This window comes from Acinonyx jubatus, chromosome C1, assembly GCF_027475565.1.
Source record: "Acinonyx jubatus isolate Ajub_Pintada_27869175 chromosome C1, VMU_Ajub_asm_v1.0, whole genome shotgun sequence".
Lineage (NCBI taxonomy): Eukaryota > Metazoa > Chordata > Mammalia > Carnivora > Felidae > Acinonyx > Acinonyx jubatus.
In genome coordinates, this window is record NC_069381.1 from 214,065,045 (window position 1) to 214,136,551 (window position 71,507).

Genomic DNA, 71,507 nt, shown 5'->3' on the forward strand with positions numbered 1-71,507 from the left:
GGGAAGGAGGTTCTGCAGTAGATACCGTGTCTCAAAGTCCCACTTCAGATCCCTGCGTAACTGGCACCAGAGTCTATACGGGCTTTCCCTGACGCATAACCGCATGCCTTCGCCCCTTCCGTAAGCATCCAGGAGCCGTCCGGCCCTGGGTCTGCTGAGATCATCTGCGATCCCCGCCTGCACGGGGCCTAGGGTTCGGTGGGGCTGGCGGTCAGCAGGCAGGACATCATAACCGAGGGTGGCAAAGCCCCGCCATTGGAGGGACGCCGGTGTCCCCCGTGGGCAGAGCGGCTGCTCCAAGGGGCATTCAAAAGGAGGCCTGGAGAGTCAGAGGAACAGGCCTGCCAGCCCAGGGGAGGGAGGGCCAACAGGGCAGGGTGGGGGGCGCCTGAAGGATGGAGGGGGTTCGGCGTGGCTGGCCATGGCGAGGAGGGAGGGGAGGGAACGTAACTCGGAGCAGCCGCAGGGCCACGCCCAGCAGAGCCTTTCGGACCAGAGCGTGGACCCCAGGTTTCTTTCCAAGGGTGGAGAGGAGCACTGGGCGGTTTTGGGCGGGGAGTGGCATGCAGTGACTCGGGGAGCGGCGGGGGGGACAGGAGGCAGCTGGGTGGCCACACTTTCCGTGGTCTCTACCCCCTCCCCATGCCAGAGAGTCCTCACAGCCAGCTGGCCCGAAAGGACAGAAATCCTATCCTGGCCACAGGACCAGGGTCCGGGCTCACTGTGGACATTGTCTCCCTGTCCTCTTCTGCCTGGGGGAGGACTTTAAGGCCCCTGTCGGGGCCTCCGTTTGGGTTCGTCTGCTGGTTCGACTGGGGGTTTGGAGGGAGCCCACATAGCTGGAGTGCCCTTCTTATGACGTCGTATCTAAGGTGCGTGCCATCAACATGACGTGTCCCCGAGGCAGGGCGGGGGGACTGTGGCCCACACACACATCCATGCCCGGCAGAGCAGTGGGCTCTGGGGTTCGGAAAGGCGCGAGGCAGGCGTCTCTCGAGGAGCTCCCGGCCATGATGTTGGCAGACGACCAGGGCAGGTGATGAGTGCGGGGGCATATGAGCGGGAGGGGCAGGAAGGGGGGCAGGGATGAACTGACCGTGGGGGGCGGGCGCTGTCCGAGAAGGCTTTGTAGACATCAGAAAGGGTTTTCAAGGACGAAGTTGGTCAAGCAGGCGGTGGGGAGAGGGGCTGTGAAGGGGGCTCAGGACAAGGGCGGGTGCTGGGCCGGGACTGGCATGGCTTTGCGTTGTTAGGGTACAGTGTTGAGGTGGCGGTGGGCACGTGGGACTGCGGATGGCCTGCGGGTCATGCGGGGACCCGCGTAGGCTCAGGGGCTGTGGAGGGGCTCAGGCCGGCACGCGGCCACCCTCGCAGAAGCAGCTGTCGGGGGGGGGCAGTTAGGAGCATACGGCCAGAGGCTCCACAAGGGGCGGGGAGGGTCTCAGTGAGGATGGGACAATTGGGAGGAAAGGACCAAATGAGTTAAGACATCAGGAGGGGGAGACACACAGGGGATCAAGTGGACACCGGGCCAGCCTGAGACCTGAGGGGTAGGACAGAGGACAGGGCGGCTATACCCCTGGGGACCACAGCCAGGGATGGGCTTCCAGGTGACGGGAGGCAGAAGGGATCAGGTCCGTCTGTGGAGCTGGACACATGCGGCCAGAGCCGGGACAGAGACTAGAGTGTATGGGTCGTCCATCTGAGCGTCGTGGGAGTGGGGGAGGGTCCTGGGGCGGGAGCAGAGGCCCACGGGGCCCGAGTGTTGGAGGGTTCACAAGCTCCACACCAGCAGTACTAGAGGTTGTAGATAAATATCATTACCGTGTCTTTACATTTCTGGAACATTCAATTAGTAGGATCGGAGTCTGACTCCAGGATGTTAACAACCAGCTTCTGGGCTCTCTGCTTCCTCATGCTGGGGCGTCTTTGCAGAAGGAGCTGTGCCGCTTGAACTGAATCCTAGGTTCTGTTCGACGCCCCTCAAACTGAATCCTAGGTTCTGTTTGATGCCCCTCGGCCCAGCCGGCCTAGCCTGGTCCCCGTGCTGACATCTGTATCCACCCGTCCGGTGGCCTCCCAGCGCTTTGGGAAGAAAGCGGTCCTAGCTGGCCACAGCCACCGGGGAATCAGTGACGGGAAACCTGTGTTTTGGTGTGATGGGGTGAGCTGGGTCGGGAGCCCCGACCCCAGGCTGGCCTCCCGATTTCTCTGGTGTCGCGTGCGCACGGCCAGCATCGGGACAGGGAGGGATGGCTCCTAAGTGCTCTCTGCACGAGGGCCAAAACTGTCCAGTGCTCCCCTCCACCCTTGGAAAGAAACCTGGGGTCCTCCCTGCCGCCTTTCTCTTCTGGGCTCTGAAACGCGGGTGAGGGATTATCCCTTCGGCAGGTTAATTAACTTTCTGTATTGTCCTCCCCGCCTCCCCCCACCCCTTCCTCTAAGCGAGTGGCAAGGGTGCACTGACGTGGCATCCCGCCACTGTCACATCTCCTCCTGTAATTCCCTCAGTCTGGGATCAGTGGTCTGGAATCTCAGATGTCTCTTCCTCGATTTCTGTAATTTTTCCAGAGGTTGGTTTGTGCGCCTTCTCTCCAAGCATCAGGCTCAACTCACCGGAGGAGGAAAGCGAAGCCTCTGGGCGCTTGTGACAGCTGACATATTCCCCGCAAGCTGAGGGATGGTTCCCATTAAATGAGGATGTATGATCAATCCCCGCAAATTAAGGCTGCCTCGTGAGCTGCAGGTGAGACCCTCGCCAGTGAGTCTTTGTTAATTAGCATCCTGGCTCGTTCGGGAGAAGAAAAGCCAGAGTGTGTGTTTGTTGAAAATGTGTCTTTCCGTTTCGGGGCAGCTGTCTCCGGTGTCGACGGCACAGATCGGGGACAGGCGGGCAGCTGCCTGCTGTGGGTCACACTATGGGTGGCCCTTGCCCTAGGGTTAGACGGTCTGTTCGAGCATCCTGGTTCTAGAGGGATCAGAACCAATGCCCCTCTGGGTACTCAGTTTTGCTTTGGGATACAATCAGAGATCAAAGATGTCTCTCTCTTCCTCTGCAACTCACACACACTGGCCCCTGCACACACCTCTGCTCTGTGCTCTGTTTCTTATCAGTTCCCTGCCCTCCTCAGCTGCTGAACTTTCCCTCGTACGTCTCCGTCTCTAAAGAGGGGTAGCACGGTAACACCCCTGCAGCTGGTTGGATCGTGTCTCACTCCCACCAAAAATATGTCGGTATCTCAACCCCTGGTGCCTGTGCATGTGGCCTGATTTCGAATTAGGTTCTTTGCAGTTGTAATTAATTCAGGACCTTGAGAAGAGGTTATCCTGGGTCAGGGTGGGCCCTATACCCACAGGCTGGTGTCTTTATGGGGAGAGGAGAGGACCAGCAGACATGCAGAGAAGAAAATGATATGAAGATTAGGCGTGAGGTGGCCACAAGCCAGGGAGCCTCCACGTGCTGGGAAGCCACATGAAGGATTCTGCCCGAGAGTCTTTAAAAAAAATTCTTTTTAATGTTTGTTTTATTTTTAAGAGAGAGGGACAGAGTGGGAGCAGGGGAGGGGCAGAGAGAGAGAGAGGGAGACACAGAATCCGAAGCAGGCTCCAGGCTCCGAGCTGTCAGCACAGAGCCCGACGTGGGGCTCGAACTCACAAACTGCGAGATCGTGACCTGAGCCAAAGTCAGACACTTAACCGACTGAGCCACCCAGGCACCCCTCTGCCCGAGAGTCTTTAGGGAGAGCACAGTTCTGCCAACAGAGTCCAAGATTTTGGACTTCTGGCCTCCAGAACTGAGAGAGGGGGAAAAAAAAAAACACAAAACGCTGTTGTGTGAATCCACACCATTTATGCTGCTTTGTTATAGCGGCTGCCAGAAACTAATACACACTGTCCCATCCCCCATCTGGATGGTGTTTGATAAGATGATGTGAGACAGTACCTCTGGTGCAGGGCCTCAAGCCTCCTGGCTATTATTATTAGTTTTTAGTCTTCCCTCCGCTCTGCTCCCAAGCAAGTGCTTTGCCCCCTGCCTGGGGCCTTACTGAGTGACTGGGGGCTCCCCTCTGGCTTTCCCCTCGGGGACGTTGCTGGCTTGGACTCTGGGTAATATGAACCAGTCAGCAGACCTGAGCCAGGAAGGAGAAAATTATTTTCAGTTCTTCACTATTTTACTCTTTTACTGTAAAAACTTTGGGGGGGCATTTGATAAATCATGTCAACTCTTTTGTGGGATGAACTGGGGTGTCTGTAAGTTCATACAGTAATTAATTCATCCCCCAAGCCAGCAGGCAGCTTGAAACAATACACCACGCCGACACCTTGACATCAGCTTCTGTCTTGCTAATGTGCTAGAGTGATGTGCTAAGGTCATGGTTGGAGTCAGAATGACTTTTCCCGGGCACCTTTTATCAGAGCATGACCTGGCTGGACAAATGGGGCATTTTAAAAACTGTGGACTCCTGAGAAGTTTCTTAAATTCCACACACAAGTGAAAACACGGTATCTGTCTTCTCTGACTTATTTCACTTAGCATAACACTCTCCAGTTCCATCCACCTTGCTACAAATGGCCAGATTTCATTCTTTCTCATTGCCAAGTAGTATTCCATTGCATAGATAAACCACATCTTCTTTATCCATTCGTCAGTTGATGGACATTTGGGCTCTTTCCATAATTTGGCTATTACTGATAGTGCTGCTATAAACATTGGGGTACATGTGCCCCAATGAATCAACACTCCTGTATCCCTTGGGGAAATTCCCAGCAGTGCTATTGCTGGGTCATAGGGTAGTTCTATTTTTAATTTTGGGGGGAACCTCCACACTGTTTTCCAGAGCGGCTGCACCAGTTTGCATTCCCACCAACAGTGCGAGAGGGTTTCCGTCTCTCCACATCCTTGCCAGCATCTGTTGTTTCCTGAGTTGTTAATTGTAGCCACTCTGACTAGTGTGTGGTGGTATCTCAGTGTGGCTTTGATTTGTGTTTCCCTCATGATGAGCGATGTGGAGCATCTTTTCATGTGTCTGTTGGCCATCTGGATGTCTTCTCTGGAGAAGTGTCTATTCATGTGTTCTTCCCATTTCTTCATGGGATTATTTGTTTTTCGGGTGTTGAGTTTGGTAAGTTCTTTATAGGTTTTGGACACTAGCCCTTCATCCGATATGTCTCTTGCAAAATATCTTCTCCCATTCCGTCAGTTGCTTTTTAGTTTTGTTGATGGTTTCCTTTGCTGTGCAGAAGCTTTTTATTTTCATGAGGTCCCAATAGTTCATTTTTGCTTTTATTTCTCTTGTCTTTGGAGACATGTCGAATAGGAGGTTGCTGCGGCCAAGGTCAAAGAGGTTGTTGCTTGTTTTCTCCTCGAGGGTTTTGATGGTTTCCAGTCTCACATTTAGGTCTTTCATCCATCTTGAGTTTATTTTTGTGTCTGGTGTAACAAAGTGGTCCAGTTTCATTCTTCTGCATGTTGTTGTCCGAGACTGTCTTTGTTTCCATTGGATACTCTTTCCTCTTTGTCAAAGATTAGTTGGCCATACATTTGTGGGTCCAATTCTGGACCATGAGGGAAAGGAGGGAGAAAAATAGTTTCAAACAGAGAGGGAGCAAACCATATGAGACTCTTAAATATGGAGAACAAACTGAGGCTTGATGGGGGGCGGGAGGGGAGGGGAAATGGGGTGACAGGCATTGAGGAGGCCACTTGTTGGGATGAGCACTGAGTGTTGTCTGGAAGTGGTGAATCATAGGAATCTACTCCCAAAGCCAAGAGTATGCTGTGTATCCTGTATGTTAGCTAATTTGACAATAAATTATATTTAGGAAAAAAACACAAAACTGTGGCCTCCTGAGTCCCACCAGACTAACCGAATCAAGATCTTCTGGATTTCAAATGCTTTCTGGGAGTCTTTGAGAGCTATGGGAGTAGCCTGGGTGAAGTTGACCATCAGCTCAGGTCACAGGAGCTCTCTGGAAGCAAGTCAGGGGTGGGTAATGCCTTCACACAGAAAGCAGAGGCCGTGGTCTGTTCCATCAGGGGATGCTGGTTCAGAGGGCTCCGGAGGGGACATAGACGACCCTCACCTTCAGCAGGACAGACACTGACTGGACATCAGAAGAGAGAGAAAGGACCTGTATTGCTCCTGAGCCCACAGGGCAAGTAAGAAACCTCCACTTTGTAGACTTAAAAATATTTTTTTAAATGTTTATTTATATTTGAGGGGTTAGGGGCAGAGAGAGAGGGAGACACAGAATCCAGAGCAGGCTCCAGGCTCCGAGCCGTCAGCACAGAACCCGACGTGGGGCTCGAACCCACCAACCGCGAGATCATGACCTGAGCCGAAGTCGGACGCTCCACCGACGGAGCCACCCGGGCGCCGCAACCTTCATTTTGAAAAATTCTCTGGCAGTTTCGAGCCTTGTAGAAACCTTCAAACAAAGAACGAATTTAAATGGGTATCAGGTCAAGGCTTCAGATCAAAGTCTGACCAGTTTGTTCACATAGTGAATGACGTTGATTTCGGTGCAGGTGGCCCAGTATCACGGGAGCCCAGAAACATTAGAATGCGGGCCAGAGCGGCACGGAGTCCACGACCACCGGGGCTCAGTGGGGAGGCACTAGGATATGGCTACGTTATCCGTATCACGTAAGCACATAGAGTTCTCATTCTCATGTGATGGCTCCTTTCTTCTTTTCTCGACAGACCTTTCTGCCACACTCCGAAAACCCTGCATTTCAAAAAGGCTTCCAGAAGGCACTTTCTGGGAGTGTGCTGGGGACCACTGTCAGGCCTGTGCAGAGGGCTGTCTGTGAGAGACTTACTCGTTGCCGTGAGCACAGGCTTGGCTCAGGAGTGTCTGCTCTTGGCGAGGCAGGCGGGGTCAAGGGAGCCTGCGTGTCAGGAGGACCTGGTGTCTGACAAGCGACGGATCTGTCTGGGCCTCATCGTTTTTGTTTAGGACGCAGAAGCCTAGCCCTTCCTCCAGGAGAAATCGCCGTGTATCCGGGGAGCGTGTGGGGTGATCTGGTTTTAGCACTGGGCATGGCATTCGGCCCAGAAGCGGCCTCCTCGCGGCCATGTCTGACAAGCCTCCTTCGAGCCCCACATTTCTTGGTGCGCACCTCTCTAGACACGTCCTCCCCTCCATTTCCTCCCCTCTTCTCATTGCCTGTGTGCATTCCTTCTCTTTCTCTCCGGCTTCCTGATGGACTCTGCTCTTCTCCCTGCCCCCAGTGGCTCTGTCCGTCCTGAGCTCTCCTCCTGCTCTCTCGGCCACAGCCTCTGTGTCCTGGAAGCCCCACCATGTCTGTGCAGACTGTCCTGTCTCCTGAGCTCCAGACCCGTGCATGACCCAGGATTCTCCACAGCCACAGAAGACTCGACTTTTCTAAAATGCAATTCCTATCATGAAGCCAGAGGCCCTGGGAGTGACCCGGGCTGAATCCTCTTCTCTTGGTGTCTTGTTCCCTCCTCCCCAGGTCCAGCATCTGTTCACCGCCAGCGTGGCTGCTCTCAGGCACAGTGCACCGTCTTTTGTCACCTTCCGAAAGCGTTTTGCTGGGTCCCCTTCTCAGTATGGCGCGCAGGGCCTTCTCTGTTGGTCCTTCCTGGCCTCTGCCGCCATGATGCATTTATGTTCTACTTGCACGGTCATTCCTGACACCCATTCTCTGGTGCATCCTTGGCCTGGTGGACTTCTAAGCATCCTTCAAGACCCTGCTCAAATGCATCTGCTTTGGAGAGCTTTCCTGAGTCCCCGGCAGAAGCCATACGTCCCTGCACCCTGAGCTCCGCCTCTGCCTCAGGAACATCTCCCCGTGCCGAGGTGTTCCCTCCTGGCCTTTCTCTTCCTGAAAATCGTGCACCTCTTGCATGGATACATTTTTTGCTTATCTTCTTGTCCCTTGCCTGTCCCCACTGCCCCACTCCAGCACCCAGCGGCACCCAGACAGGTACATCGGCCCTGGCTTGGTGGTCACCTGGCTGCTGAACACAGAAGCTTCGAGGTGGCTTGGGGCCAGGTGGAGGGGCGGGATGTTCACGTTCTGCTCACGTTCTCCACTCCCAAGTGGTGACGGCCACTCTGGTCACTCCCACAGCACTGCCACACCTTCTTTTCCCTCTTCCTCCAATTTCATTGTTTCCTCTGTCTCCAGCTAAGACCCAGGCGAGAGGGGAAGACGTCGTGGCCAGTTTGGGGTGTGGACAATGAGAACATGAGAAGAGGCAAGAGAAATGTTATTCTTCTTGCCTTCTTAGCCTGTAACGTAAGAGAAGATCCAGATACAAGTCACATGCTGTACAATTTACCCTTTCAAAGTGTACAAATCAGTGGGGTTTTTTGAATATTCACAAAGCTGTGCACACAGCACTATTCTGATTCCAGAATGTTCTCATCACCCCAAATAGAAAGCCATTAGCAGTCACTTCTCACTCACCCCTCTCCCATCCTGTTAACTTCTCATGTAGCATTACACACACACACACACACACACACACACACACCCCTACACTTTGGCCTGGATAGCATAAAATTAAAAGCAAATTTTACTTCTAGAAAATTTTCGATTATACATAGAGCCTCATCTTCATGGACTTAACTCTACAAGGTTATGCTTTTGTACGTAGGGGTGTCTGCCATAGGAGCTAACATTTGTAGTGTTTAGAACTGTGCCTGGCACTTGCTAAGTGCTATAAATGTGTTTGCCAACCAACTAGCTGAATGGCAGTGTTATTGGAAGAGGTAGAATTTCGGGATTCCAAGGTCTCTCTCAAAAATCTAACGGAAAATCCCATCTGTTCAATTGAGGCCAAACACCAGATTTGAAACACAAGGATGTCCTTAAGAAGGGGATGATTCCTTATTAAATATTGGAAAATATTCCTAACTTCCCTCTAGAGAGAAGCCATGGCAAAAGACCAGTTACGAGAAAAATACAGTCAAAGGAAAGTGGAATTAGAACATTTTGCTATAATTTTAAGTAAGTGGATTCTTTCCATTTATTATTAATTGTGTTCCCACTGGATGCCTCAGTCTCCATAATGTTTATTTACCTATCAACATCAGTACTCACAAGGTATTCCGGACCCGCTGGGCATCTCCTCTGTAGGATAGAGCACTTTTAACAACGCAGGTGTATCACACAAAGTTTTTAGAATGACGTAAAAATAATACTAAACTCTAATTTAGCTTTTGGCATTAATTTCTCGATTGTAAGAAGGGCTCATGTCATAGCCTTTAAGGACATTATGCATCTAAAGACAAATCTGAAGTGCTGTTGAGAACGGCAGACCCAGCTGGAGGCTCTGGGAGCTGTTCCATCTGGAAGAAACCATGGCATGTCCAGAGGGCAGGGTGGTCCGATGGAGTCGATGCTGGAGAGGGTGCGTGTACAATAGCAACTCTGGACCAGGGTTGGAATCCGGGCCAGCAGATGGAGAGGCTGAGGCTGGCAGCTTCCTGGGAATGAGCCAGCAGGCAGAAGTAAGGTCCAGGCAGATGCCTTGGGCACAGGGCAAAGGAAGCAGAATGCAGACCTCTATGGGGACCCAGTTTGCAGAGGTGGGTAAAGGTGGTGACTTGGTCACAGGAGGGGCTGGAGCTTGCCAGAGCAGGGCTGTAGCAGAGCCCCAGTCTGGGCTCAGGTGAGCTGAGGACTGAGCAGCCTCCTTTGCACGCTCAAGCCCGGTGATGTAGACGCTGGTGGGGGGAGGCTGCGGGAGCCATGGCTGGCCAAAGTTGTGAGAATAGTCTGAAAGAGCCCTGATTGGCTTTGCAGTGATGAGGTTGTGGGTGCCCACGACCATGCGGTAGCCCTACTCTGGCTATGTTCCCACGTAGTCTCTAAGTAGGGTCCACGGGACTAGATATGGTGCATCAGCAGTGGCCAGACTGGTGAAAAGCCGTTCGATGCTGGCTTCAGCCTGTGGCTTCTGGAATAAGGCAGGTGTGGGCTCGAATCCCAGCTTTACCATTTGCCAATGTCATGGCCTTGGGATTGTTATTGATCCCTCTGGGGCACGGCTCATTAAAAGCACTGTTACAAGGATGCAGGAAATAATGTATGCCAAGAGCATCCGAGGTTATTACCGATGAAGCCCAGGAAGGTCATTTTCACTGATTGCATTGGCTAAGTACACTCAGTCCGATGACCACAGCCATCTGCTCCCCCATTAGTTTCCTGGCCCCCACACCAGTGTTTCTGAACTTTTAAAATGTTTTGAGTCACAAACTCCTTTCAAAACCCGACGAAAACTCTGCATACTTCCCCCCACTGAAATCTACTCGGACATTTTGCAAGGGATTTCAGAGGGTTCCCAGATAACCCGAGTTGAGAATCCCTGCTCTTGAGGACAAGACTGATTTGTAACTGTCATTTCACCTGTCACTGTGCCACAGGTGTGTGCAGTCCTGCACAAATGCTTTAACGTTCCCATTTGCAAAACAGACTTTCTTTATCTGATACACATTGCCCCTTATGCATTGATGAATCTTCTGAGTAAGACCATGTCTTTGGCACAGCCCATGGAACCCTGCTACTCACTTCCGGCAACTGTCTGGACAGTGTCTGAGTCTGTAGAAAACCCTGTTTCTTGGACATTATGGGACTCCTTCTCCTTTTTGTCCTGCTGAAACCATCTTTCCACAGAGAAGGGATGCTGTATTGGATTCTATCACAGGTAGACGTCATGTTACTATCCGGACCTGACCTGCCTCTAGTCTCTAGTCTCCCTTCTAACCTCCTCTTTCCACAACCTCATCGAGCCCCACGTTGTCCTTCCCAGTTGATGTTTTGTGGAAATTTTGCATGAGGGAGGCAACGACGTGGGGTGGCTTGACAATTAATTGAATAACGTGATGGGTAAAATTAATAATGGGGCAGACCTTTAAGAGTTAATATGATACAATTTCCAGATTAAGTGGGGACATTTCGTTAAGACTGTTGGGAAGGAGGAATAAAAATATATGATCGTATTTGCATATTTCTGCAAAAAGAGACACAGAAATGATAATGTAGAGGTTAGTCAAAGTGGTGACCTTTGGGGACTGGGTAAGAATGGGGTAGAGAGAAGGGTTGAAGATAAGTGACTTGGGTATAATTTTATATATAATTGTGATTTTTGCACCGTATATATTCTAATGTTAAGAAATAGAGTTTAATACAAAATGGTAAAAAAAAAAAAGCAAACTCCGGTATTAAAAACATAAGTTAATTTAGTTGTGTGACAAACCGATCATTCTAACAGCACAAGAGAAATCTTAATGCAAATAACTTTGAACTTTGCTAACTAGATTTGTTCTTGATAATGGCATGGCTGCTGTCATTATTTCACTTTTCAAATATTTTCCAAGTATCGTAGGATAGATGGAGTAAGTGTCTGTATCCTCTTGCCGGGTCCAGGGCTCTCACTGTGGAAGAAGGAGCCACAAAAACGGAATGGGGGAGGTGGGGAGGAGTCTTTGGTGTCGGGTTGAGTCAAAGGAATCAGAGTGGAATATGTACTTATGTATTACCTATCACCAACAGTGCTAAGGTGCAGTGACATCCCAGTTATGGTGGGCACACCTAGTGCCCAAACTTTGGTTCCTAAATACCATTCTTCACTAAAGGGAACTAGGGCTTTTGGAGAGACAGCTGATGCCTGTAGGGAGCCACAAATTGCACCTGGAACATCTAACTTTGGAAACCAGGGTGTCATGTATGGGCTGGAGGAACACGTAAAATGACACAAGAGCTGGCAAGGAGGGGCTCCTGGTGGACAGACCGTCTATCAAAACAGTAACTATGTGTGGCAACAACACCTGGGTGTCATTCTTCCCCAAATGTTAATAAAGAGGAAATGATCAGGCAAAGCAATGCCAGACATCCTGCAGGACAACCAGCCTAGGCTCTGTTCAATGTCATGCAAAATAAACAACTCAAAGGGTGGTAGATGGGGAGCTGTTGTAAAATAAAATAAAGTAAAAAAAATAAAATAAAAACAGTAAAAATGCAGTGAAAGAAGCTTCATGGGATCCTGGGGCAAAAAAATGCAACCTTTGTAAGAGGCATTGTGCTGGGACGACTGAGGATAGTGAGTGTAGCCTCAGTAGATGGGGCTGTTCCATTCTGGTTTCTATTTGCTGGTGTGCTCACATCTGTGGTCGCCCCGGGAATGGGGCTCCCAAGGCTGAGCCTTTAGCCTGCTGGAGTCCTGGGGCTTCCTCCGTCCCCATCAGCTGGGAGGTCTGGTGACTGGTGAGGGTCCCAACCCCTGGCTGGAACCTGCCGGAACTCTGCATGCCCTGTGCTGCCCTGTAATCCTGCCTAATTGAGAGGGTCTAGGTCATTTTCCTGCTCCTTCTTCTGCTCCAGCTCTGGTGGGTGGAAGAATCTGCTGTATTCAGCTGTCCCCTAACCTGCCCCTCAGATCCCTGAAATCTACGGAAGGAGATTTTACTGGTGTATCTGTGTCCTCCTGGCCAGGCCACAACTAATTCTCAACGGGTGGGCTTCTGCCTCATAAACCGCCCTCACGTGTCAGCTGGTTGTGCTTTTCTCGTTTCCAAACAGCATCGTCTCTTCGCTTCCTCCACGGGGCTTGGATCTTTGTGCCAGGATGAATCAGGGATTCTGAATTCCCAGACACCTTGGTGTTGACTCTCCCCCAAAAGGGCTGTGGGCACGTCAGTACTTGGGGAGTTAGGGATTGGGGTCTTTGTGAGCTCATCGTGTATCCTTGGGGCAAAGCAGTTGACTGCAGGGGGACTCCGTGTCCTAATGGTCACTTCGCGTCGGAGGACTCAATGCTTCTTAGCAAGTGGCAAACATCTGAGTTACTTGTGGAACATCAAAACAGCACGAAAATCAAAACCACCAAACACACGGCCGGCTCCCACTACCGGGGGGTTCTCCTTCCGCAGGTCCGGGTGGGGCCCGAACACATGTACTTTTTAGAAGGTTCACGGAGTCTTCTGACACATGTGTTTGTTGGAGAACCACCCGACCAGAATGACGTCCATCAGAGCTCTTTCCAGGGGAGGGGCGGTTCAGTGGCTTCCAAAATGTTTCTGAGGTTCAGAAAAACAAGGCCGGAGGAGTGACTCAATGCTTGGGCCATGCACATTCTTGCCGAGTGAGGCTGAGCCACACCAGAGCCCCTGTTCTGCACTCACATCTGCTTTTCTCCCAGATGTGGGGCACCTCCTTCCCTCCAGAGAGGGATGTTTTCGTGTTGGCCGGCTGGCCGGCCCTGGGCCTTCTGAGGGGTCATTTGAACCTGAGTGGCGCAGTGAAGGAAAAACAGCCAGTGGGATGACAAATGGGCTTGATTTCAAAGAAGTGTGTTTCCAGCCGGAGGAAGGGCGGTCTTAGTGCCCCGGCTTTGCCTGGGAGTGCTGAGTCACGACCGCTCGGTCAGCAGTGTTTCGCAATGGGCCTCAGGGTTTGCTTGGATCATGCCCTTTCCAAGAAAAAGCCCAAGCCTGACCCAGCAGTGTGCTTTTTTGTGTGTTAAAACAGAGAGGAATCTGTTCAAAATATGAGAGAAAACAGTCTTGGAAGTGTTCTGGGCTGGCTTCCTCAGGATTCCTTGGATCTTGGGGCCTCATTTGTTTTCTACGGTTCCATCAGTTTAGGATACTATAGTCCAACTAGTTAGCTGCCGAGAACACATTAATTAAGCTCCTAGTGGTTGCCTGCTCGGAATCTCATGTAAGCACCTAACATCTTCTCTCTGGGCCCTCCTCTGAGAAGCCCAGGTGAAGGTCATCACGTGTCCGGATGCTCCCATGGTCCCCGGAGCGACTTGGTCTCTTGAATGACACCTCCCAGCCCCCCGGGGCCTGCCAGTCCTCCTGAACAGGAGCCTGCAGCTGACGTTGACATCCATAAGAAAGAAGAGTGAAAGGTTTCATGAAAATAAGGGCTAAACAGGCGTATGGGTTGAATGGCGGCCTCCACAAGGTATGTCCACTCTTTAATCATAAGTGTCTGTGAGTATTACTTCAATAAAAAGTGTAAGAGAGGCGCCTGGGTGGCTCCGTCGGTTAAGCATCTGACTGTTGACCTCAGCTCAGGTCTTGATCTCAGGGTTGTGAGTTCAAGCCCCACGTTGGGCTCCACGCTGGGATTGGAGCCTACTTTAAAATATACACACACGCACACACACACACACACACACACATATAAAATAGACAAAATTATAAAATAAAAGAAAAGAAAGAAAAGAAAAGAAAAAATTAAATAAGATATACAAAATTTAAGTGAAGTCTTTGAGGTGAAGAGATCATCTTAGTCTCTCTGGTAGGCCCTAAATCCAGTGACAAGTAAGAGTCACAAAGAGGATGATAGCTTGGAGGGATGCCTGAGGCCACCAGAAGCTGGAAGAGTAGAAAGGTCCCCCACCCAGAGCCTGTGTATGTGGCCCTGCAGTCACCTCCACCACACACTCTGGCCTCCAAAACTGTGAGAGTTTCTGTTGTCTTAAGCCACGGGTTTGCGGTAATTTGTTACAACAGCCACAGGAAACGAATACACACACACACACACCCTAGCAAGCAGGCTATACACACAGGGCCCGGACTCCTGATGGAAGCCGGAGGACAGCTAAGCCAGCAGGCGCAGCAGACGCCAGGATCATTTCCTCCTCGGACCCGTACCTCCCTTCCATCCAGGCTCTGCTGTTTGCCCAGCAGATGCCCGCCATTCGGCCTCAGCCTCCAGGTTGCCGCCCCAGAATGTCCTGCCCCCAGTTCTGCAGCTCGGCAGACCCCCACGGCTGGAGGGGTCAGTTGACCTGTCTGAAGTCCGTTGCCCTGACCCCCAGGCCAACCCTTGTGGGGGCCGCCATCCTATGGCTCCAGGGCCCTTCTCCTTCTGGAACCCACTCAGCTGTTCTGCTGTGTCTGCCCCTGAGGACCCCAGGCGGCCTTGACAGGCCAGGCTCAACCCCACCCCTAATGGCACATCCACTGCATGTCCCTGTCACACAGCCATCCTCTGTGACTTTTTATTTTTTCCCCGGAAATACGTTCTGTGACTCCTTTCTTTCCTGGTTGGATTTTAAAGATGAGTTGTGCCATTTTGGATTTCAATGAAGAGTCTTGACGATTTGCCTTCTCCCCCTTTGGGTGTATGTTGAGTTTGAGACAGCGACCGTTTTACGGCACAGGCTGTGCCAAAGTTCCTCTCCTGAAACTGAAAACGTAAAGGTTTTCAGCACATTAATACAGCGAATAATACATTCCGAACATTGTTCTGAGGGGAAAAAATTGGAAATTTATCCTGTGTAACTTTTCACCATGACTATTATTGTGATCTAGAATACTGATGTTAGTGTCAAGAGATCATGCATTTTGTCACTATTTTATCCCTTAGCCTCTAGAGTTGGACATTCTCTGAAATGTCAATTTCTTTTATTTATTTATTAAAACATTTTTAGTTTATTTTAGAGAGAGAGTGAGGGGGAGAGGGGCAGAGGAAAAGAGAGGGAGAATCTTAGGCAGGCTACAAGGCTCAGCATGGAGCCCGACACCGGGCTTGATCTCACAACCCTGGGATCGTGACCTGAGCTGAAATCAAGAGTTGGACCCTCAACCGACTGAGCCATCCAGGTGCCTCTGAAATGGTATTTTCTTTTAATATAGTTTTTGATAAGACGGCCCTATATAGGACAAACATTTCTAAAGAAATATAGAGAGGTAAGTAAGCAAGGCATGACTTCACAAGGTGTCAGATGACCTGTGACTGCCTCTTTTGTGTCTTCACATCAACTCCTATCGTGACCATCCGTTGAGAAGAGGATGCTGGGGTTTTCGCTTTCTCTGCTCCTCTGTGATAGCATATGAGGTCCTGTTTTTGGCAGGATAAATCATGGTTAGCCTCACGATGCCCCTACTGTCCAGAGCAGTGGGGATTCTCTTCATTCCAGGCTGAAATTTATCTTCTGATTTTCTGCACACTCCAAAAGCAGTCCCTTCATCCCCTTCCCCATCCATCATGGTGGAATGCTCCCGTCATGGGCTCTGATGAGAAAGGTCAGACAGGACACCTGTCGGACACACGGCTTTTGTCAAATAATAACCAGAGAGAAAATAATTGACGGAAGACAGACAGGAATTCATTACTAATTACAGAGCCGGGCCATCTTGGCTTCGGATGCAGAGTTCAGGCTAAGTATATTTGCAAAGCGAGTAGTATTAAAAAAGTTCACGTTTACATGGTGGCCATAGTTCGTATGTTCTGCAAGACGTCAGAATTATAAGCCATCGAGGAGGGGCTAGAAGAGACCAAAGATAATTTTACTTTTCATCATGAGTAGCTTCACTCTCAAAATAAAAGCTTCCCAGCCGTGATGTCATCTAATTACTAATAAAAGCAATTATATTCCCATCTTGCAACGTTCTCAAATAGTTATTATTAGAGCCCTAAAGCCGATGGAATTCACCGGGTTACTTTGGGCTGACTGCAGAGTCCTGACATCGACGGCCAAACTTGTCCTTTGAAACAAAAGGGCATCAACTAAAGGCAGGTTCCCTGCGGGCGGCTGTGGGGACAGGCTGGTGGGCACATCTAGAAAGACAGATACTACCTCTGCTCCAGACCCTTCCCTCATTTTATGACTTGCCCCGCCCATGGCCAAGGCGTGTTGCTAATTAGCGGTTTATGATGTGTTTACCTGCTTCCCCACTCCAGCTTTTAGGAAACTCAGAGGCAACTTTACGTTATTTCACATCAACATCCTATGCTCCTTGAAGATGGTCTCTCTTCTGCTTTGGTCTTTCATTTTAGGTAATGTTCTGCAAGGGCTTGGGGACTCCCCGGGGACCCGCCAGGAGCTGGGCATCACGCCCTGACAGAGAGGGGTTGAAGCAGGCCAGCGGGGACAGGGAGCTTTGGCAGACAGGGCTGCTGCAGAAAGTTGTAGAGATGGAGGGGGTTGCACAGTAAGCATTGTTGGCAAGTCTCCCCCGCAGTAACCTTCAGTTCTTCCAACATGCCCTCCCCACTCCCACGGCACCCCCACGACCCCTGCCCCAGCCTCCCGCACCCCCTCCATCCCCGCCCTGCTCCCAGGATTACACATGGAGACAGCTCTTGTCCCCCCCTGCGGAGGGGCCGTCTTGTCTCGCTGAGGAACCCTGGCTGGGCTGGACTGGGGCTGAAACAGAAAATAATGTGTGGTTTTATTACCAAATTCTTGAACAGTTTTATATATATTCATAACTGGAGATAAGGTGAGTAAAATAACCCCATGCCCATAATTCTTCTGAAACATCTGTTTTCAAAATATTGTTTTACCCAGAGGGTGCCACCTTCAAATAGTTGAAGCAACTTCTAAAAGGACCAGGCTGTCAAGCTGGAGTTTAATGCATGAATTGTACTTTCACCCTTCAGACAACCCTTCAAACCCTTCAAACACCCAGTTGCCGTCCTTTGCTTAATGTCTGTATTCTTTCTTTCTCTTTCTTTCTTTCTTTCTTTCTTTCTTTCTTTCTTTCTTTCTCTCTTCTCTCCCTCCTTCCCTCGCTCCCTCCTTCCCTCCCTCCCTCCTTCCTCCCTCTTTCTTTCTCTTTCTTTCTTTCTTCTCTCCCTCCTTCCCTCCCTCCCTCCTTCCCTCCCTCCCTCCTTCCCTCCCTCTTTCTTTCTTTTTCTTCCTTCATTTCTTTCTTTCCTTCTCTTTCTTTCTTTCTTTCAGAGAGAGAGAGAGCTCGAGTGGGGGAAAAGGGGAAAGGGAGAAAGAGACAGAGAGAGAGAGAGAGAGAGAGAGAGAGAGAGAGAGAGGGAATCTTAAGCAGGCTCCACGCTCAGTACAGAGCCTGACGCAGAGCTCAATCCCACAACTCTGGGATCGTGACCTGAGCTGAAATCAAGAGTCAGACACTCAACCAACTGAGCCACCCAGGTGCCCCTAATGTCTGTATTTCTTAAATAGCTTTTCCCCAAAGAGGTCCAGAACTACTTGCTTTAGGATCCTCTAGAAATCTGTAGACTTTTCTTACAAATTTTCTGGGTAGGACTTGAATTTAATAGGCTCCAAAAAGATATTAGGTCAATATAAAGCTTGAGACCCTCTACATTAGGGCATTGGCAAACGTTTTCTTTAAAGGGCTAGATAGTAAATATTTGAGGTTTTGTGGGCTATAGGTCTTTGTGACAACTAAACTCTGCCATAGCAATACACAGATGGATGGACATGATGACTGTGTTTCAATAAAACTTTATTTACAAAATAAGTGGTGGGCTGGATATAGTCCCTGGGCTGTAGTTTGCCAACTCGTGCACCAGACCGTGAGTTTAGAGAATGGAGACCCTGTCTATCTTGTTTGCCACTGCACAGAATCCAGCAAAGTCTGCATCATAAAATAGTCACATGGTAAACATAACCGAGTGCATAAACGAATGGATACTTAACAATGGACCTTGACTTTTTAAGGCTATTTGAAAATTTACATAAGGTGGCATTCATTCTTTTTGGTGTGCAATTCTACGTGTTTTGGCAAATGCACAGTCATGTAACCGCCACTGCAGTCAGGATAGAGACTTTCTCTCTCTCTCCACCCCGACCCCCAATGCCCCCCCTCTTTCCACCCAGACCGCAAATCCCCCCTAGATACTATTCACAGTCACACAGATCTGTTCTCTGTCTCTATGGTTTGGTCTTTGAATATTTGCAACTCATTCGTGTTTTTGCATGTGTCAACAGCCTGTTCCTTTCATTGCTCAATGGTATTCCGTTTTATGGATGTACCACAGGTTTTTTTTTTTTTTTTTTTTACACATTTGGCCATTGTGGGAAATTTTGGTTGTTTTTAGCTTTTGCCAATTAGAATAAAGCTGTTCTAAACACTTCTATACAGGCTTTTTGGGGGAGGGCATATGTTTTCATTTCTCTTGGTTGAGAACTTCAGAACGGATAGCTGAATTATATGGGAAGAGTATGTTTAACTTTATTGGAAACTGTCACATTGCTTTGGAAAGCTGTCCTATTTTGATTCCCACAAGCAGCGTGTAAGAGTTCTTGTTATTCTGCATCCGGGCAAGCACTTGGTATATTCAGTTCAAAAGAATTGCGGTCATTCTGGCAAGCACGTAATGGCAACTTATTGTGGCTTTAATTCGCATTTTCCGAATGAGGAATGATGTTGAGCATCTTTTCTTGTACTTTCTGTCTGTATATCTTCTTTGGCGAAGTGACTGTTTAACTTTTGCCCACTTTTTAAAAATTGGATTTTTTGTTTTATGTTGAATTTTGAGAGTTGTTTATATATTCCTGATACAGGTTCGTAGTCAGTAGTATGACTCACAAATATTTCCTCTCAGTAGGTAGCTGGTCTTTTCTCTCTCTGCCATAGGACAAATGTTCTGGAATTTTGATGATGTCCACTTTATCACCTTTTTATTTTATGGATTATGCTTTCATTATCTCATCTAAGACCTTTCTGCCCAACAGTTGGTCACAGATTTGTTTCCTACATTTTCTTTAATAACTTTACAGCTTTACATGATACTTTTAGGTCTATGATCCACTGAGTTAGGTTTTATATGAGGTGGCAGATGTAGATCAAGACTTAACATTTTGCATATGGGTGTCCAATTTTTCCAGCCCTATTTGTTGAAGATTATCCTTTCTTCCTTGAATTGCCTTTGCACATTTGTTGAAAATCAATTGACCATATTCATGTGGGTCTATGTCTGAGCTCTCTCTTCTGTCCCATAGATCTATCTATCTATTTATTTTTTTACTCCTCTTTCATTCTTGGTATTAATAATTTTTGTCTTTCTTTTTTCCTGATTGGCCTAGCTAGGGGTTTTATTAACTTTATGGGTCTTTCCAAAGAACCAGCTTTGGTTTCTTGATTTTCTCCACTATTTTACTATTGTAAATTTCATTGATTTCTGTTCTCATTTTCATTATTTCTTTCCTCTGCTTGCATTTAGATTTTATTTGTTCTTTATTTTCCTAAGGTGAAAGTTTAGATTATTAATGTTAAATATATGTCTCTAAAGTATGCATTTAATGCTATACATTTTCCTCTAAGTGCCGATTTCACTGCATCAAACACATTTTCATTTTATTTTCATTGTCTCCTAGTTCAAAATATTTTTTCTGACTTCCTCGAGACTTCTTTGATTCATGGGTTGTTTAGCAGCTTATTGTAGAATTTCAAATATTTGGGAATTTTCCAGTTATTGTTCTTTACTGATTTCCAAACTAATTTTGTTACAGTCTGATAATGTATGAGTTCTTTGTATGAGTTCTGTTTTTAAAGATTTGTTGAGCTGTGTTTTATGCCCCAGAATGTAGTCAATATTAGTGAATGTTCCGTGCACTGTTGAAAAGAATGTATACTCTAATGTTGTTGGATGTCAGTTAGGCCAGGTTGATTGATAATGCTGTTCAGGTCATTTACTTCCTTACTATTTTCTATCTGCTTTGTCTATCAATTACTGAGAGAGGGATGTTGAAGTCTCCAACTATGATTGTGAATTTATTGATTTCTCCTTTCAGTCCTATAAGTTTTTGCTTTATAGATTTTGCCATCCTGTTGTTATGTGCATACATGTTTAGGATTGCTGTCTTCCATAAGAAATGATCACTTACCATTATATAATATCTCTCTTTGTTCCTGATAGTCTTCTTTGTTCTGAATTCGGCTTTGTCTGAGATTATTGTGGCTACCCTAGCAGTTTTTGAATTATATCTATGGTATATGTTTCTTCATTTTTTAACTCTTACTGTGTTTGAGTTTTATGTTTAAAATGTGTTTCTCATGGAGGGCATATAGTTGAGTCCTTTTATTTCCTTTAGATCTAATTTGACAATCTCTGTTTTGTATCTGTTGTATTTGGACAATTTGCGTTTAAAGTGATTGTTTGTAGGGCGCCTGGGTGGCTAAGCTGGTTGAGCATTGGACTCTTGAATTTGGCTCAGGTCATGATCCCAGGATTATGGGATTGACCTGCATCAGGCTCTGCACTGAACATGGAGCCTGCTTGAGATTCTCCTTCTCTCTCTCTCTCTCTCTCTCTCTCTGCCCCTCCCCTGTTCATGAGCTCTCCCTCTCTCTCTGTAAAATAAAATAAAAAAATAAATAAAGTGATTGGGGTCACCTGAGTGGCTCAGTTGGTTGTGTCTGACTCTTGATTTCAGCTCAGGTCACAATCTCACAGTTTGTGAAATTGAGCTCTGCATCGGGTTCTGCACTGACAGTGTGGACCCTGCTTGGGATTCTCCTTCTCTCTCTCTTCCTTTCTGTCTCTGAAAATAAACAAATAAACTTAAAAAGAAGTGATTGTTCATATACAGGCATCCTTGCTTTGTATAGTTGCGTGGGGCTGTAGAAATGACCATGGAAGCTGAAACTACACAGAGCGATCTCGATAATCAACGGGAAAAATAAGATGGTTAAAAATATTTTGTCAAAACATTAAAAACTCTCCTGCTGTTGTTTCCTAATGTATAGGAAAATGAAAAGTAGTAAGACTAATATTTACTTAGAACACTATAATGTAAAACATTAGAAACATTCATTCTTTGTAAAAAAAAATATCAGATGTGTGATCATTGCTTGCCTTCTCCTCATATACACCTTCTGTGGGTACTGGGCATCCTCTCTGTGCTTTGGCAGGCCGCCATTTTGATCAGCCTCCAACATTGTCTCCTTTGCTGTTATAATGTCATGAAATATCTCTGGGAGTTCCATTAGTGTGAAGTTGATCCGGCATCCCTGGCACTAAGGAATCTTTCTCCTTTTTGTCAGAACGAATCTCCCCATGTGTGTTGGGCAGGGTGGCTCACAAAGGTCCTGGTTCACATGTGGAGCCTCTTCATGGCAGCTATGTCAGTATCGCCATGGTCATCCACTTCATCTACCAATCTGGTTATGTTCAATTTGAACTTTTCCTGAACAAACCGCTTTTCATTTATCACATGCATGCTCATGTATGTTGGCCAATGCCCTTTTCTGATTATCCATTCATTGTAAACATCCCATGGTTTTATTGCCAGGACACAAGGAGGCAACAGAAATAGACATTTTGCTGTCCATGACGCCCTGAGTAGGAGGGTGACCATCCAACAACAGACTCTGGAGGAAGTGATGGGATTGGTGACTGAAGTGATGTGCGTCATTACTTGCCTCATGGTCTGTGGATTGCAGAGCCAGTGGTGAAGCTGTGCCTTATGCAATTCCTCATGTGCCATGGTAGCTGAACCCCGAAAGGTGTTGTTAGGGGCACTTTCATCACTGACCTCGATTGTTCTTGTCTCCCTCTGTGCTTCTCCTCAGAATCTGTCTCTGACAGTAACTCTGTTGTCGTCCAGCATTATTGTGATTGGAGGCCTAACCAGATGGTGTAGAGAGTGGGGAAGGTGGTTGGATCACACATAGTTCCCTTTCACTGGCTGGATGGGGTGTCACTGCTACTATTTGGAAATGTCCTTCCCAAGATGAAGGCTGTGTTCTGTAAGGAGGATTACACAATGGTTACTCCTTCCTTCCTCCTATCAGGACCACGGGAAGTGTTGCAGGGAGGGTATTCCCTTTGCATTCACCCAATCCTCTGTTAGTTGGAGTTCCTGAAGGAAAAGGCTGAAGAAGTGTGGGGACTTCTCTAAAACTGTGGCCCCTAAGAGGTTCTCACTCAGTATCCCACACTCAGAGTCTAGCAATTCCTCAAAATTCCTACCTTAATGTTCCTATTGGCTTGTGGCATCTGGTGATTTCTGTTTCAGTTTAGTAAATATCAGGTCCTCTGTCTGCTCAGGGCACCTATTTTTTCAGATGTCAGGGTGGTGGTCTGCCTTGAGACCTCAGTTTTCTGAAGGGCCCAACAAAAGTTTTCAGTATTCAGTTCATCTGGCTTTTCTCATGGCAAGGATGGAGTGCTGACATCCGAGTTCTTTACATGTCCAGCTAAAACCAGAAGCCCAGCAAAGTCATGCTGGAGTTTCTGTCTCAGCTGTCCAGTTGTGAGGCTCACGGAGAGAGGGAGGCCACAAGTGGAAAGCCATTAGTTGCAAGTCAGAACAACCTAGTTCCCTCGTCAGATCCAAAGGGTTCAAGAAGGGCTAGAGTCATTCCCTGTCACAAAGCAAGGTTGTTGAGTCTTTCCCCAAAAGGGATTGGAACATCTACAGGACACTCAAGCCAAAGAAGAGACACTTGGGGGAACAGAGCAGACCCATTTTCTAAGACTGAGTACTGTGTGGGTGTCAGACACTGTGCTATGTCCTCTACATGGATGGGGCAAGTATAATACTCCCAATCCAAATTCACATGCCTTGTTAAACACCTACAATGATTGCATCTCACTATATCTACCTTTCCAAAAGTGTGTCCTGAAATGCTATTTTTTGGAAGATGTTAATCAGAGTCAGGGGATGTTGGGGCAGAGAAGGGTGCTGTAGGAAGCTAGTTTGGGAAACTGGGTTGCACCTTGCAGAAAACTCTGATTCCAGGGCTCTAATCCTTGTACAGAGCTGGATTCTGGGACTGAAGGAGGAAGGTGGCAGAGTCCATGGAGGCAAGTTTCCTCCAAGCCATTAACGAGGGATTGATCATGTTGGTGAATCAAAGGGTTCTGAATTCACGGATTGATGTAGCCAAGTTAAATGCCTAGTTAAAAGCTCTTGAGGAAGAAAGAATCCAAATGTGCACGGATTAACTGAAGCAGATGAAACAATCGATGCCCTTAAAGATCACACAAGAGGTCGCTACCCTGGGAGAGCTTTGCCACAGTTAGAAAATCACAGTCTGAAGGAGGAGGCAGCATCCTCCTGAACTGTATCAAGGAAAAGAAAGAGTGTTTGCCAAGGATCTGATTTGGAGGGGGTTTACCTTGTCGGGGTTCAGGAGAATCTTCCAAAGCACATGATAGGATCAGTCGCACATGCAAAGGTGTCTCATATGACACCTATACAATACAAGCCAAAGTTCTGTTGGAAAAATTTGAAGGAACCACTGGCTATTATCCAAGACAGCTTATTTTCCACGAAAGTAAAAGCTCAGGATAATGCACTGAGTGCTCTTTTGGCTGAGAGACGCCACACAACTTAAAAAATGAGAGTGCTTATCTGGGACCAGAAATATTGAGGAAGAATCTTAAAGGTTTCCAAAGTATCCTTTTGTCCCTGCTGTTGCCGATGGACTTTTGGCAGACCCTTGGCCAAGAGCGTCCACCAGGTCAGCCCCATCCCCACATGGTGGCCTTACACTGAGCACGAGAAGGAGGGGCTGGCTTTGATCCAGCCTTGCCAAGGAACTGAATGTGGCTGGCCTGGGCTCCATCTTGCTTTGTCAAATGGTGTAGGTTCCAAGGGCTCTGGGGTGAGGGGCAGCTCCTGTGAAGTGACTCTGTCCTTACCCACATTCTAGAATGAGAGGAAAAAACTGCCTAGAGGTCTTCCCTACCTAGGGGGTCACCTCGCCCAGCACGTCTTCTCCTGAGGTGCAGAGAAGTATGTCTACACCAAGCACTGGCCACACAGCCTAAAGGCAGAAATGAATTGCTTCTGAGTTGCCTCTGCTTTCAATGAGGCTGCTTCTGAACATCCAGAACCACAGTAAGACACTTTTGTCTCTACCAAAATAATTTTTTTTTCTTTTTTTAGTTTTACTTCTGTTAGTTTTTATTGGCCCAAATGGAAACTTGATAGGATTTTGTTATTCTTAGATAATGTTTTATAACTGCAGATTATTTAATGTGACTCATAAATTACTTGATTCTATTTTATTTTATTTGTAGATAGTGCAATTATAGTATCTCTACTGTTGCTAACAAGTCCACTAAAATCTTCCAAAAACATGGCAAGAATTTTGTTTTGTCTTTCTTCTAGAATGATTTTGAAATTTTTCTACTTTGTTTTTACTCTGGTTAAGGAATTATACAACATTTCAAATGGCGACTTGATGCCTAATTTTTAGGTTAGTGTTTTATAAATATATTTTATAGAAGTGTGAATCTTGTTAGTCAATTGTTTCCATCCTATCTGATTTCTAGATGGTACAACAGTATTTTTATTACTGCTATTGAACAATATCTTCCATTGATCCAGAAGATTTTTGGTAAACTTTGGTCTCTGTTTGAAAGTAATGTTGAATTTTTCTCATTTGATTTTGCTGCAATAGTTGAGTGATTATACAAATGCTCAAATGGAAGCTCAATAGAATTAAAATTCTTCGGATGGTGTTTAATAAATGTAGCTTATTTAAAAGTGATTTCCCTGAGTGCACAGACTCTTTCCCCTCTGAGTACTTCAGCTGCTGTTCAACAAAGCCCATAGCAGGAGTGTGTGAGAATTTTATGTGAGCTATCTTATGTTTGGAGATACTTGAAACTCAAACATTTATTTTTGTTTACCAAAGGAATCATTCACTCTAGTTATAAGATTAGCTAAATAAACTTTGGTTTTAAAAAATAGCTTTGGAAGCTTTGAATATGGCCAAAGATCCCTACTTTAGAATTCATTGTGAATATTAGGATGTATGTGAGGAGGGGCATGGGCAGGGTTTTGGGGGACTCTACAAAGGGTTGGAATTTCTTCCCCCGTTTCACCCTTAAAACTGACGAAGAACAACCTGAAAGAGTCAGTGCTCAATGCTAGAAGAATTTTGGCAATAAAATAGATAACGTAATATTGAATGATAAGATACAGCATAAAGTAATCACATATAACTCCACACTGATGGAAATGGACCTGAAAATTCTCTAAAAAAAAAGTATGGAGAGGAAAAATCCTAACACTCCAGTGGAGAGGCCTCACGGATGCCACCTTAACCAAGTGATCAAGGTTAAGATCTCCTGTGATAAGTCACACTGATATTGTGTCCCTCCTGATATGAGAAGGTCACTGCATCTCCATAGATTCTACCCCCAAACCTATGATTCCAGTCAAATCATGAGAAGCTATCAGACAAACCCAAATTAAGGGGCCCTGCGAAGTCCCTGACCAGCAACTCTTCAGGTATATGAGGTCGTTGAAAGGAAAGATGTACTGACAGAGGATTGCAGACCAGAGAAGACTGGAGACATGATGAGTAAATGCATTTAGAAAAAGGGTATTGGTGGAAATACTGGTGAAATCCAATAAAATCTGGAGTTTCGGTGATAATGGACCAATAGTTGGAGTAATGCAGTAGTGTTAATTTCTTGATATTGTTTGGACAAATGTGTCCTAGTTATGCGAGATATTAAGAAACTAGGTGAAGGGCATACAGGAACACTACTGTATTGTCTTTTCAACTTTTCTGTAGATCTAAAATTATTCCAAAATTAAAAGTTTGTTAAAAAAAAAGTTTGTTAGGGTCACCTCGGTGACTCAGTCGGTTAAGTGTCCAGCTCTTGATTTCGGCTCAGATCATGATCTCATGGTTTGTGAAATAGAGCCCCTCGTCAGGCTCTGCACTGACAGCATGGAGCCTGCTTGGGATTCTCCCTCTCTCTCTCTCTCACTCAATAAATAAGTAAATAAACTTTTTAAAAAAATAAGAAAAAAAGTTCGTTAGACTTCTGAGTCTGGAAAAGATGGTGGAGACTTATCTCTCTGCTACTCCTGCTAAGTACAGCAAAACCCTGGACAGAGGCAATAGACAATTGATCCTAAGATGACTCTTAACATCAAAAAGACTGGCTAGGACCCTCAGGGCTAGAGGAATAACATGGCAATACATTCCCTGACTTCTTATTTTTTATTTTTTTATGTCCTATTTTTCCCAGACTGCATGCTGGGAGAGCCTGAAACCAAGAACTGCCGGAAGGAGTAGACGACAAAAACACCAAGACAATCTTGCTCTTTCTGGTCCAAAGACATTTCAGTAGGACAGAAAACTTTTTTGGCAACATCCCCATGCCCCAACTCAACGCCATGGATGCCCCACGCCACCCCACCCCAAGGTGATGTCAGCAGAGCCTGAGAGGGGAGTGCAGACACCCACCCCTCTCCCCTACATTGGGCAGAGGCACTCCTTTCCTGTTTCAGTGTCAATGAAGACACATAGGAGACCCTGGGCTTCCTCTCTCAGGGCAGCTGGTGCCCCTCCCACTCCCAGCGTAGAAATTTACAGGAGAATTTCAGATGGGAGAGGGCTGAAGAAAGGGATTCTTTCAACTCACATAAGAAGTCCTGGGCAGACACCTAACCGCTCACATGTGAAACTGACCTGAATAAACATGCTGTGGCCTCTGGGCAGTATACAAAGGAGACCAGAATAGCGCTGCAAGGATTCCAATCCAAACTGTCACCGGACCTACAGCCCACACCTGTAGCCAGGACCTGTGCTGGCTGTAGCCTGAGTGACCGCTGTTAAAATGGAAGATTCATAGAGGATCCAGATTGCCTAATATACTACCCAGATGTCCGGGGTACAATAGAAAATCACTCATCATAACAAGGGGGTCTCTGGAATGTGCATGGCACGGACTTACACGATCACACAGGCAGCCCTGAGATAGGGCACCTACCTGTACATCAATGTTCTAAAGTTTCAAATGTCTGTAAAGAGTGTCCTTGGGCACCTGCTTTGGGCAGTGAGGAGACCCTCATGACTCTTTGTGGAGTATGGGGGGCAGAGGACTGGAAAGGGGGAAGGAGAGTCAGGAGGGAAGGGAAGGGCGATTTGGAATGGGGAACACACACCAACACCTTCCAACGACGTTGAAATAGGGTCCTTTCCTTGGGTTCATCACACGATTGACCATTTTCTGTTGTAAGTGCTCTGGATTTATGTTCATGGCCAAAGGCAATAAACAGACACTTGATCGTTTTCTGAGTTGGTGGAAGGATGAATGATTCGTTATTCCTAAAGAACTAAATTCATAGAGCTCCCTATTAAGTTTCAGGCCAGAATAATGCTGCCCCGCTCCTGCGTCTGCAGTAAAACCTGTGACTCGTGCCACTTTGACTTGCACCATCCATTCTGTACCTGCCTCAGCTTTGCCTAAGAAATAGGATATTTGGGAGACAGATCTTGTCTATTTTCTTTTAGAATGAGCAGACTCGCCAAACACTGTTAGATCATCAAGAAGCAAAATGCCTTGACCACATGACCTCAGTTATCCCCCTCAGAAATGTTTCCATTCAGTGATGAGAACAGAGGGGCAATACAAACAGTGTGGAAACAGAATACGGCTTTCGGTTTAGACTACCTAAGACTGGTTAATGCCCTTTATGTTTTACAAAGCACTTTCACGTACGACAGTGTCTTGTTTGAGCCATACATTACTCCGTGTTGTGCCCTGTGGACTTGCAGAGAGGTTCATTAACGCCCTAGTCGTGATGAATGGGTTTCCCATCATTAGACAAGGATTGAGTTAAATCCTTGGGTGTAGCATCAGCAGCTCTCTCCAGATGTGTTTTCACGCCACCTTTTGTTTAAAAATGCCAGTTGTGCCCCAAGTGTTTCCCTTTTGACTGGCTTTTAGGAAACTTATAGCTAGAAGTAGTGTTAACTTGTTATAATAAGCGCATATCGAGACACTGGGACACTCGCCTCTTCTGCTTCTTTAAGATGGTCTCTAATTGTACTACTTTTCATTATGTTCCATCGTGCTTTTAGGCATGAAAGGGGCTTTGGATGTTATCCAAATGGCAGTGGGAAGCCATAAAAGGGTCTGGCAGGGAGGTGACCTGATTGAATAAGGATTTAAACGGATCATTCTGGCTGTCACATGGGGAATGGAGTGCAGCGGGCAAGCGTTGGGGATGGGGAGGAGACCAAGCGTGAGATGAGTGCCGGGGCCTGGAGCAGGTGGCCGCAGAGGAGATGGACAAGGGAGCCTTGTCCGGACTCCAGGCGGTTTTGGAAATAGAATCGATAGAGATGTGGTAGGTGGTGTGGCAATGGGGATGAGGCCACAGAGACTGTGTGATGGACGGCCGGATAGCAAGAAGGGAATGGAGGGCAGGAGAGAGTGGGTGGAGAGAGGGAGCAGCAACCATGGGCGCCCTACTTTATGTCGATATACTAGATGTCTGTTACCTGTGAAATTGCAGGGAGAGGAAGGCAATGGATCCGAATGGGAAGGGAGTCTGAATTTTTCAGGGACATCAGGGACCCACAGACAGAATAGTGCTGCTTGTCGAGTTGCTCTGGTTAACAGTGTGTGCCCCTTGGTGAGGGATTTATTCTGTTGAGTTGTGGCTGGGGATTCTCCCACTTATGACCCGGAAAGAAAACCCCTTGGTGGTGGTGGGAGGGTTGGGGCAGGTGTTACCCTCTGAGGTCTATCTTGGTTATCAGTCACCACTCCCTTCCTTTTCCCTCCCAGGGTAAGAAGATAAGGGGGCCCACTAACTCAGCGTCTTGAATGTTGCTTCCTCTGGCTTATCCCATTTCCCCAGCATGGGGATCCCCCTCTGCGACTTGCTCCTCTTCTAATTAAGTGGGAGAAAGTGGCATCTTGGTTGGAGTTAGGGATTGACCGCCATGTTGCTTTGATACGAGGATGGCGGCTTCTCTTTCCCTGTGACGATGCCGCCTCTGCCAGGTTCATTCTGTGGGAGACTCCTGTCCGTCTTTTGCCTGGTGTAAGTCCAAGGCTGCAAAGGAGGTGGGCAGAACAGGGTGCCAGGCAGCCATGACCTCTCGCACCACATTTGGCTGGTCCCAGGGCAGTGCAGTCGTCTGCCATTAGACAGAAACCTCTGAGTTAACAATTAGGCAAGCGAGTAAAAGGATGTTCCAGACTCGAGCATCTCAGGGCCACGGCCACGGCCACATGGCACTCACCCAACAGCATTAGTTGGATAAACATCTGTTTCTATAAGAATCCGTCTACGGTTTCACTTAGAGAGCTTTTCTAACCTAATTATGTGTGTCAGCTCCGTGGCTGTAATCAGTGCTCTTGGGTTAACCTTCATAAACAGTCAAATTTAGATGGCTTTATGGGCTGTCTCAGGGAGTCCTTGGGTTACACTAGACATGACGGATTACCGCGCGGTATAACTGAACTATGCAGCCCACTGACCTTTAATATGCACATTAATGGTGATTGAGTCTCGGCACCACCTTGCCGTTTTGGCTCTTGGGTTGCCTTTGTACATTAAAGTATGGATAATAGCGGACATGTCTAGCAAATTAGAGTGATCTGAACTGGTTCCAAGTTATGAGTGCTCGGTGAGTTGGCTTAAGAAGGAGCCCAGCAATTAGCTCTGAAGTCATTCTCATCTCCCATTGCCCACCCATCACCTCCCCCCTGCCCCAGCCCTGGGCTAAGTAAAGGGATTACAGATTTAACCCAGTTGGGTTGGCCATCAAGATAAAATCACGCACGTTGTCTCTCCTTGGAAATCCTGAAGAATGAATGGCCATTGTTTCTTTCCCCCAACTCTTTCCAGCTGTTTGTCATTTGGAATAAACACGAAGGCACAATGCGGGGGAGAAGGGGGCTTCGGGTTGCTCTGGATGTTTATACGAAGCTCTGTGATGTGTTAGAGTCAAGGTCTTTCCTAACCTTTCCAGGTTACTACTGAGTGTCTTTTATGCTCATACAGCCGTCTCTCTTCCCGATGATTGGCCCTGGAGCTGCCACTTGCTCAGCCCCTCTCTTTGCCCAGGGGGATTCTAGCAGAGAACACCCTGCATGCCTGTGGTCACCATGTCATCAGAAGTGGTCAGTTATTTTCAAATAAGGAAGCGATGATCCTAATGTGGCGAGCCAATCTGTGAAGCTATGTGATTTTTGTTCCTCCGGTCGCTAAAGGGCAATCTAAAATCATAAAATCGTTTTAGGAAGGCGGGAAAAGCAGAACGAGTTGTTTTGGGAGACACCATTAATATTCAACCGTAATAAAAGATTAGTGGGTAAAAGCAATCCTGATATATAATAAAGATTAGCTTCATTTTATGAGGCAGTCTACTCCCTAGTTGACTAGAGTTGAAGAAAAATAAATCACCTTTCCCTCTTCTGGGAGATAAAAATCTGCCTGCGTTTGATGTTGGGTACAGTGTGTGTTCTTCAGGGTTCGCGGTCGAGAGCATTAAACTTTCTTACTCTCTTTTGCAGCTACCATGCCTCTTATAAAAAAGGCGAACTCGAATTTACTCAAACTCCCCTTTGTCTTTTCCAGAGCCAGATTGTCTGGTTCTCTTGCCAAAAATGTTTTTAATTCTTCGGCATTTATGAGACACGACTAAATAAGGTACATCGGAGCGCTAAGCGAGGTGGTGTTGCAAAGGGGAAACAGCCCCAGACTCCGTGGCGTGCCAGAGGGGCTCGCGCTTGCTTGCAAGAACTGACTGTTGAATTTTCAGCCATTGGGAGAATTAGCTGAGTGCATGTGGGTAGCTTAAAATTGGCCATGAAGGGATTATTGACTTGGCAAGAGCTGCAAATTAGGGCTCTCTACCCCAGCCACCTATGAGGCCGTTAGCACATACCTACAAAGCACTGCTTCGTCTAGAATAGACCACAAGCTGGGTGCAGAGCCCTCCTCCGCCACTCGTGGCTCAGATGGCAAAATGGGTCATTTATCAGGTGCTCTGGAATACACTGAGGCTCCGGAGGGACAGGTCTGGGACTGGAGATCTGGGCTGTTTTATCGGCAGCCTTCACAGCTGGGATTCTCTCGCTCACACCCTGGTTCCGTTGAGTTCTGGGAACAGAGAAGCTTCTGGCTGTCTCTGCTCGGACTTATCAAGCATTTAAAAGGACACGGGTGAGCTCCTGGGCCAAGAAGCCATCCCGAAGTGCAGCAGGTGTGGAAGCCGGACGGAGCTCAGTCCTGACGCCTGGTCCTAATTCTCCCCCCTCTGTGGCTCTCACAGACAAGGTCCAGGCATATCTGTTTTAGGAATAGAAATAGTGTAGGAACTCATTTAAAAGCACTTGTTTCCATCCTAGCCACCGATCTTACCCATATTGAAGAAGTCAAGCTAAAAAGATGTTTTCGAGAGACCTCAGGTGGGCACCAAGGGGAAGGAATCATGTCCTCGGTGTTATAGCCAACGTTCAGGGCTCTGATAATGAAATGCCCTGATGTAGCAGATGTGGGAGGCATGGAGATTCTTCCTGTAGATTTCTGGGTTCCCTGCAAACCAGAATCAGACGCTCTGAAATCTTGGGTCAAGCTTTCCCCGGCACCCCAAACCACTCTGCAATTCTGGTCGTCCTACAGCCAGCAGCGAGGCGTCCGAAGCCCGGCTCTCCGTTTTTTAAAACCGGCCTTGTTTTGGCCAGTTGGCCATTTGTTTGAAGAAGTCAAGCGCCAGCTATCGCATTTCGTTTCATTTAAACGTGGACTCATTTAGCTCCTCCCCTTCCAGTGGCTGGAATGACTGGAAACTGTCATCTTCAGGCGGAAGGAACATTTTGTGAAGTTCATTTACGAAGCTGTCTGCTGTGAGTGCTCTTGGCCCAGAAGGAAATCCCAAAGGAGCCCTGTTTCTGTGGCCTCCCCTCCGCCCAGCTCACTACCCTCCTGTTCCCGCATCGTGCGGGCACTGGGCATGTTTGCAGCCTCACTTTCGCCATCACGATCCTTGTAATACTCAGCGAGGACTTCCAAAACCCCGAGTTTTTTGTTGCTGTCCTTGCTGTCCCGGTTAAATTCGTCTTAGGCTCTTAGTGGGTTCACAGTCTGAACGGAGCTGAAGATCTGGGAAAAGGTAGGAAATTAATGGAATCGTTAAGGTAAGGATCTTGCAAGTTGGAAGGATCCTCATCAGTATTCCACGCCGGTGCTTCTCAACCAGGTGACTTGGCCTCTCAAGGGACATTAGCAACGTCTGGAGATGTGGTTTGCCTGTCACTATTGGGAGGAGGTGCCACTGACGTCTGGTGGGTAGGGGTTGGGGAGGGAGTTACACACATCGTACAGAGCACAGGGCACCCCTCCCGTCCCCAGTACAGAATGAGCCAGCCCGGAGAGTCCATAGTGCCAAGGTTGAGGCACCCCAGTGTCTCCCCAGTGAGTGAATCCCTTTGATCTCGGATTGGACAGCTCCAGGGATAGAGAAGTTCAGGAAACTGTGCACAGGAGACACCCCCCCCCCCGCCCCGTCCCACCCACGTCTTAATGAGCAGGTGGCCTGCTGTGAGAGCAGGAAGGGCCAGGAGGCCCCTGAGGACCCACCTGCATGCAGGGAACCCCTGGGGGGGGGGTGGCTGTCTTCTGCGCACAGAAGGGCACACATGCATTCGTTAAAAGAGATGGGCCTTCGTCTGTGGTCGCAGAGGGAGGTTTGGAGCGGTGACGTGGTGAGGTCAGATCTGGTTCCACGAGGATGGCTTACTAAGTCTCCCCGGAGGAAGTTTCACGCGAGCCCCGCTGTTGCCTCTGCCCGAGTTCACAGTCAACGAAAATCCCGAGGCTTCCTTCGTGCATCTTGTTGACTTACATCTCCGGCCCCTGCTTCATCCCGTTCCTGTGCAGTTGATTTTTTTTGGCGAAGTTCACGCTGGGCCGGGGGACAAGCGGGGACAGTGAGGGTTGAAATTCCAGGAGCAGACCTGCGGGGCGCTTCAAGGCCCCGAGCACCGTCTCCCTGGCCGTCCTCCTGCTGGAACGGCTTCCGCGTCCCGTCAGTGGGGACAGGCCATCGCGGCCAAACCCCCGAACCTCGCCTGCGAGGGAAGGACAAAGAGACACAAGCGGGGGAATGAGCACGTGTGTGCGTGGCTTATGGGATGTCCCTGGCTCTCCCGGAAAGTCTGGATGGCCCTGCGATGCACACACGGAGCGTCCCGCTCTGGGCTGAGGCGGGCTTGGAGTGTCTCCTGGGGGCGTCTTTGAAAGGCTGCCCAAACCGCAGCCCTAATCACCGAGGCACGTGGCTGACGTTTGAGCAAGCCTGCCAGGACCCCACACTCTCCCAGAGCAGAGACTGGGGGATCTTGTCCCTCCGGAGAGCTGCACAGCTCTCTCTCTCCTGCCTCGGGTCCACTGGCTTGTCAGCGGACACCCTCTTTGGGCAGCAACTGTGTGTGACCACACACAGCAACGGGATGTTGCTCAGGGACAGCGTCGAGCTGAGGGTTTCAGCGGAGACCCGGAGAAGCCTGGCCTTGGCCTGAGCTGGAAAGTCACAGGGGCCGACGCTGTTCCGTTGTACACGGAGTGAGCGAGGACCGAGATGAACTGAGGGGCCCGGTGAATGGTATCATAGGTGATAATCAGAGAGGTCTTGTGAGTGGTCTGAGGTCACACAGCTAGCAGCTGAAGCAGGACCAAGCTGTGGCCAACCAATGGCAGGGCCGAGTTCAGAGAAATAGGGCAACTTCCTGGGGCCAGAAGACCGGCTTTCTAAGGTTTTCTAAGGAAGGCCACTTCCCTCTTCCCCTGAGCTGAAAGATGGATCCTGAGTGGGGCGCGTGGGTGGCTCAGTCGGTTAAGCGTCTGACTCTTGATCTGGGCTCAGGTCACGATCTCTTGGTTCATTGGTTCGAGCCCCGCATCTGGCTCTGCACTGACAGCACAGAGCCTGCCTGGAATTCTCGCTCCCTCTCTGCCTCTCCCCCACTTAGGCTCACTTGCTCTCTCTCTCTCTCTCTCTCAATAAATAAATAAATAAGCTTTAAAAAACAACAACAACAATGGATCATGAGCAGGGGGGCAGGAAGTGGTTTGGGCTTCTGCAGGATCGACGCGGGCTGAGCGAGCCCTGGGGAGAGTGCAGAGTTGAAATCCACTTTTGTGGCCTCTGTGGCAAGCCGGCCAAACCCGGTGACCACCGTGTGCTCCGCATGGCTCCGGGGCAGGGGCTAGGCGAGGCACCCACATGCCCCTTCTCTTCCTCTCGCCACACCCCTGCGAGGAGGCCATTCTCATTTCCGTTTTGCTGCTGAGGAAGTGGAGTTTTAAGGAAGTGGAGGGATTTGCTCAAAGACACCCGTCCTGGAAGCTCTGCCCTTCCCACTGCCCTCCCACTGGCCGGGGACGGAGCGCGGCTTCCCCGCCAGCCCTCATGCGCCCCTCGCATGGCCGTGGTCCACTTATCCTCTGACCCCGAGCCCCCATCACGGCACCTAACACGTGGTGAGCGCTCGATGAAGGGCCTTTGGCCGGCACTGACAGCATCCCGTTTGCCCTTGAAGACTGACCTTGACTCTCTGGTTTGACGTAAGCCGTGATTGCATTTGCTCCGGGCAGGCGTCACCAGGATGAAAATCCCTCAGGGGGGACTTCCGTGGCATCTCACCACTCCCCGGCCACATGCCTGAGGCGCTTGTAGGAAGACGCCCTCGAGGATGTCCCCATCCTCCTCCCTGGAGCTGGTGAAAATGTTAGGTCACATGGCGAAGGAGAACTCAGCCTGCTAATTAGTTGACCTTAACTGAGGGAGATCATCCTGGGTTATCGGGGGGTCCCCAGTGTAATCACAAGGGTCTTCAAAGAGGAAGTGTGGGGACCGGGCCAGTTCTGGTCGCTGTCGCTGCTGGCCCCAAGGATGGGCTGTGATGGAGGGAGGACCCTGTTGGCCAGGGCAGGACCCGGCCCAGGGCGAGCTGGCCACTGCCACCTGTGGGTTTCAGCTGATTTCCCAGCGGATTTGATGTATGTTTTTCATAAGCGAATGGCCCGAGACGCAGGAAGGAGGCTGAGCTAAGGGGTTAGCCCAGGTACCTGACTCAAAGGCTCAGGATGTTTCTCGATATCAGCATTCATTCATTCATTCATTCACTAGGCAAGTATTACTGGCCTCCCCAGGACTGGACATGATTCTAAGTGCTGAGGCTGGGGTTCAGGTGCCCAGATGCATTCCTATCTCTTCATAACACACACCCTCCACCCAGGGGCCACGACCTTCGATGTCCTGGGGGCCAGGCTCCATGTGACTGCTTCCTTGCAGGGGCCAACGCCCAGTGGGCTGGGATCACTTGAACTTCCAGAGGAAGCCAGATATCTGGAATCTCGAAAATGTGAAATATCGTATCAACATTTAAGATGAGATGACTTTCGAAATGTCGGCGACGAATTCAGTTGTAAAAAAAATCCCAGAGACAAACAGCACCCTGGGGGGCTGGATTCAGCCCACTGGCCGCTCGTTTCGAGCGCTGGTCAGAGCTGGGTTGGCTCACACTGGAGCGAACTGCAAATGTCCCCGGGGAAGAGAGGTCAGGGGTTGTCGGAACAAGTGGGCACCGGCCTTGAGGGAAGGCTTTGTGCGGCTCCCGTGCAAGGGGCAGACGCAATTACAGACAGACACAACTGCGTGGCTGGGAGTAGTGCCTTGGTGAGGAATTTCCACATTTATTGATAGAGCTGGGCTGCTGTTCTCAGTGGAAAGAACAAAAAAGATAACGGCTCAAAACGAAGGAAATCTTGCTCTGGTTCCTCACTTACGGACTTCTCCTTAGGAAATCAAAGATGAATCATTTTCTCTTGAGTTGAAGTTAGAGTTGCCGTTGCCCGTGACCTGCAGGTCACAGCGCACAGTCTTCAGTAAATCCGCCCTCCCCGGGACCAGGTGGCAGGGTTTTCTGCTCTGGCTCAGCCAGCCACGCAGCGTCACTGTGTTTAAGGTCCCTGTGTTCTTGGAGGAGCCCAAGCTCTGTGCCCTGGGGAATCTGCCTCTGCTTTTGGATGGCGCTGTCCTCTGGAGGTTGGCTTTACCTTGTCCCTCTATGGGTTCAGGGCTGGGAGGAGCTGGGTGGCCAGGCACACGCTGGGCAGCCTCTGGCTGGAATATGGAACAGGTGTCTGTGTGGGGGGTCTGCCAGAGGAATCCTGCCCCTCTCCGGGGTCCCTTAGGATCGCACTTCTGACACTCTCCCATGTGCCTGGTCTTGAGTTGTCAGCGAAAGTGCATTCTTTCCAAGTGGCGCCTTTATTGGCCAGGGCGAGACCTGCCAGGGCTCTCTGTCCCTGAGCCCAGATTAAGGCACAGGCTGCTCCATTAGCCTGGTTCTCAGAGCCCCCAGTTGTCCTTCGTGTAAGTGAGAAATAACCCTTCGTTGTTCAGGCACTTAAATGGGATGGTTCACCAAGAGCATAACCTGGTCTGTCCTGACAGACACGGGGACCGGCTCTGTTTTCCACTGCACCAAACTTTCCCTGGTCAGCGGCCCATGAGACGATGGCAAGATCTCCCCAGTTCCTGGAGCTCCTGTCCCCCCCCCCCCCAGAGCCACATACTCAGGCCACCCAGGTGGCCTCTTAATGACCAAATCACAAGACGTTCACACTTTGTCCACCCGCCGCATTCTGGCGATCCCCAGTGATACAGTGACCGTCCTGGTGGTCACTTGCATGGAGCCGGCGGTGTCCCCTGAGCCTGGGCTCACTGCCGCTGCAGGTTCCATGTGAGCATCTCGAGTCTGGCTTCCTGTGCACCCGGCCTCTCCCCAGTATAGACGCGGTGCCGTCTATTAATTGCTCAAAGTACAGCAGAAGTGGAGCGGTCATGACTCGCACGGCCTGACTGAACCCCGGCTGGCAGGGAGATTATGATGTGGGGAAGTCCACTTAGCAGGGACTTCCAGCCATTCTTTTCCCCATCGGGGGCCCCGCTGGCTCCATCTGTCCTTAGCTCTCGTTCTGCTGCCTCCCGCTTCCCGGACACCCTCTTTTCCCAGAGTCCACACTCCCAGGCACTTTGAGGGACAGCCGTGCTGCCTCCCCTCTCCCACGGCCCCCCTGGTATCCCCGCCTTGACATCTCCCGGTGACAAGCACGCCAGCCACAAAGGCAGCCTTCGACATTCTTCCTGCACGCGGCAGTCTGGCTCCCGGGTGTCTCCCGTGTTCCCGCCCAGGAGGATTCTGGCTTTCTCTTGCACAGTGATTATCAGACCGTTTTACCGTTATTTTTCCCCAACTGGAGTAGCAGTCTGTCCTCAAAGATGAGGCCACATGGCCACCTGGAGAGTCTGGGATGTTCTGCCACTTTACACGGCTTCCCCACCTTTCCAGCTTGTCAGGGCTTCCAAAGCTTGGTACTCGCCCGACTCTCAGCGACGTGTACCCCAAAGTTGTCACGCGCTGGCCATCTCCTCGGTCATGTCACACAGCTGAGCTTGGCGGGGGGGGGGATCCATCACACCAGGGTCCCCATCCTTGAATCAGGTCGTGGTTCCCTCATCGTCGGGCAGCAGGTGGGGTCCCCTCACCAGCCAGGCGGCCGTCATGTCAAGCAGATGCTGATGCCATTGTGCTGTTCATGGTCCCTCATGCCAGGCTGCTGGCCTACAGGAGGGCCTAGATTTTCATGACACAGGACAGTCCTGGGCCGGAGGGAGAGCGTCCAGTTTTATACCTTATTGCCTTCATCCAGCACATTCTACTCTACGGCCTGAGGACAGATGTCCTGCTCCTGGACCAGGGATGCCGGTGCACAGACAGCAGGACCCCAGACCTCCCGGATCTCCTTGTGCAGGTGGTTCGGTTGTAGGAAGACGGGGCTCCTTTGCCACCCCAGCTCCTCCCCAGAGCAGAGGTGGGGCCCCCGACCATGCACATGGCATCTACTGTGCCTGACGCCCCGTGGACACCTGGTGGCATTTGCAGCCTCTCGAGAATGAAAGGAATGTTTGTGTGGCCCTCACGCTTGCTCTCAGTGCAGGGGACGGGTGGGGGCCCCGGCGTCCAGTACAGCAGAACACTGCACATCGTGAATGTGATGGAGCCTCACCAGATGACACTTGGAGAGCGGCACGAGGACAGGATCCCTGATGGACTTCTGGCCCGAGCGCACACCCTGTTCTCATGTCTCTGTATTTTCTCCCCGTCTCCTCCTATATGTCATTTCCTATCACAACCCAGTCGTATCGACGCAGAATGTTATTCGCCACCCTCTAATGGCTGGTAGGTTACCACGACGGTTGAGAACTCTGTGTAGCGTGCGTGTGCACCTGTGTGCACTTGTGTGTGCGTGCACTTATGGGCCTGCATGTGTGTGCACCAGTGTGTGTATGTGTGTGCGTGTGCGTGTATATGCCCACATGTCTGTGCATGTTCTTCTTTAAAAAAATTTTTTTTAGTGTTTATTCTTGAGAGACAGAGAGAAACAGAGTGCAAGCAGGAGGGAAGGGCAAAGAGAGGGGGACACAGAATCCGAAGCAGGCTCCAGGCTTCGAGCTGTCGGCACAGAGCCCGATGCGGGGCTCGAGCTCATGAACGGTGAGACCATGACCTGAGCTGAAGTCGGACGCTCAACTGATGGAGTCCCCCAGATTTTTCTGTCTGTGCATGTTCTTGCACATGTGTGTGCAGACATGTGCACTCTGCTGGGCGGGGACCCAGGTCCCAAGGTCCGAGGGCTCAGTCAGGGTCACCCTCTGCAGCAACAGTGACTGCAGGCCGGCCCGCTGGTGGGGCTGGCTGTGGAAGGCTGTCCAGGACAGACTTCTGTCCTCCACAACCTCACGTAGCCAACGGGGTAAGTCCGGCGAAGTCAGGGACAGAGTGGATGATTTCTTGCCCAGTAAGTCTGTATGTTGTCAGCAAAAGGCATCCAGGAATACGCTCTTCTGTGACCTTATTCACAGAAGGTTCCACAGGCTGTGGTGGTGATGCCCCTGGTACTGGGATTTGGGCAGGAGCCCCGTGCCATCAGCTCACAGTTGTATAGGCTGGCGGTGCATGTTTGGGCGCGTTTGCGTTTGCACGTGTGTTTCTGAGTATGAGTGTGTGCAAACCTCTGCCTGAGCGTGCGCGTGTGAGTACATACAAGTGTAGGTGTGTACGTGTGTTTGATTGTACACACGAGCGTGTGAACCTTTGGCCGTGCACACCTGTGTAGTACAAGTGCGCGTATGCCCGAGTGTGAACGTGTGTGTACGTGATTGTGCACCTGGGTGTGAGTGTGTACGTGTGAATGTGGGGGCTTGTTGGCTGTAAGTGCTGTGACGCCCCACCGCCCTTCCACAAGAAGGAAGAACATTCCAGGTTGTAGTCTCTCACATTCCTCAAAAGTTCAGACGAGGGCTAGAAATCGCCATGCCTTGGCTTTGCGACGAGGACACTCTGACCTTTCTGGGCAAGGATGTGGAAAAGGGGATAAGTGGTATTTACGCTGAGATTAGCCCACGCCAGGACCGGTGGGAACAATGAGGTGGATATTCTACATTTCCTCCGGCGGCCCGGGGAAGTCGGGAGGACAGGATGCTCTCGGGAAGGCTTAGCGCACACAGGGAAATGGGACAATTTCCTCCTCATATTTTAGAGTTCTTATTGCTTACCTCAAAGCTCCTTGAAGGAACTCGGGTTGAGAGTTTAACGTTAAACCTTGGCGGGTCTGCTGACTCGAGTAGACAGGGCTCCCGGATTATTCTGCAGCTCCTTCCCGGAGCGAACCCGGGAGGCCCCGCGAGATGCAGCGATGTAGAATGTTTGGGGTGGGGGTGGGATCACAGAGGGCGCGGGTGGGAATCTGCATCGTTAGCCAGACAAGTAGGCCACATTGGCCCAGAGCTCCTTAGGGCCCAGTGCTGAGTACCTGAGTGTGTGATCTTGTTCAGTGCTCACCGTGAGCCTCTGTCGGAGGAGCTGCTCGGGCAGGCTTTGGGTCCAGCAGAGCTGAGTGTGGCTCCCAGCCTGCAGCGGGGCCCTGGGGAAGGGTGGGCCTCCGGAGGCCCCTCTTCTTCATCAGGACCTGGGATGGGACTCAGCCGACTTTCGACTCTCCTCCGGCAGGAGGGTGACGCCTGCCGACCTTGGTCATTTCCTCAGACCTCGGCTTCACCAGGCAGAGAGCTTCCAGAAGCTTCCCAAATTCGAGCACCCATGTCCATTTTCTCTTGCAGATGGTGCGACTCTGCAGACCGCAGCCAGCAGGCTTTCCTGAGCCTGGTGGCGCAGCCCACGCTCGGACCCCAGTCCCAGCTCAGACTTGCCGTGTCCCATCCAGTCCCCTGTGGCTCGGGGCAAAGGGAGCTTGGAAAGTCCGGTGGGTGCAGTGAGGGGCTGGTTGCGTGCGAGGCTCCAATTCCCGTATTTTGCCGAAGACCGTGTTGGCGGGTGTTTATTTTCCATCCCAAAGATAGATTAGAGCATTCAGACGGTCTTCTCATTTGCTGAAAGTATGTGCTCAAGACGAAAACCTGAGTGTGCCACTTTGTTCAATCGTCTTTTGGACCTGGCATTTCCCCCTCACCCCCCGACTTAACCACCCGGAAGATATGCGACTCATATTTTCAATCCAGAGGTCTTTCTCTGGTCACCGCTGCTATCCATCACGGGGGAATGTAATCTTCTGGTAAGTGTATCTGGAAACATACCGCCCAGGATTTATATGGACTCAAGAATCCGTGCTGAGTTTAAACACAAGGACACACAGGCAGTGAGGTCTGCTGCTGAGCTTGTCCAATGGTGTCTCCACGAACATGACGCCATTTTCTTTCTGCTTGTTAAGCAAGTGAGGGAGGAAAAACTTAGACATTGGGTCTGCTTAAAGAGTGTTGTCCCCAGACCTTTGTCCTTGGGTACGAGTGAGGGTTTGAGCGTCAGTTTGGGGCAGTTTCCTTCCGGACACGTGTCCTTCGACCGCACCCTCACTGTTCCATGCTGTGGACGGAAGTGGCCATGAGAGAGGTTGTCGAATCCATGCTGTCGTGTTACAGCTAAGGACGCAGAGGTGCAGGGTGGGGATTGACTCTCCCACACAACTAGTTCATGACAGAGGTGAGGCCAGACTCCAGAAGTCCCGACTCCAAGACTGGTCGGGGTTTTCTCTGCACCCTGCTATCTCCCCTGATTGATCTCCTGATGGAGACTGAATGCCCCGCTTCTTAGTAATGGTAATTGCCTCGCGTTGTGTCTTTATAAAGACTCCAAAATCATGATGCACGCTTCGAGGCAATGCAGAAGTTTTGAATTTGCAATTCTCAACTTCCTTCCAGCTCGTGGAAAATCATGATTTTGTTATAAGATGTGAGACTTTAAAATACATCTAATTTGATGGTGCACATAGCTTTCTCTGATCAACTCAGAGAAAATCGTTATTGCCATGCAAAGGGAGTTTAGTACCGCTCTAGTTTTTGCTGTGAGAACTTAAAAAAAGGGGATCTTGGTTTCTATCCATCTCTGTCAATCAACGTGGGGGTTGATTTTGTGATATTTAAACCAAATTACGTTCAGTCACATTAATTGTAGGAAAATGCAAACAGGCTTAGGGAACTTTTATTTTTATTTTGTGCTCCTTGCTTTCCTCTATACTGCAGCAATTTAAAGACTAGAACACATAAATGAATGGTATGGAAATTTAGCTAAACAGTTGGCTGAAAATAATAGAACCCTTTCATGTTCACTGCAGAGATCACTATTCATGTATTGTGATGCCAACTTTTGGCAAATAAGCCAAGTTTGGATTAAGTTACAGCCAAGTATGTTGGCTTTGCCCATTCAATTTATTCTTGGCAAACTTCAGGGAGTATTTATAATAAAGTCCCATTTCGAACATTCTATTGCCCCAATGGAGTTCTAATAACACTGGGTATTTATTTAATGTCTAACTCAAGGAGTTCAAAGTGCTTTATAGACATTCTTTGACGGGTCTTAATATCCCTGCAAGATTTTACAGATTGGGAAAGTCAACTGAGGCATGGAAACTTGCTTGAGATCACCCAGGAAGACCACGGAATACTTCAAATTAATCATACACCTCCTGACATTTAGAAGTTCCTGTACCTCAGATGGTGATGCATTCCTAACTTCTTATCTAAGTGTTGTTGAATAGAAAGTATTTGTTTGTTTCTCCATGGAGATCTTTAATTAAGGAAAGTAAAAACCCCACCACACTTATGTTTGTATGTCACAGCATTCATTTGGCAAACCATCTTTTAAATACTTTGATTCTCCGGCAATGAAGTTAGCATTTTGGTAGCTAGAGAAGAAACAGTTTGGGAGGCGTCCCGTTTGGAGAAGGAGCAAGCAGTGATTTCTCCATGGCTTCTAGAGTAAATCCGCACTTGCCTCGGAGGTGTGTGCATGTGTAGTGGGGATCGCAGGGCTGTGGTATGGACGGTATTGGAGGGATCTCTGTGACATCTCCAACTAGTAAAAGCATCAACCTGAATGTTATTACCGTGCAGCCATCTGCTGTTCTCGGGCCCTGGAGGGAAGATGGCTAGTTAGTGTTTTCTTCGCCTTTCTTACCTTTGCCAAGTTATGCTTCTGTTAATCTTTATGTCGTGTTTGAGATGGAGACCATGCCACGTCGAGCCTGTGTAGGATGATTAAAAGAAGGAGCGACGTTCCGGCCCGCGTGCTGGCTGACGGGCCTGTGCACAGGCCAAGAGGTTGTGATATGTATGCTCTGGGCAGAGAAGCATCGGTTATTCTGCAGATGCTTCTCTGATGCATGATGTGGAAAGGCCGGCTCACGGACTTGCCCTGATAACCGCAGACTGGGCATCTGCTTCACCAGCCCTGGCATGGGGGGGCTCGTGTAGGGATGGCTCCTGCCCCTGCTATCTGTTTATCTGACAGCTGACGTGTGGCCCGAGGTCCTCGCTGGGGCTGCTGGTGGGGGCCAGAATTTAAAGGTTTTTTTTAAACATTTATTTATTTTTGAGAGAGAGAGAGAGAGAGAGCGCGAGCAGAGAGAGAGAGGGAGACACAGAATTGGAAGCAGGCGCCAGGCTCCGAGCTGTCAGCACAGAGCCCCACGTGGGGCTCGAACCCACCAACTGTGAGATCATGACCTGAGCTGAAGTCAGATACTCAACTGACTGAGCCCCCCCCCGACTCCCGGCACTCCAGGTGGGGGCCAGAATTTAAGCTGGCGTGACCATTTCCTGTGTTCTCCCTTCTCCGTCCCCGGGAACCGCATGCTGGAGTGCTCGGCAGTTGGGGCGGGCTCCACGCAATCGATGCATGAGACGCAGACTGAGGCTGGACTCAACGGGACTGTTGGCTCCACCTGTAGCCGTGTGACGGGAGAAGTCATTCCGATTCGGTGTGCCTTAGTTTCCTCATCTGTAATGTGGGAATAATAATATGCCTCGTGACGATTGGGTGGGTTGGTATATGCCAGATGCTCAGGACTGTTCTCGGCCTCATCGGAGTGCTGGCTGTTCTTACTATCCCTAGAAACATCACGGAGTAAGACTAACCGCCCAGCTTCTCTCTCTCTCCTTGGAACCGAAGCCAAAGGTTGGCAGTAAGATAAAATTAGGTGGGGCAAATACCATTGGTGCTGAGGGTCCCTGGCCGAGAGTGGTGAGGGCATCCTGCTGGATGTGGTGTAGGCGAGACAGCAGCAGAGGTGCTGGAGGCACCTCATCTGTCCCCAGAAGTCAGCGAGGGCTGTGGGTGTGGTAGGTGGTCTTCCGGAGACCCATGCCACAACCCGGTCTTGGGATACAAGTCTCAAGCTGACCCTGGGCCCAGGCAGAGTCGCCTCTTGTCTTCCCTTCGCCCTGACCCCTGTGACCCCCAGGGAGGATGAATGGAAAGCTAGTTGATGTGGAGCTTGTCTCTGAGTGGCTCCTCCCATCCCCAGGAGGATCACCTGATCTCTTGGGGAACGTTCGTGATCCATGGTCTCATTTGAGGTGGGAGGTAGCAGTCCTCCAATTCAGCAGGTGTAATGCCCACCAGCTATGAGGCCAGCCAGAGACACCTGGGTGCTGGAGCGGTGCCCTGGCTGGACAGCCAGCCAGGCGTGGACACCTGGGTGTTGATGTGAGCGTTTGGCCAATGAGAGAAGACGTCAGGCAGAGACCAGGGGACGAAGCAGGGCCACACTCACTGTCAGTCCCGGAGACCCAGCACCTTCCGTGGAAATCTACACCTGCCTGCTCTCCAGCTCCAGATCGGGGTGGGTGACGTGTCTGGAGGAAGGAGGGCCCAGAGGTGCCGTTCTGGTCAGATGGCATCCTGTGATGGCCCAGGTCCATGCACGCACCCATGAGAGGAGTCTGCAGAGTCACAGAAGGAGGCAAACCCATGTTGCAATCGATGGGAGAAACACATTTAAAAGAACTTACTACAGGAAACGGATGGAGGGGAAATTAGGGGAAATTTAGACATCATCTTCTTTCCCCTTTTCCAGACTCTGCACAGGCAGAGGGGAGTCATGACATGGTCCGGCAGAGATGAAAAAAGAAATGGCAGATGTCAGAAGAAGTAGTTAGAGACAAAGAAAATGGCAACAGAGTTTAAAATGGGTTAGAAAAGGTAAAAGCCAGTAAGAATTCTGAAAACTGACTTAGGCAAAGTTTAGGATCTTTTCTTAGAATGAGGTAAAAACACAGCGGAAAAACATTAGAAAAAAACATAATTGCTATGGATGAGAGACGGTGGTGTTTCCATGTACTGATGCCCTCTGTTCCTCGAGAAAGATGTGTAACATTTGGAAAGATGGGCTTCAAGCCGATGGTACAAGTCACCTGCTGTGGACCTTCAGGCTACACCCAATGGCAGCCACACAGCACTGTGACTTCACATTAGTGAGAGGGAACTTGCCGGAAATCAACACTAGTCTATTAATACACACTAGGTCCTTCCTTGGGTTTTAAGAGATCATGTAAGCAAAACACAACGAGAGTGAGGGCTTGAATCCTGTAATAAACAACTTTGAATCAAGAGCTAAGCGTCCAATGGTGTGCTCTCCAAAGGGAGAATCCAGCACTTTCTAACTGCCCCGGGGACATCTGCCAAAACTGACCTCACATCTTAGCTAATTTTTTTAAACAAAACTCCATGAATTTCAAAGAGAAGAAACAGTATGAGCCGCATCCTTTGACCGCAACTCAGGAAAACTTGAGAGAGGTAATGGAGGCATAAACAGGAAACTTCAAACCCTGGAAAATTAAAACAAAGCAGGACAACATAGAACAGCCCTACACGACTGAGGGGTCAAAGATAAAAATCAGACCACAACTACAAGCTATGAAAAGATTTCATGCTTTGCAAAAATTCAGCATCAGTGATGATAGATGCCTTTGACAGCATTGATTACAACAGGGAGAAAATGGGACATGCAGAATAGTGAACAATGAGTAGGCAATGCAAGCAAAACACCGTGGCTCGCCCTGACAGTAAAATGCCATGTGGCTGTGAAAACATCTTTGCTGATGTGGAAAGATGCCCATGTTTTGTGTAAGAAAGCTGGGGGCTATAGAATCCTCCCACTTAAAAAATTCTCTTAATGTTTATTTACTTTTAAGAGAGAGAGAATGCAAGCAGGGGAGGGGCAGAGAGAGACAGGGAGACACAGAATCGGAAGCAGGCTCCAGGCTCCAAGCTGTTAGCACAGAGCCCGAAGCGGCGCTCGAACCCAGGAACCATGAGCTCATGACTTGAGCCGAAGTTGGACACTTAACCGACTGAGCCCCCCAGGTGCCCCTAGAACCATCCCCCTTTTTAGAACTGTGCTTATGTTTTAAATGTGGGTGGTAGAGTAATACACATGTTTTTCCTTTTCTGCTTATGGCTACCTTCCACTTTGTCTCGATGGGAGTGTATTTATTAGGTATCAGAATAGACAAACATACCGACAAAAGGGGGGACTAATGTGAGGATTTGGCATACGATAGCCGAGGGACCCATCCAGTGATTTTATGTGGGGCTGCGACAGTATGGAATTCACCATGTGGACTTTGCCTCTCTAAAATCTTCAGAGAATTTATATTTAGCACACGATCATTTAGATACATTTTCATGAACAACTTTATGGCGTTCTGACCAAGTCCCAGTTGATGATTTCCACTATTTGCATGGTAACCATAACCCACTCACTGACTGGTAAATGGTTTAAGGATCCTGAGACCAGTTGGTAATGTTTAACTTTATTTCCAGAAATGCAGTGGCATGTGTAGACAAGTTGCTCTGAGCCATGTGCCACATGATGGCTTCAGGGTACAATCGCCCAAGACACCCAACACATGTTTCGGTCCAGGATCTAACTGCCAGAGATTCTGACTGATAGATTAGGTGCTTCATATAGATTTGGAAGCTATCCTCCTCCTCCAACCTCGTTTTAATAATCCTCGTATCACCCTTGCCCATATCCAAGGTTACTGCTGTCAACAATTCAGAATAGTGTCGGGATTCCGGTTCACATACCAACCACTGAACAGCCAGGCCAAATGCTTCGTGCTGGAAATTGAACAAACTCAGTTGCCACATTGAGGAACACGGAGCAACGCGCAACAGCCTAGACATGTCGGTGACACGTTAGCACTCCTCAGGGTTTTCTTCTCAAAAGTGTAACAGTGTGCCAACCTTATGGGCAAATTGGAAAAAAACACACCTTTCTATAAAGCACAAATAAAATGAAAAACAAAAACCCCAAGAATAGGATAGATTTATGGGTTTATATAATTCAGCAATTACTTACGGGACCTGATCACGATGAATCGTTGATGAATCATTTCTGGGAGGGCCGGTGTCATGAAGCAAAAAAGCTGACAACAGAGGCATCGAGTTGGAACTGTAACACGTACGAGGCAGCAGCTTAAACTGAGAAAAGATTGCCCATTCGTACAAGGAGCGGTAAAGTGGCTGGATCCAGGGAAAGGAGGTTACTCCAAGATGTTATTGTCAGAGGCTCCACCTAGGGTTGTCAGTTAGCAAATAAAAATACAGGGCACTCAGAGGTGCCTGGGTGGCTCAGTATTTTAAGCATCCGACTTCGGCTCAGGTCATGATCTCACCGTTCGTGGGTTCGAGCCCTGCATCAGGCTCTGTGCTGACAGCTCAGAGCCTGGATCCTGCTTCGGATTCTGTGTCTCCCTCGCTCTCTCTGCCCCTTCCCCACTTGTGCTCTGTGTCTCTCTGTCTCTCAAAAATAAAGAAATCTTAAAATAATTTTAAAAAACACAGGACACTCAGAGACATTTGATTTTCAGATAAACATTGACTCAGGTTTTTTTTTTTTTTAGTGTAGGTGTTCGACCTGTTACCTTAGCAGCCCAGCTCCTTCGCGACCTGTCGCGTTGCCGTGAGAAGACGCAGCGTGTAGTTTCCGACCGGGACTTGGCCCCTGGGCCACCCATGCCCTAGGAAACCAAGTGGGGTTACGGTTCTAGGATTATTTTCTTCTGAGTGGTTCTGGGATTATTTTGTGCAAAGACTTTGCTTCGCCTTCCTGGTCCTTATTTTCTGGACTGTGTCAGAGCTGGCTGTAGGCACTGAGACGCCAGCCAGGTCTTTGGGGCTGCGAGGGCAAGGCCAGGGCCATGAATTGCACGCCATGCTGTGTGATGAAAAGGTAGCAGTAAAACACCTTCCTCCAGGCAGTGGAGTCCAGGGAAGGAGGCGCTTGGTTTAAGGGCCTGGGACGCATTGTGTCCCTCCCGTACCTACGTGTCTGTCAATCCGTGTGCCCAGGGAAGGACACTTCACTTCTTCTGTCTCGGACCTGATCATCCCTTGGCAGCAAATGTACCCGTGAGCACCCACCCCCCCCCATCCCCGCCTCCCTGCCACCAGCCACTCTACAGCTGCTCACTCCTCTCTCCCATCGGAAGCCACGCGTGAGTCAAAGCCAAGCCAAGTGGTACTCAGTCACAAAAACAAAATGGAGGTCCCCTTTGACTGGGATGCAGGCCACCACTTCCTCGGGCTGGCAGAAGAGTCCAGGAGGGAGATCGGATGGCCGGTCAGGGTCGTCATTTACAGGAGGCTCAAGACCGATGCCCCGTCTCCGGCACCCAGGCGGGTCCTGCGCTTGCCCTGTTGATGTGGGAGCTCACTGCACGTGACACACAGCTGAGGAGCGCCACCAAGGACCAGAAACCCATCTCCTGAGGCCGGGAGACAGGTTCGGAGGGGGAAGGTGGTAGAACTTCACGGCCGCAGCCCTGACGTTTCTTTCTCTTCCTTTTCAAGTCAGCCCAAAGGATCCCTCATCCCCAACAACCCGTTGCGGGCATAGCAGCTCGTTGCTAAGAATCGCTGTAACTTCCCCGGGGTGATAACGCTCAGAGAGGTCAGGCTGGAGCTCTCTTTGTCTCTGCATCCGAGCTACAGGAGATTCTGGGATCCCCGGGCCAACGATTTTGGAATTACATGGGCCATCATGGGATACGCATTAATTGGAGACTCTATTGTGTTTTCCCCATGTGGTTTGTAGCTAAGAAAATATAGGTCTCTGAGCTGTGGCTCTAAGGTCCTCTGTGCTCCCTGGGCAGTTACAAGAAGGAACTCACCCATGGGACACCTGCTCTGGTCACCCACCTGGTCTCCTGCAGCCCCACTGGCAGCATCTGCCTGATTTCTCGGGCGAGGACTAGGAGGAGGTAGGTCAAGGGCGAATCAAGGTTGCCACTATTCGCAACAAGGCTGAAGTCCGGGTCCTCGTGGCCCTCCGTCCCGAGACTGCGGTGCTTCCTCGTGGGGTTTCCAGCACCACTGAGACCTCAGAGATCTGCAGATGGTGTGGTTTCTGTAATCAGAGAATTCTGTAAACCAGCTTCTAGAACATACCAGAGAGAGAGAAATAACCAAAGAGCACTTTCAGGCCATTATACATCTCAAGCCCGTCAGATGCTGCTACTTTGGGGCATATTGTTATTTGGTTTTGGTTTACTGGAACTGACCAAGCAGAAAGTGGGTGTGGATCCCTTTTAAATTTTTTAACATTTATTTATTATTGAGAGACAGAGAGAGACAGACCGTGAGTAGGGGAGGGGCAGAGAGAGAGGGAGACACAGAACCCGAAGCAGGCTCCAGGCTCTGAGCTGTCTGCACAGAGCCCGAGTTGGGGCTTGAACCTATGGACCGTGAGATCATGACCCGAGCCGAAGTCAGACACTTAACGACTGTGCCCCCCCACCGGGCGCCCCCAAAAGGGGATTTTATTCTTGTCTCCTTGGACTTGAGAAAAAAAAAGTGGTTACAGAGACACCTTGATCTGCCAGTTTCTGGGAAGCAAGTGCCTATAAAACTCAGTTGGCCTTGCTTCAAAAAGAAAACAAAACAGATTCATAAATCCTGGCCCTCGGGCTGGGCTTGTCATGGACGGGACCGCGCTGCTCCCCACCAGCCGTGCCAAGTGCCAGAACCTTCCGCTCAGCGCGGGCTGGAAGCCGGTGGGGGGCAGTCCTCACCCCTCGGTCCCGTGATGAGCAAGCTTGGCCGGAGTGGTGAGGCCACCTGCCTGACGTCACGCGTGCAGTGAACGGCAGTCTGGGAGGCAGTTAACAGAGGCCCGTCTCCAAAAGTCTTCTAATTGCTCCTCAATTAGGGGCAAGAAGGTGAGCCAATGTATTCGCACTCTGCCTTTAAATCTCTCCCCAGTTATGAGTCTTGCCCACCCAGGCGCCCCACAGCCTGTGCTCCCCAAGCTTTTCTGCCACAAAAATAGAATTAGGGCTCTCTGGGTGCCACTCCCCGAGCCGTGGACCCCGGCGCGTTACTCATTCCCACTCACGTGGTGGAACGTGGGATCTGGGGTCCAAGCAAGTGTTTGAACCTTATCCCTCCCCTTCAGTGGTAAACCCTCTGAGCTTCTTTTCCTCCTCCCCAGCAGAGGAGAGGTCAGGCTGTCCACCCCTTGGTGTCTCCGTAGGGATGAGATGAGAAAATTCTGGAGCGGGGCGCCTGGGTGGCTCAGTCGGTTAGGCGTCCACCTAGGTCAGGTCATGATCTCGCGGTCCGTGGGTTCGAGCCCCGCGTCGGGCTCTGTGCTGACAGCTCGGAGCCTGGAGCCTGCTTCGGAGTCTGTGTCTCCCTCCCTCTCTGCCCTTCCCTTGCTCACGCTGTCTCTCTCTGTCTTTCAAAAATAAATACATCTAAAAAAATTTTAAAAAGAAAATTCTGGGGAGCTTGGGCATGTACCAGGCACATAGAAGAATTCAGTGATTGCTAGACATTAGTGATAATGCAGCCATTATTTTGCCCCAACCAGACATGTGCATTTTGAACCTCTCTCTTCTACCAGGGTCAAAAGGCCTTCCGCATATGACCTGTGGGCACTGGCTACCACGTATGAACAGAGGGGCCCCAATATCACTCTATGAATAAGGCCAGTTTTGTGCTGATAGTCAAATGGCCGCATGGCACCATCACTGACCTGGCATGGCCCCAGTGGAATGGAAGCTGGGTGGTAGGGTGTTCCGGTACATTCCAGCTGGATAAGAAGCCTGGGTCTAGCCCAAGAGTCAACTTGGTGGACAGAAACCCACTTCCTTGTGCATCTTATTAGGTGGAGATACCAGAAGCCTGCCTGTGTTGGCTACAGGAAACCTAGTTCCAGAAGCTTCTGAGGGTGGAAGAAGGCCGTTCTCTAATTTCAGAAACTTAGTCGGTTATAACCCCTCCCTGGAAGGCTCAAGGCGTAAGGAGAAGGTCTTTTCATTCTTCCATCGCTTGGTCTCTGCCCGGGCCTGTGCCTGGCCAACCTGGCCAGTTTCCAGTGGCCCCTGAGCCTCGTCCAGCCCTGGCCTCCACCTGCAAGACCCCCCCAGGCATCCAGGGTGGGTGGGGGGAGGCCAGCCTCCTACTTGGCGAACATCTTCCCGGCCTTCCTCAGGCCCCGAGCTTCTCCCAGACCAAGTCTCTGGGCCTGAAATTCCCTGCATGTGGATGATCTGGCATCTTCGTCCTCCTTCTTGCTCTGTGCAGGTCCCAGGGCAGAGGACGTTGGCTATGGCTTCCTGCCTGTGTTGCCCTGTTGTCTTCCCCAGCACCTGCCCCCGCCCCCTTCCACTCAGCTGCTCCAGCCAGACATTTCAAAACCGGTAACCTCTCCGTCCCTCCCACCCTGCCTGCGCTCCCAAATGCATCCTGCGTGCTTCTGCCCTTCCACTCTTCTCCACGTCCCCGGGACCCTGGCAAGAGGTTGCACTTCCTGCTCCCAAGCTGACCCCCTACGTCCTGTCTCCACACAGCAGCCAAGGTGATGCTTTATAAAAAATGCTAGTCTCCTTCCTTAAAGCCCTTTAAAATGTCAGCGGTGCATTTAGAATGAGTCCTGGCCAATCCTGGCCCCCAGGACCAGAGGGGTCCTGCCCTGTCACCTGAGAACCCGTGGGTCCCTCTTCCCATATTTTCTGTGTTTGTCTTCATCACTACTCACATCAAGCTCTTTCTGGCCCCAGGACCCTTGCACATGTGGGAGGCACTCTGCCTGACTCCCTGCTCCCCACTCCATGGGCAGAGCTCATTCCTTCTCATCCCTCACACCTCAGCTTCGTGGCTGATCAAACTATCACCTGCCACGTGACTCCCGTCTTTCTACGCAGCATGGAGCAGATTCACTCACTGCCTCTGCCGTGAGTGGAAGGGCCTCAGAGGCAGGGTCAGACCTGCTCACTACCGCGTGTGTCCCCCGGGGCCTGACCATGGGTGGGCATCCGCTTCCACACCTGGCTTCCTGTGTGTGTGTGTGTGTGTGTGTGTGTGCACGCGTGCATGTGAGCCATTCTGCCACCAGATCCAAGAGGGACCCTCTACTGAAATGACCTGAGGGAAGCCAGGATTTCTTGCATCTGACCCACAGAGCAGGCCCCGGCCAGAGTGCTGGCACCTCGGGGCAGCTGACTGGTTTGCACTGTGGCCGCAGGCTGAGATGTGAGTCTGCGTTTGTGTTGTGACCTTCCCTGGCCCCAGGCCCCGGGCCCCAGACCTACAGCAGCTCCCACTCCAAGCTGGCCTTTCTTAACCAGCTATGGAAGCTTCTTCTGTCCCCGCCAGGCGTAGATGTGAAGTCCTTTCCAGACAGAAAGGGGAGAAGGTACGCCTCTGGGGTCACGCGGGCTCTTCTGGGTGGGCTGCCCTCCCCGGGAGCTGATGTCACGGGGTGGTGGCCGGAGCTGGAAATCAGGGTGGACGGCAGAGTGTGCAGGGGCCGGGCGGGAACCAGGGCCTCAGGCCCCACAGTGCTGGGTCATAGCAGGCCTCACCCGGTCGTTTGTGGGGAAGGAAGGGGCGATTTGGGATGTGGGGCCTCAGGGCTGAAGGCAGAGGGCAGAGGACCCAGGTGGAAGACTGGAGTGGAGGGCGGGGCGTCAAGTGGAGGGGACTCGTTGGTGTAAGTGGGTGGGCAGCAGATTCCCCGCTGTGCCTATTCTCGGGGCTCCGCCTGCGCCTGGGCTGAGCCCCCCGGAGGCCTGGAGAGCTGACACTCTGCTGACCAAGACACCTCCTGGCCGGGTCGCCCACACACCTGGGAAGTTTGGTGAAAGAAGACAGTGGAGCTTGTTCCAGAAGACGACACCCTCCCCCTGGGGCTTTCTGCTTGCAAAGCGTGGAAATAAATACGCGACGGGATCCGGAGGGTTTTCGTTTCTCGTTGCCGATGGGCTGGCATCAGAACCGTGGGTTTGTCTGGGACTCCCGGGCCCTCCCTCTACCGCTGGCTTCTGTATCAGACCCGAACATCGGCCTGCTGTCTGCTGCCTCCCGCCCTCTCCTTATCTGGCCTGTTCTCCAGGACATGAGGTCCAGGGGCCGTGGGTGTGCTCCTGTCGCCGGAGGGGGGGCCGTGCTTTGCCTTCTCGTGGGCACCGGGAAAGCCGTCCATCGAGATGAAACCCCTTGTGGTTCCTTCTGCGAAATGGTCAATAGGCTTCGAGCCTGTTCTGAGAATTTTGGTTTGCACTCTTCCAGGTTTTTTCTAAGAGCTGTAATTCAGCCCGTCCTGGAGCCCGCCGCAGAGAACGTGCTCACTCTGTCTTCCAGCCCCTTCATCTGTAAAAACAATCACAAGGTCCCCACCTATCTCCACAGAGAGTTCCTGAAGGCCCTGGGAATATGATGATGTTTGGGGAATCGTCACGGTTTCCACGGCGATGTCTGGGCCGGGAGGGGCCGTGACATGCGCCTGGGGTAGGGTGGGGCAGGAAGGACCTGGAGGCGACCCCATTTTGCAGGCAGGCCTCAGCTGTGACCTCGATCCCATTTTGCAGGCAGGCCTCAGCCGTGACCTCGCGGGGAGGAACAGCTGTGCCTGATAAAGGGTCATACCGCCTTTCTCCTGATGTGACAAGGTGCATCTCTCTCCTGAGGCTCGCAGGTGTTGGCCCAGCGCCCTCCCCTCTCCCCTGCATGGCAGGGCTCCAGGGGACCCAGGAGACCTGGGGTGGACGCCAGCCTGGAGATGAGGCCCTGCCCTGCCCGCAGAACCGGGGGGTGCTGAGGACACTCCTCTAGGGGGGGCTCCCAGGCGGGGTCCGTGGGATCCGCTGGGGAGAAACAGATCGTGTTCCCAACCGAGAGGGCCCAGGAATGCCGCTGTGGGGTCGAGCATGTTGAACTGGTTTGAATCCAAATGAAGGCATATCCAAAGTATGACAGGCATTCTTGTTATAGAAATACACATGGGAAAAGCCAAGTAGCTCTGGGACCACCCGGCAGACAACCAACAAGAGGCAGTAGATACTCCGTTCACTGCCCAGCTCACTTCTCCAATTCTGGGAACTGGGGAGCTGTCTAGAATATTCTACTTAAAAGTCAGCGTGTTCTTCACAAGCAGACGGCACCCCCGTGGCCCTTTATAACTCCCCACTGAAGCAACCGGCCCTGTGCTCACATCCACCCCGGCTGGCACCTGCAGGCCCCTCTCGGGTGGGGGGGGGGTCCCCATCTCCCTCGCTCTTGTGCACTTAGTTCAGAATCTGAGATCTCGCTGGGGCATCCGCCGCTTTGGCCAAAAACCTGCTCTTTAACCCTTTGATGCCTGAACCTTAGCGATTCCTAGGGGGTGAAGGGAGGTTTAGGGAGGCGTTGGAATCAGGAGATTTGAGATGCCCTGTCACTGAGGAGCTCGAGCAGGTCCTGACCCTCAGGCATGCAATGCTTCCTCCCCCATGGCCGCACCGTCAGGCTGCAAGAGGTCGTTTCTGAGGTGGCTTTTGGGGGCAGGGTGGCCGCAGCGGCTGTGATCTCCCCGCTAACAAGCAGAGCCGGCAGGATACAGGGCATCTCCCTGCTGCAGGCGGGCCCCTGCCATCCCTGGAAGTGAGACCCCTCTGCTTCTCGGAAATAAAGCAGGACGTTTTCCGGGGATCAGGCGGGGGTGGGGCCTGCTGAGAGCTGACCCTGCATTCGCTTCCTGGAAGTGAGGCCAAAGCATAATTCGGAGGGTGGTTACCAAGTGGTTAGTTATGTGAGTCTTGTGGGTGCTCCATGTTCAAAAATATTTTACTAAATTTTTTTTAAGTTTGTTTATTTGTGTTTGAAAGAGAGAGAGAGAGAGAGCAAGAGAGAACATGAGCAGGGGAGGGGCAGGAGAGAGAGAGACAATGGCAATCAGGCTCCTAGCTATTAGTGCAGAGCCCAAGGTGGGGCTCGAACTCACTAACCAGGAGACCATGACCCGAGCTGAAACCAAGAAGCAGATGCTTCATGGACAGAGCCACCCAGGCGCCCCTCTAAAATATTTTATATATACACACACACACACACATATATATATATATATAATATTTATATACATACAATGAGGCTTAGGTAAGGTAGCAGGTCCAAGGCTGTGGAGTTCACAAACACTGGGGACGTTGTGGTTGAGCGCTGGGTCAGTCTGAGCCCAAAGCCCTTGCCCGTGGTGATCCTGCTGTCACAGGCTTGGGAGATCCCAACAATCCATGTGCATGGTGGGTACTGGGACTCGTCCCGTTCTTGAGTAGGACAAGCTCTCCCCGGGCCATGCCCCTTGCTTTCCCCAGTGACTCTCTGTCCTCGGCTCCTGTGGCCACCATGCCACTCCTGCTGTGTGCTTTCTGTCCTCAGATGGAAGGACAGTGGACCCTGCAGGCAGTGGAGCAGGGCCCCTCTCCCTCAAAAAGTGACTTTTGCACAGCATGTAGGGATGTTCACTCATGTGTGAATAGTACAGTCTAGCTCTGAGGGGACCATTTGGTTTTCTTTTTTTATCCCAAGTTTTGGTGGAATGTTCTGCCTCCTTCATTGGCCGTGTGGTTGGAAAAGGTGGTCCTTACCCTATCCTTCAAATTTGAGTCCGCTCGTCTACGAACTGTTATAAGATACACCCTGTAGGGATTAAAAAAAAATTTATTTTTGAGGGTGAGAGACAGAGCATGAGCAGGGGAGGGGCAGAGAGAGAGGGAGACACAGAATCGGAAGCAGGCTCCAGGCTCTGAGCTGTCAGCACAGAGCCCGACGTGAGGCTCGAACTCACGGACCGTGAGATCGTGACCTGAGCCGAAGTCGGACGCTCAACTGACGGAGCCCCCCAGGCGCCCCGTCCTGTGGGATTTTTGCGTGAAATGAGAAAAGCACCATACTGAGACGCAGAGGCTCTCCGCTTTGCATCTCCGGCTTTCGACTGCAGGAAGTAAACTTGCAGATTTCCTGTGGTCAGACTGCAAAGCGTGTTGCGCGTACCAGCCTTTCTGCAGCCTCTCCCTGAGGATGAGGAACCGCACTGTCACACCCAATTCGCAGGGGGAGGGCCTCTCCGCTCCCCGGGGCCGGTTTTGGAATGCCTTGCTCAGAAGTTTCTGCATTTCACACGGGCAGGGGGGAGCCGCACAGAACCCGTCAGTGGCGATCTCGGGATTGAAAAGGAAGACTGTTTCCTCTTATCTCGGATTTGAGCCGCGACATGGGAATCCGGCAGAGCTGACCACCTCCACCTCCGGCTGCCCGTGGGACCGGCTGTCCCCACCCCCCACCCCCCCTGCCAGGCCCACGCATTCGCTTGTGCAGTTCGAGCCCCTCTGGGCGTGTCAGTAGGGAGACACCTCACACAGGCCCAGCCAGACAGCCTCCGTTTCCAGATAAGAAAACGTGGCCCAGGATAGACGGGAGCAGCACTGGCAGGCCGTGGGCCCCGAGGCTGGGTCGGGTCTTTGTGACATTTCCCTCCATCTCTTAGCCTGAGGAATTATTATCTGCATCTTACAGATAAGCAAACAAACAGATACCAGGGAGGTGGAGTGATGTGTCCAAGTTGAAACGCAGTTTTTTGGGGCCTTGGGTTCAAAGGAGGGCCCTCCAGGGGCGCACAGTTCATTCGTTTGCACATGCACGCGTTCATTCGTGCGTGTTCGGCGAGTGCCCGCAGGGACAGCGGGGCTCGGGAAATCTCTTCTCCATGAAGACGGGGACAGACGGCTGCCCTCTTCTGCACCCCCCAATATGGAGGTTTCGTGCAGTTGGGACCCTCGTCTGTTTTTCCCTTCTTGCCCTACGCCCTCTCCCCTGGGGAGAAAAGTCACGCTCTCCGATGGATCGGCTCTCAGCAGGGCACAGGATGATTTCCAAGTCTCTACCTTCCTGCGCGTGTGTCTGCTGCTCCTCCAACCCCTGGGGTGTCCGTAGGCACCCCCCAGCGTGCTGACCCCCAGCCTGCTGGCTTCCCTCCACACTGCAAGAAGGATTTCATGCCCAGCATGTAGCAGATGTGTTCCTTCCCCCTTCACCTTCCGACTCTGTTCCGGGCTTACGGGACTGACGACGGTGCTGTGCACCTGCTCCCTGGCCGCAGCCAGGATTCGCCCCCGTCTCCCTCAGCCTCTACGCTTGATCCCCCCATCCCCAATTCTTGTCCTGCGGCTGCTGCAGCTTCTGGGTGGGGAGGAGGACCTTGCCAGCCTGGACACCTGAAGCACGTCCCAGCCAAGTGGGACCTCACGGTGAAGAGGGTTGTTCTCCCTTCTCTCATCCTGGCCTTGCCCAAAATAAAGTTTTTCTCTTTTACTGTACCGGCTCGTGGCGGTAAGGGGGGGGGGGTCGAAGGACTTGGATGGGCCCCGCCTTCCCTGGGCACTGCCCTTCTGGGCCGTCAGAGCTGCCCCTGCTTTCATCAGATGGACAAGAAGTGGCATGTGACATTTCTACAGCCACCCCACTTGAGTTGGCCAGGGGCTGAGGTGACCCATTCGGCCAGAGACAAAAGGTGGGCAACCACCACTGTGACCAAGCTTCTGCCCCAGAGACACTTTGCTCTGACACACTTTGCCCCCCAACTATAGGTGCCCTGGACACCCGACATTCTACAGTCTGGAGCAGCCTGTGGCTCAGGGCCACCAGGGCTCGCCCTCTGTTGGCCCTGGTGTGGACTTTCCCGCCTGTCAGTGCCTCTCTCCAGGTCCCTCTAGTGAGATATTTCTAGGTGGGAGGACCTGGTTCTCCTGACGTGGGATTCTTGACCAAGGCAAGAAAGAGGGAAGGAAGTGCCTGAGAGCCACAATTGTCCCAGCAGAGTTCTTCTTTGGGAGGCCCCAAGGACATCTGGCGCCTCTGCGTAGGAGCCCCGCACCGGGCTCACAGTCTAGGGGCTCGGCAGACCCAGAGCTGCAGGGTCCGTGGAAAGAAAGGCCTGGGGAGGCAGGATTCGGGGGATGCAGAGAGAAAGCTCTCCTTGTTCTCTCTGCTCTGACCAGCCAGGATCTCGTGCCTCCCTGCTGCTTCTCTGTGGCCTTCCTTTTTGGGTCTGTGCACTGTCCTGCTGTCCCTTAGCAGAGGACAGAGTGGATTTGAACCTGGACACCCCCCCCCCCCCCCGCCACCATTGCAGTTGGACCTTGGGTAGTTTAATTCTGTTTGGTGCATCTGCACAAGGTGTGAGAAATGCAGGAGATGAGGCGGAGACGGGTGTTGCAGCCTCAGGCGGGAGGGGGTCCCCATGTCTGGGAGTCCCCACTCCTGCAGCCCTCTCTTTACTCCGCTCCCTGGGCCTCTCAGCTCTTCTCATCCTGTAAGCCAAAGGTCTTCAAACTACCGCCCACAGGCCAAATCTGGCCATGGCTCATTTTTGTTAATAAAGTTTTATTGGAACAGAACCTACCTTGTCTATGGCTGCTCTCAAGCTACAGGGACGGTGCTGAGTAGTTGTGATTACTCCCAAATCTTAATTTCAACCTTTCTCTCAAAGTCCGAACGTACAGGGAATCACTGACTAAACTCAACATGTTTCAACTGAAACTGCTTATCATTTCCCCCAAACCGGCTTCTCTTCTGGATTACCCTATTTACTTAATGGCAGTTTCAGTCCCCAGAGCTTAAACCCTGTGGTCAGTGGCCTTTGCTGGGTTCCTCATACTTTCCATACTTCCTCTCTCTAATGTGATAAAGTGCTTGTCACCTCAGGAGAGGAGAAATGTCCTCTTCATAGGGTTGGGAAGTAGAGACAGAAGGGGTTGATGCTTATAAAACACTTAACACTGGGTTGACACAGAGGAAGGGCTCCTAATCCATCTGGATGGATGCATGGATGAATGGATGGATGGATGGATGGATGGATGGATGGATGGATAAATAGATGGATGGATAAATGGATGGATGGATGGGTACATGGCTACATGAATACACAGTTGGATGGATGAATGGATGGATGGATGGATGGATGGATGGATGGATAAATAGATGGATGGATAAGTGGATGGATGGATAAATGGATGGATGGATGGATGGATGGATGGATAAATAGATGGATGGATAAGTGGATGGATGGATAAATGGATGGATGGATAAATGGATGGGTGGATAAATGGATGGATGGATAAATGGATGGATGGATGGGTACATGGCTACATGAATACACAGTTGGATGGATGAATGGATGGATGGATGGATGGATGGATGGATAAATGGATGGGTAGATGGATACATGGCTACATGAATACACAGTTGGATGGATAAATGGATGGATGGATAAATGGATGGATGGATAAATGGATGGATGGATGGAAGGATGGATGATGGATAGACAGGTGGGTGGGAGGGAGGGAAAGTGGATGAATGGGTAGATGGGAGATGCATCAACAGCTGCATGAGGTTAGATATGGGTGATAATGTCACAAGAACTCTGCTCCATGAAGCTATGGCAGCAGTGTGTAAAGTGGTATAGAGGAGGAGGACTTGCAAGACCATGTCCATGTCCCAGGTTAATAATGGCCTAGGCACTACCCACGATGGCAAAAGTGTGTGAGAACGAGCCAGGAAGATGCTGTTGGGGGACTGGATGGTGACCGGAGCTGTATCAGGCAGAGCAGAGAGACAAAGCAAGAAGAGGATGAGAGACTTATCAGAGGTGATCACGGCATGTTTGAGCTCTGGGGACTAGAGCTGTCATTATCTAAAATAGGGTAATTCAGAGGAGAAGCAGATTTGGGGGAAATGATGAAGGGTTTGAGTTCGGAAACACTGAATTTAGTAAACAAGTTCTTGTAAAGGTATCGAATGTTCTAAAAAGTGATTTAAGGCAGCTCACCAAAATACAGGCTGTACCAGTGAAGGAGGTCAGGAAACCAAGGCCAAGGGAACAAGATGAAGCTTGTAAGCTTCCTGAATGTGAGCCCAGGCTTTTCTCCTGGTGTTCCAGTAGGCAGACTGAAGAGGAGAGCCGTCCATCTCCCAGGGCTTGTGGGAGGGGGGGCCCGAAAGGATTTGTGCTTACAGAGTGCTCAACCCCGGGTGGGGACAGAGAAAGGCTTCATAAACACTCATGATTCCTTGCTGTTATCTTGACTTCCTTCCTTTCTTTCTTCTTTCTTTCTTCCTTTCTTCTTTCTTTCTTTCTTTCTTTCTCTCTTCTTTCCTTCCTTCCTCCTTCCTTCCTCCCTCCCTCTCTTCTTTCTTTCTTTCTTTCTTTCTTTCTTTCTTTCTTTCTTTCTTTCTCTTTCTTCCTTCTTCCCTCCCTCCCTCCTTTCTTTCTTTCTTTCTTTCTTTCTTTCTTTCTTTCTTTCTTTCTCTCTCTTTCTTTCTTTCTCTTTCTCCTTCCTTCCTTCCTTCCTTCCTTCCTTCCTTCCTTCCTTCTTTCCTTCCTCCCTCCTTTCTTTCTTTCTTTCTTTCTTTCTTTCTTTCTTTCTTTCTTTCTATTTCTTTCTACATGCATGCATACATACGTGCATGCATTACCAGCCTGAACGAGTGTAAAATCTCTGAGGGTAGGAGCTGTGTCTCATTGTAATCGTCGCCCCCCCTACCTCCACCCCATCACGGCTCCTAACACACAACCACACTGGAGCAGTGAGGCAGCTGGATGATTGAATGAGTGACCTGGCCCCGCTTAGGTTGGCTCCGTCTGCACATCTGGTCCTTCTGGTGTGTAAACAGTGCCTGTGGTGACGAGGACCCGGAGCCAATCCAACCCCCTTCACCCTCCGGTCCCCGTGTGTAGGCGAGAGGCTTGGTGAGTAGTGGGGCCAGGAATGAATGGGCACTCTGGGGGCAGAGGAAAGATTTGAAAGGTTTGTCGAATGTTTCATTTAGTGTGACATAATTTCTCACTTGAGTTATTTGGGTGTTTTCCGTAGCAGTAAGTATTGAAAGCCATGCTTAATTTAATACTGTATTTGCTTATTACATGCTGTGATTTCCAATCATAATATCTCCCAGGATTGTTGGCAGAGGTAAACTATCGTATGTAATCCCTTCAGAACTGGAAATTTGGGGTGTCAAGTAATGGGTCGTTACATAAATTTTATTATTATTACTTTTGTTATCCCCTTGGGCATTTTATAGCTGGAAGTTAGTATAATTTTTTATTTGAAAAGATCTTTGGTTCCTTAAAAAATACACCTCGTTCTATTTTTAAGTTGCTCGAAAATTTGATTTTTGAATAGTGAGTCCATGTGATAAATTCCTTACACTTTTCCAAAATCTGGGGTCAACATTTTTGCCGAGGAGTCAGGGGAGATGGAGTTAGGATCTTCATTTCTGTGCAAAGATGGGGAGACTTATCTGCCACCCTAGGAATGAGGCCTGTGTATTATTACTTGGTCTGGAACATCCAGTTTGGTCTTTGATCTTTGGGCCATTGTTAACTTTATGGTTTACACAACTCGAAGTGTCAGACAACTGTGAAGTGTTTGCTCAGGAAAGAAAACCAGAGCAGGACGCCTCTGCTGAACCGCTCTCTCTAACACACACCTCTTGGGAGGCTCCGAGCAAATATTTGCACAGCCAATTGCACATTCGAAGGCTACGTACTCAAGTGGAATTCTCTTTCCAAGTGCCCGAGAGGCTCCGGCATCCTGGCTACCTCCCTGGGAAGGTAGAGATGGGTGACCGGTTCTCTCTGACCGGCCTTGAGTTGCTCTGTAGGCACAAAGTCAACACCCAAAAGTGTCTTGCATGCTGCAAGAAGCACGTGGAACTGTGCTCTTCCTGGAATACATCAGCGATCTCTAGGGTTGCTTGCGGCAAATGTATTCCTTGTGGGCTGCGTGCGTGCACACGGGTAAGCACGTCTGTATTCATGGCACACATGTGCCCACGTGTGAGTGCTTGTGTGTGCACTTAGGTGTGCACGTGTGTGCGTGTGCATATGTACGCGTGTGTGTGTGAAATGCACCGCTTCTGTTTTGGTCCCGAGGTTACTGTATGTTTGGTCTTAAGGAAGGAGAAGCAGACAAGTGACTGCTATTTCAAGATCCAGGCGAGTGTCCACAAACCCACCAATGGCTGTTACTATTATTGCTGTCATCATTTATCAATGTATTTGTAAGGGGAGGAAGAGAGAGGCGAGGGGGTGAGGCTGTCAGGGCGGATTACGGCGGGAGGGCCTGAGCGCGAGGGCTGTGGGGAGCAGAGCAGGAAGCAGCTGAGGTTAGCCCGAGAGACGGCTTTGTCTTCCCTGTGTCCCCCTTAGGAGAGACGGTGAGGGGACTTCAGGACAGAGTGCCGAGGGGAGGCGGCCTTGGAGGCCTTGTTTACCTCCTCGGGATGCAGAAGGGAGAGGCAGGTGCATGACCCTTCCTGCGTCTCTTCCTGCAGACCCCGGGGACCACCAGGGAGGTCAGGACCAGGAGCTCTGAAGCCGCTAGGGGGTTACCTCGCTCACTCCATCCAGAGCCCTCCCAGTGCCCACAGGGGATAAGGCTATGAGAGGGGAGGGAACCGGGTCCAGGGTTTGCCAGGCATGGTCACTGACGCTTTCCTGATCGCAGATTGCTAATTTCCCAGAATAATCCTTGATGGGCCAAGTGATTTGGTACTGAGGAAATCCAGGCAGGGAGATGAAGCGACTTGACGGGGACCGGACAGCCTACAGAGAATGAAGCCTCGGTCTGACTCTAGGCCGAAGCCACCGCCAGGGGCTTTCACGACATCCCAGGGCCGATGTGCCCTTGTGAGACACGGGTCTGCAGCTGTGTGTGTAGGATGGTGTCGGGGCTGCTCAGGGAGCCGTGCGGTGGGGACTTGCTTTCGGGAACGACGGGGAAGAGGAGGAACGTTCGGGGAGTGCCAGTATGGACATAAGTGAATTTAGCTACTCACTTCATTGCCACAAAAGCCTGTCAAGGGCCAGAACTTCCCGTTTCGTGGCCTAGGAGTAGGCGCCTTGCCCGAGGCCACATGACTGGTGGGTTGTGTTCAGGAACGTCTGGGTTCCCACTCGCTTTATTTTGCACAGTATCGTGGCGTGGCTGTGAATTGCCTTGGTCGTCGCACAACGAGTCCACTCCAGTGGCGGGTTGCCTGGCCCTGCGGTTCGCGGATGGGACTCATCTCTCTTGTAATGGTGGGTCCTGTGGACACGTGATCTGGATCATTCTTCACCGGAGAGCGGAACCTGGGGGTCACTACAGTCCTCTGGCCCCTGTGGGCTGGCCAAGTGATGGGTTTGGGAACCCTACCCGAGGCCTAAAGACAACTTGAGGGCAGCCTTTGATCCAGGCTGTCCTTGTACAGTTCCCTTCGGGGTGACTCCCGGTGGGAGAGAAGTGTGTGACTTGCTCAGGGGTACAAAAGGAGGTGGGTGTGCCTTGTATGACACTTTCGTGCCTTTGATGGGACCGGGAATGGTTTCGTTGCTGAGGCCTCATGCTCTGGGTTATACGGCAGGCCCAGGCCAGCAAGCGGTCCAAGGCCCATAGAATTTTATGGAGGCACGAGGGAAAGGCATCTCTTAAAACCACAGAGCTAAGAACCGCACGCATTTTTCAGGCCAACAGTTTCTGTGGTTACTAGAATGTAAGTCATGGGTGTTTGGGGTTCAAGCTCCAGGCAGAGAGGAGCATGGGGGGCTGGAGGGGCTTGGTTGTACCGAGGTAAGGAGCAGGCTGCAGCCTCAGAGTGCAGAGGTGGAGAGGACAGGCAAGGACCGTGGGGGCATGCAACCACCAAGGCCCGGGACGCTCCCCAGGGGCCGTCACAGTGCAAGGCTGATGCAGCGAGTCTGACAGGTGGTCCAAGGTAGAAGCATCAATTGAGACTTTCAAGGCCAGGGGCACTCAGGCTCTGGCATCTCAGCGTCCAGGAGGACAAAACCACCCAGCCGCTGAGACTGTGGCCCACGCCATGGGCTTGGGCTGCAGGGCCTGGATCTCTGTTCTCTGGCATAACAGCAAGGGGTTACCATGTTCTCTGGGTCTACTTTTAGAATCTAGTCCTGTCTCTTTGGAACTCTGTGGACAATCCAAATTGTTACATGGTGTTTCTTTAGGATCTCGGTCTTTGGAGAGTGGATAATGGAATATGGTTTGAGTTATCTGTTTTGTTTTTTTTTCTATCAGCTATTGGCTTTTTGGTTAATATCAGATGTGTATTTCTTACTTGAAGCTGAAAAGAACATGGCTTTATATGGACATTTTTAACTGACATTTCACTGGACACCTTCAGGTGTCAAAATGAAGCAGAATTAACCTTTCTGTCCCATTCACACATTATAATTACTACCACATTCCAATATTTGTGTGCACTGCTGGCTTCCCATTTCTAGAAGGTCTTAATCAAATGGTTGAAAAAATACATCCTGCCTCAGGTCTGTCAACTGGCCAGTATTTTCCTATTACGCACAGTAATGACATGTACCATTATTAAAGCAAACCTGACCTTTCTAAAGGAAGGCCCAATCAAATGTCATATCCAGTATTCCAAAATGGCCTTGTAAAAACGCGTGAAAGCAATCTCGGGAGAAGCCATTTTCCAAGAAAAGCCAAGGCAGGATCCCGTGAAACCTTGCTGGGTTTTAGTTTTCTCTATCAGATTACATCCTGGGTTTCCAAGGGGATTACAGATTACAAACCAAAAGGAAGGCCTTTTTTGAGTTGGAAGAAAAACAAATGAAATATGCAAGATGTTTATATTTCCAGCAGCTCGAGTATATACACACATACCCGCACACACACACACATCCCCACATGCCGCTAAGAACATAAACTTTTTAATGAGTGCCTGCAGTCCTATCATTTTATGTGCACGAATCTTTAGCATAAAAATCAGATTGCATGTGGAACAGATCAGCAGTGGAGAGGAGCTAATGGCCCCGGAATCTCTCTGCTTGCTTGAAACCTGTCCCAGCTCCTTGACAGTGACCGTGACCTCATTCCCGTGCCTGGCCACCTCACCTAGTTAGGAGAACTCTCCGGCTCTCCCTCACTTTCCTGCCCCAGGAATGCATTCCCCTCCCAGTGGTTATGCCTCATGGATGCAGGTGTGTCTGTGGGAGAACGGAGCGAGTGGGCTTTTCCCAAAGGGGGTGACCTCTGCAACCCTCGAAAGACAATAGCTCCCGTGGACATTGTATCGCACATTCCGCTTTGCAGATCGGGTCCCCTGTTGTCCTTCTCAGTCTTCACTGAACTCTGAACTCGCAAGAACACTTGAGACTGCTTGTCCTCTGGGTTGGATATTAAGGAAAATGTGACTTCAATGGTTAAGACCCTGGCAGATGAGGACAAAGGACCTACTTACTTCATAAAACTATTTATGGATTTGAGAGTTGCCTCTCACTTACCCACTGCCTGCCATCTTCTTCTGGGATTCTGGGCCACTGCCCTGCTGCCCACCCACCTCGCAGAAATGCTCTCCTTCTGCAGGGCTGACCCTCCCACCTGCCCTCCCACCCCTCTCCTATTTTGTTCTCCCAACGCCCTTGCCAATGTGAACCGACTGTGACTGGTCTTCCAGGCAAAACCAATCTCACCCAGATGAGGATTGCAACCCTACACCCACCTCCCTCCCTGTCCCCAACCGCCCTGTCCTGGCAGAATCCCCCGCTCCCCCAGGGGACCTTCTGCTATGAGTCACAAGAACATAAATGACTTGAATGGATTTAAATGGTATGCACCTACCTTCTGAAACTAGACCGTGAACATCTCGAGGGTATTTAAGTGTTTTTTTTTTTTTTTTAATATTTCATGTCTTGCTTAGCATGTGATTGTTACACTTGCTTGATCTTTGTTGGTTGAGTAAATAAAGGAGTGCATCAGGCATGCATGAATGCATGGATCCTGTTCCCAACTCTTAAAAATGTGGGGTAACCTCCATTTTATTGATTGTAGATATGACAACACGCATGCCGTGGATTCTTCTGATGATGCGATGAGATAGCGTGGGCAGGACATTGCATTGGCCACTCAGGAGATAGCAGCTCCCTTTTCTGGCTGCATTCAGCGCCTTGGTGTCTTTATATACAGTGTTTCACTGTCAGCTGGGGACATAGCTCTCTCTTACCTCCAGGAGAGGGACTATGTCCCGTCTGTCTTCTACTTACTCCCCAGTGGGGGTTCCAAGCATAATTCCGGCTGCTTGAGGAAGGAGGTAGTTTCTCTGAGCTGGCTCTATTTCGTCCGGGGCAGGGAGGGCAGGGGTAAGCCTCTCACCTGGTCACTCCTGAGCCTCACCTTCCATGGTCCCACACCGTGGCCTCCCCCAGGGCCTGGACGATGGCAGGGCTCCCATCCAGGCCGTCTGGAGGCTGAGTTTCATCCACAGGTCTGACCCTCCCATCCCATGAGCTGGGCTGTGACCAGAAGCTACCGTGGTGACGTCTGGTAGGTCATTATCATCCCCCGGAAGCTGGCTGCTGAGGGGAGGAGCCCCCACAGGGCACAAAAGCATACAAAAACTCCCTGCATTCTGAACCACCGGACTCAGCATCCAAGCCATGGTGTGCCCGGAGGCAGGTTGGGACAAGATAGGGACTGGCCAGGTGCAGACCAGCCGGCCAGGAGGACCAGGTATGTCCTAGCCTGTGGTAAGAAATACAGTTTACATCCAACCTGGTGCCTGCGTGAGTGTATGTGCACACACCCCCTCCCCTGCCCCCCACACACCGGAAGCAAGCATCTTGTGAAAAAGTCCATGAGATGTATTCTGATATTCTCTTGTTTTTATTCCACTCCAGGCAAGTCTAGTCTATTTCAATTTTGTAAATGTTGGCCGTGGCTCTCTACGTGGATTTCACACCAATTTACATTAGTGGCTTGAGACCCTCCATTTGGCAAAACAGTGTCTTAGTCAGTTACTTCCAAGACCAGAGTTGGGGGGGGGGGGCGGTGGCGAGGGTTCATGCCTTTAAGGGCATGAGGGTGTGCAGGTGGCTGGGCTCCAAGCAGGGCTGGGACTAAGGTGAGGCCAGAAAGCTGCCTGGTTTAAAGGCACAAAATTTAAGGAAGTGCTTACTCCCTAGACCTGCAAACCTGAGGGTAGCTCCTTGCATTTTGTACCTTGGGCACCACTGGCCCAACCCCGATTCCTACATATAATCGTTCTGCTTTACATATGAGAGCTGTCAGCAAGGGGCCAAGCCGTGGCCTCGGCCATGGTGGCTGAGGCAGGATTTGAACCCGGATCTGTCTGACTTCCCCGGATCTGTTTGACTACCCCAGCCCTGTGGGGACGCTAACAGCGAGGCAATAGACGACGTGTGGGGAGGCTCAGCTTAAGTGGGGCAATAGGGAGCCGTGTCCAGAGCAGCTGGAGGAGAAGAGGTTAAGTTTCTGAGGATCGGATTGGGTGTCTTGAGTTTGGTGGTTTCTGAAAACACATCATATTCCACAGCCTTCAGGCTGGACTGGTTTAGCCTTTTGTGCTTGCTAATGAGTCATCTCCCACCCACCACGACCTGGAGTGTGGCTGACAGAGGAGAGAATCCGCCGGAACAGCTGGACCGAGTGCCCAGGGGGAAGGTCCCGGAGGAGCCGGCTTGTGGCCCCGGGCTCAGCTGTCACACAATTTAGCGTGTCCTGGGTTAGAAGTCACAGGTGCTGTGGGAAGAACACTGAGCACCCTCACGGGCATTTCTCTGCCGGGCACCCCTGCTCCCCTCACTCACCCTTGTGTTCACCCCTCCTCCTACTGTGGGCAGGCTGGGCTCCGTGGCAGCGAAGCTCCCCTTCCTGCTTGGCCAGCTGGAATGTTCCGGCCCTCCCCGAGTCAAGGTGGAGCCTGTCTGCCCGGCGTAGGTTGTGACAGTTGTGGCTAAAAGAGCCTGAACTTGCCTCTGACCTGTGGGCTGCCAGGTCCTTGCGGGCTCGTGAAGGACTCATGGCTCAGACATGGGGTCCAGACACAGGTCTCCGTGGCTGGCCCATCAGCTCCTCGTACGAGGACTGGGGGCTGTAACGCGTATGGAACACCTTCTAAAGCCCCCACCCCAGCCGTGCGTTCCAGGGGAAGTAGGCTTGCGACAAATGCTTGCTGAAGGACTAAAAGTCCCAACGTGAGGACAAAGCCAACCAAGAGGATCCAGGCGGCGATAGGGGAAGTGGTATTGAGGCCGGCGGAAGAATGGAGGCCGAGAGGAGAGGCTCTGTTTGTCTCTGCTTAGGGGTCGAGAGTTTCAGAGGGGATGGAACCTAGATCCAACTCCTGGTGAGTTTACCGAAACCTTCCAAACTTTAGTGTCCTCATCTGTAAAATGAGATGACGCGGCACTGTCTTTGGTGAGCGCTGAGGGTTTAATGAGGTGGTGAGTGCGAGACTCATCCATAACGATGAATGTCAGCCACTAGTTCTGAAACTTGGCCTTGGCTGTGTCCTTGGCAGAAGGCAGGCGCTCTCCCACACCCCTTTACAGGTGGCCAGGACCAGAGCAGTTCAGGGCTCCCTGTTGGTGGCCTGCCCTTCCCTGCAGGGTGGCTCTCGGAGACCAGGCTGTGAGCCACATGCTGATGCCCTTGACTGCTCCTGGCAGCCCAGTCTGAAATCCGCCGGTGGCTGTGGCTGGACCTTTCACAGCCTGAAGTCGAGGTGGGGTTCCGACACCAGAAGTTTGTTTTTTCTTCTGACCTCAGAAGTTTTAACCCGTTAAAGTCTAAGGCAGCCTTCGAAGATGGGGAAGGTGTTTATCTCCATATGATTCCCGTCCAGGGAGCCATAAGTGAAAATCAGACGAACTTTCTCTTGATCACCAGTGTCATACTTGCTTTGAAAATTTAGAAAATAGGGGCACTTGGGTGGTTCAGTCGGTTGGACGTCTGATTTCAGCTTAGGTCGTGATCTCATAGCTCATGAGTTTGAGCCCTGTGTCAGGCTCTGTGCTGACAGCTTGGAGCCTGGACCCGGCTTTGGATTCTGTGTCTCCCTCTCTCTCTGCCCCTCCCCTGCTCACACTGTGTCTCTCTCTTCTTCAAAAATAAATAAACATTAAAAAAGATGGAAAAAGAAAAAGAAAATTTAGAAAATATAGAAAAATGAACACATACATACACCCACACACTCCAGCCATAGTGTTGCTAACCAGAGAGGAGACTTTGTTAATATCTATCTTATTATAATCTGTCTCTTTGAATACACCTTTCCTTATGTAAATGAGGTCCCTATATAGGTAATTTTAAATCTTGTTTTGGTTGTGGTCGTCTAACAGTATAATATGAACATTTCCTGGTCTTAAAGGCACTCAGTAAACAAACTAAAGTCTGCCCTGCACAGCACTGGCTGTATGTGTCATGATCTATTCACGTTGCCCCATCATGTCGGACACAGATCGTTACAGAATTTTCTCTGTTATAAATACTGGTGGGGTAGACGTTAGAAATGTATTTTATATCAAACACCCCAACATGTTCTCTGCGAAAAGTTTTACTTAGGTCTGATGCTGCTCCTAAGGAGAGAGAGATGTTCACGTGTTGGCCTTTGTCATCTGATGGTATTGGTGGCTTCCTGGGCTCTCTAGTGTTGGTTGTAGATTTTCCACACAGAGAGGAAATGCCAGTGTCCTAAATCATGGGAAGCAGTGCGCTTGTAACAACAACAATGGCCGGGGCCTGCAGATCACTGCCTTAATCCTCTCTAGGGCCCCACGAGGTGAGTGTGCTGATGGCTTTTACAGATGAGCAGACGGAAGGTCAGAGACGCTCCATAACTCACCCCAAGTCTTGGAGCTGGTGAGTGGAAGGTAAACTTGGAAAGAGCCGGGCACACACTCCCTGGGGAAATCAGGTCCGGAGGAAAGAAAACAAAGCCAATTGCATTGGCCCAATCGCCTCGCCTGGAGACGGGAGCTGGGGAGAGAAAAGTAAGGATGGGTCCATTTTTCACGTGTGAGGCTTGGTATTCGAGGACGCACATTTCCCTAGCTTTCGTGCGTGTGCTCGTTCTTCTGGTCAGGGACTCATTTAGTGATTAACTTGATCGACAGATACTGATTGAGCCTCCCCCAGATGCCAGGCTGGGAAGGTAAGGGCGAGGTGCAGGCTGTCCCCGGGGACTCATGGAGAGGCAGACAGTGGGTCACCTCACACGCACACGCGCGCACACACACACACACGCTTGAACCACGTCTGTGAGAACTACACTAAAAGACAGTAGCTTTTCTGAGGAGCCAGGGAAGATACTCTGGGCAAGGGGTATTTACTGAAACCTGGGGAAGAGCAAGAATTAGCCGGGCAAGAAGGGAGAGGCCACACGAGCAGCTGCAGGCGTGTGCACCGGGCCCAGAGTCAGAAGAGCAGGGTCAGCAGACTACCGGGGCTGGTGCATCAAATCTGGCCCACCATCTGTTTTGTCAATAAAGTTTTATTGAAACACAGTCAGGCCCATATGGCTGTTTGTGTGCTACAGCAGAGTTAAATGGTTATGACAGAGACCCTGTGAGCCACCGATCCTAAATAGAAAAGGCCCTTAATAGAAAAGGCTTGAACAATCTCAGCTCTGGAGAAAGTCTCTGGGACATGGTGAGCGAGGGGCCACTAACCCAGCAACAAAGGAAGGGTGAGCCTCTAGGCCTTATAGGTGTGGGAGGCCGCAGGCGGGAGTCTGACCCTTTCCTGAGCAGAAAGAGGGAGACGTTGAAGGTTATGAGCAGAACAGTGGAAGGATTGGGTTTGTGATTTCACAAGATTACACTTTTGGGGGCACCTTGGTGGCTCACTCAGTTAAGCGTCTGACTCTTGATCTCAGCTCAGGTCATGATCTCAAGGTTTGTGAGTTTGAGCCTCATGTCGGGCTCTGCTCTGACAGCATGGAGCTTGCTTGGGGTTCTCTCTCTCTTCCCCTCCCTTGCTCATGCTCCCTCTCTCAAAATAAATAAATAAACTTAAAAAAAAAAGATTACACTTTTCATCTAATAGTCCCTAATGCTCAGCTTTAAGCTTCCTTTCCTTGGTTTGTAAATATTAAGTGGTCCCTTAATAAATATTTGCTAAATGAATGAACAAATAATTGTAAAAGGTTTCGATGGTAATCAGATGTAATTGGAATACAATAATATGGTGAGGCCCTTCATTATTTTAGACGTTTACCTCACGCAACTTTTTTTTAGAAAGTACACATCCTGTAAATAAATGAACAGTCCTTAAATATTTTTATTAACACTGTTCACAGTGCTGTCCTTTTTTGTAGTGATTCTGTGTTTCAATATTTTAGCTCAAAGCAAATTAAGTCTATGGAAGGAAGAGAGTTATAATGACAATTACAGACCACAGTTACATTTTGATTTCAACATGCGAGGTTTCTTTTGATGAGAAGCCCGGTTCCCCAGCTGAATTGGGTGTGAGTCAGAAACATAGAGCTTTAGGAGGAAGTTTGGTCTGATGGGTTCACCTGCTTAGTGGGA

General features: G+C 50.3%; 1 long non-coding RNA gene across 1 annotated transcript; it reads left to right on the forward strand.

Moving 5' to 3' along the window:
• The first annotated feature begins 434 nt into the window (after positions 1 to 434).
• LOC106968411 (uncharacterized) lies at positions 435 to 28,629 on the forward strand. Its single transcript, XR_001429135.3, has 3 exons — positions 435 to 872; positions 2,572 to 2,746; positions 26,705 to 28,629. It is a non-coding gene; the product is annotated as an uncharacterized LOC106968411 (long non-coding RNA).
• Positions 28,630 to 71,507: the final 42,878 nt, after the last annotated feature.